This window comes from Triturus cristatus, chromosome 9, assembly GCF_964204655.1.
Source record: "Triturus cristatus chromosome 9, aTriCri1.1, whole genome shotgun sequence".
NCBI lineage: Eukaryota > Metazoa > Chordata > Amphibia > Caudata > Salamandridae > Triturus > Triturus cristatus.
The window spans coordinates 641,510,842-641,582,930 of record NC_140592.1 but is presented as its reverse complement, the minus strand read 5'-3'; positions in this window follow the sequence as shown (position 1 = coordinate 641,582,930).

Genomic DNA, 72,089 nt, shown 5'->3' with positions numbered 1-72,089 from the left:
TCTTCACGATCCCTTTCTCCACATCACGGTCTCGCAGCTATCGGTTTGGAAGCCGACGGCCGACACCTCTCCCTATACCAGTTCGCCCGCAGCTGTTCCTCTGCGAGCCAGCCCGCAGCTCTTCTGTGACCCGCCAGGCCGCATCTCTCCCTCTACGAGTCAGTCAGTCAGCTTGGAGCTCTTTCTCTATGAGCCAGCCCGCAGCTCTCTCTCTGCGAACTATTGGTGGGCTCACACCTCTTCCTCTATGAGCTAGCCCACCGGCTCGCAACTCTCCGTCTGCGAACCACTAGTCGGCTCACAGCTCTTCGTCTGTGTGTGCCCGCAGTTGTAGCTCTACAAACCAAGACTGGAAATATACCGCAGGTGTGTGTTTACGAGATACCACCCTCATGCTTCCTCTCCCCATTTCACCTTCCCACACGCATGATTTGCAAGCCAACGGCCTGCACGTTTTCTTGTAGCAGTCGGCCCGCAGCTGTTCCTGGGCGAGCTGGCCCGCATCTCTCTTTCTGCAAGCCCACGGGCTGCAGCTGTCCCTCTACGAGCCAGCCCGCCAGTTCGCAGCTGACCCTCTGCAAACCATATTTGGGCTCGCAGCTCTTCATCTGCAAGCCGTCGGGCCCGCAGTTGTACCTCTGCAAGCTAACACTGGAAATATACCGTAGTTCTGTCTGCGCGCTATCTCCTTTATGCTCCCTCTTCCAACATTAGCGGTCGTAGCTATCTCTTTGCAAGGCGATGGCCCGTACTTTTCACTATAGTATTTGGCTCGCAGCTGTTCCTCTGTTAGCCGGCACGCAGCTCTCCCTCTGCGTGCCATGTAGTTTAGCAATCCTGCTGTCAGTGTCATGCAGTTCTTTAATCATCCATCCAGCACTATCTACTTACCCTATCACTCTGCCAATACGTAAGCACTTTTAAATTTACCATGCACTCTGTTTGCAGCACTGTAATCATTCTAGTTAGTAGTTATGTACTTATGGAATGGCCTAGCCACTAAGACAAGTATAGCTATAATATTCTGTGCAGTATCTATCCACACCTCTAACCAGCTTCATACTATTGGTATACTCCTATAAATAACTAGCTAGTACCCATGCAGTCCAGGAATCATGCTGTCAGTCCCATGCACGTTTCTAATCACCCTTACAGCACTATATACTTATCTTATTACTCTGGTAATATCTAAGCACTTATAAATTCACCATCCACTCTGTTTGCAGCAGTGTAATCATTCTAGTTAGTAGCTATGTACTTTGGAATTGGGTAGCTAGTTAGACAAATATAGCTACAATATTCTGTGCACTATCTATGCACACCTTTAACTAGCTACATACTGTGTAGGGTAGTAATTGTGCTGTCCGTTCCATGCACTTTTCTAATCACCCATCCAGCATTATCTAGTTATCCTATCACTGCACCAAAACCTAAGTATTTATAATGTCAACATGCAGTCTGTTTACAGCACTGTAATCATTCCAGTTAGTAGTCATGTACTTATGGAATGGCCTAGTCATTAACACTACTATAGATACAATATTCTGTGCACTATGCATTGAGATATCTAACCAGGTACATACTATTGCTATAGTCTTGTAAATACCCAGTTAGTACATATGCAGTGTAGGAATCCTCTTGTCAGTCCCATGCACTTCTCCAATCAACCATCCAGCACAATCTATTTATCCTATCACTTCGCGAATACCTAAGCACTTATAAATTCACTATGCACTCTTTTTGCAGCACTGTAATCATTTCAGTTACTAGTCATGTACTTGTGGAATGGCCTAGCCACTAATACAAGTAGAACTATAATATTCTGTGCACTATCCATGCAGAGCTTTAACCAGCTCCGTACTATAGGTACAGTTCTGTAAAAATCCAATTAGTACCTATGCAGTGTAGGAACCCTCCTGTCAGTCTTATACACTTCTCCAATCACCCATGCAGCACTATCTACTTATCATATCACTCCGCCAATATCTAAGCACTTCTAAATGCACTCAGGTACTCTCCTTGTAGTATTGTAATCTTTTTGTCACTAGCCATGCATTCATGGAATGATAGAGGTTGTTACCATGCAGTTCCATAATTAGATGTGTACTATTAATGCTGTGCTCTAGGATCTTTCACACTACTCATACACTAGTACAATTATGCAGGTAACACTGTTCCATTACTGAAATCATTGATCTACTTTCTTTCTATGTATATTTATAGTTATATATGTGAATATTTATATATAATTATTATTTTATTATAATAAATTGTTTTGAAAGCTTTTCTTATTTTACAGCTATTTTGCATAATTTTTAAGAAAGAGTAAAAATGACAAGAAAAGAGCAAAGAAAAAGAGAACACAGAAAAGAGGTTTATTTAAAACAAAAAGGAAAAGAGGAATTAGATCAACTACAACATGGATCTTTAAAGAAAAAGTGTTCTGGTAAGAGAAGTAAAGATTTTTTTTAACAACTTGTAAAAACAGTTTCTAATTTTAAAAATAAAAAACAGACAGATACAATAAGGACAGTGAAACAAAAGGAAAAGAAAAATGTACAAAAAAGTGGAAAATTGGATTATCGGGAAAAGAATTATGTTGGAAGCAGGAAAAAACTATTTTCAGAAATTCAAAAAAGAATCTATAAAAGTAGAGTACTCCAAAATTTACTAAAAAAATGTAAAATATATAAAAGGAGATCAGCATTTTACAGACAAAAAAAAGGAGATTCTAAGTGAAATTGCAAAAGCCTTTGAATTGAAAAGAAAATTGTTTATCTTAATTATAAAAAGATTGAAGACTTTAAATACAATAGTGCAGCGTATGAAGGACAAATCAAAAAGGAAAAGAATTGTAAATAGAACTAACTTTTGTAAAATACTTTCCGGGGAATGGAAGCATACTTCTAGTACAGAACCTTTTTTTAATGAAGAAAGTTATTTTCAAGAAAATAGATTACTGCATGTAGTTGATACCTGTGGTCATTCTTATGAAGTAAAAATGGCTTTCCAATTAAAAAAGAAAAGATAGTTCCTAGAAATGTTGAACAAGTAATAGCTGAGGAAGTTCAAGGGAGACGTACCCAGGCTCCAGTGTTTACATGGGATTGTATTAGTATTTGTAGTATACGTCAACAATCTATTGATATTTTACTTGATTTCTTAAGAGAATATGGAAGAAAAACTGTGAAACAGAAGATTGAGATATTACAAGGACTAGATCCTTGCAAAGTGTGAAAATATACAGGTTTGCAAGGTCATTCTCTGGCTTGTCTTTCTAGGAAAGTGTGTCAAAGTTGTTTTCATCATTTAAGAATGTTAGCAATACATCATTCCGAAATACGAAAGTTAGTTAGAAGATTATACTATGTGAAAAGTCCTGCATTATGTTTAAATGAAATTAATACAGCTTTTTTGCATGGTTCAGTGTTAGATGTAAAAAAAGTATGTGATGATATAGACTGACGTTTCTTTACTGGTCAAGAGGAGTGTAGAGAAAGTTAGAGTTTGATAAGTGTAGGTGTTGAAGAAGAGATGGAAGATAGTACTGATGTGAAGTTTCAAAAAGAAATAACAAAGTTTAAAGTAGTGTCTGGTGAAAATCCCAACTATGTTTGTATTTGTTGTCGACGTACTCATTATAAAATTCAAACTAGGAATGTAGATGTGTTTTTAAAAAGTGAAAACGAAAACAATGATAAATGGAAAGAATTTGCTGCTTATCTGTTTGTGGAAGGTCGTTTTGAGTTAGATACTGTACAATGTATTTGTAAATATTGTAACAATAAATTAGAAGAAAACAAAATGCCAGCTAGAGCTGTCCATAATGACTTAGAATTAGTAGCTATACCGCCTTAACTTGAAGATTTAAATACATATGAGGCCATCCTTATTCAATCTGTGCACCCTTTTCAGGCTATAATTCGGATGGAGCCTAAAACTGGTAAGCTGCCTCCAACAGACCTACAAAGAGGTTTAAAAGGAAGAGTTGTGTATTTACCTTTAGATTTTAAGAAAAATGTTGAAACTGTTGGTGTAGAAAGAGAGGATACTGAACCTGCAGTCATTCTTGTTAATGGTGTACCCACAAAGAGTTGTTAAATATGGCAAGAGTTAGTAGATGTGAGGAAAGTCCAAAAGGCTACATTATATCTGGTGCAAAACAATATTTACTATAAAAGTGTAAATGTAGAAGAAGAAGAAATTACTTTAGAAGATGGAACAGATATTTCAAGTGGACAAATAGAAAAAGTGGAGAATTCAAGAAAAGAAGAAATCTATAAACCATGCTGTAAAGAGCAAACCCACAAGGGCCACACATGATGGAACTAGAGGTATTCAATTGAGAGTTACGGGCTCACCGAGTGACGATTGCTTTTATACAGGGCTCGATGAAAGGGATGAGGATGACGAGGAGGAGGACGAGGGGAATGTGGGGCCGGAGGGCACAGGCTCCAGCTCTGTATTGTCTACAGACTTCTCAGTGGAGAGTCACTCAGAGGAGCTGGATTCAGAGACCTCAGAGCTGTCAGAGGTGATGGCGGGGAAGAATACCGTTTTAAGGAGGAGTCTCGCAGTAAAATCAAAGGCGAAACCCAGTAGGTCAAGGGGGGGACCGAGAAGGAGAACTAAAAGAACGGAGTACCCACCACAAGGAGATATCGTTAAGAGGTTAGCGTGGGAGACGACAGCTACCTCACAATCGAATGTGGGGGGTGCTACAGGCGGTAAACCACATCCAACCCAGGAAAGAGCCGGAGGGCAACTATCTGGGCAAATGGAGGGGAGTATTGATAAATTCGATCTGTTACTCTCAACTTTGAAACAGATCCAGGGAGAGGCTCGCCTGGAGAGCAAAAGGGCAAAACACGCGAATAAAAAAATTCAAGACTCTCTTCGCAAGGTTGATAAACTATATGAAGAAGTATCTGGCAGGCTAGAGGAAGTAGAGGAGAGAACAGGCAAAGTGGAGGAGGCTGTGGTGGAGCTACAAGCGGGTAGACAAAAGCAGGAGAAAACAACATTGGATGTCCTCTGGAAGCTTGAAGACTTCGAGAACAGGCAGAGACGTAACAATATAAGAATTCTTGGTGTGGAGGAGGGGAGGGAAGGGGGGGATGTGCGGGCTTTTGTGGTGGAGTTGTTGAAAGGTGCATTCCAGGAGTTGGATAATTGGGACTGGGATAAGGAGGTGCAGTGTGCACATAGATTCCCGTTGGTCCAGAAGAAGAATATGGCAGGAGCTAAGTCTAGAGCTATTTTGGTCTTCTTGGGGAACAACCTATTGAGGGAAGAGATAATCATGAAAGCCAAACCAACGAAGAAGCGAACATATAAGGACATCTCCTTCTTTACCCGCCCAGACTTCTGCCATATGACAGTCGAGAGAAGATGGCGAATGAGGCAACTTATTACACCATTTCAGAACATTGGTTGCGAAGTGTATCTAATGTTTCCATCACGTCTTAAAGTGATTGTTAATGGGCAGACTAGGGTGTTCTTTTCAGAAATTGCAGCACAGGAATATCTAACTTTTCTGAAGGAAGAGAAGGGGAGAAGGGGAGAGAGAGAACGAGACAGGCAAAGTGATCGAGCCGCAGCTATTAGTAACACAGAACGTTTGACATAAGAAGTGAAAAGTGAAACAGTATGAAATGAAAATGAAATGATAAGAAGGGGGGAAAAAGATCTTGGCTGCAAAAATGGGGTTATCACATCAGTGTTGAATGGGTTGAAGGATTATGATGTGTGGGCAGGGTGGGGCGCTTCCTGGGAGGACCGGCTGTCTCACATAGGTCGGGATCGACCTATTTGCCAGTAAGGGAGGGGGAGGGGGGAGGGGGGAGGGGGGAGTGGGTCGGGGGGCTTGGGGGGGTACAAGGCATGGTGCGTACGGAACAGGTAGGGCAAAAGAGGCGAGATGGACAAAAAAAGCAAGGCGCGGGATATAAGGGTAGGCCAAGAGAATTGTTAGCAGATTCAAGTAACTGGGAAATAGTGATTACATGCAAGTGGAGGGAGACTATTTCAGGGGGGGAGAGCCAGGAACAAAAAGAAATAATTCAAGGTAGGAGAAAGGATGTAAGTAATGATACCCTTGGGTCCTCATGGATATTAGGTGTGTAACGTGGAACGTGTGTGGGCTAAACGATCCACAAAAAAGAATGAGAATCTCCATTGCCTTAAGGCAAATGAATGCTGATTTAGTCTTCATACAGGAGACACATATAATGGACTCGCAGGTATACTTGCTGAATCAGCTGGGATTTTACCTATTAGTAAGTTCTAGGCAGGGGGTGAAAAAGAGAGGGGTAGCCATCCTCGCTAGGAATAGGAATACTGTGGTAAGGAAGAAAGCACATGATCTGTGGGGGCGGTGGGCTATGGTAGAGTGTCTCTGGGACGGGGTATGGACCACGCTTGTTTCTGTTTATGGGTCTACCGAAGATGACCCGGAAATTTTTCAATTCTTGGATGTAGAATTAGCTACCTGGGCCCCGAGAGTCATTATTGCAGGGGATTTTAATATCAATGGGTCAGATGGGTTAGGGCAGGGTTCCTTTGGGAAATACAAGGGGAGGAAGAAAAGAGTGAGCCGAGCATTGGGAAGCTTAATTGTAAACAATGCCCTAATAGATGTTTGGGGGATTAAACGGATGGCTGATAAGGGGTATACATATTATTCAGCCCCACACCAAGTGTGTGTCAGGTTAGATTATTTTTTAGTCCCTAGCTCTGATGTCGCGAATGTACAGATAGGTAAATTACCAAGGATATTCAGCGACCATAACCCACTAATACTTACATTCTCGAGTAAAACAAATGAAAGACAGCGCGCTAGTTGGACGTTTGAGAGGGGGCTGCTAAAAGAGGAGGATTATATAGGACACATGACTAAGTGGATCAAAGACTTCTTTCAGATTAATAGAGGTAGCGCCGCAGAGGGGGTGGTCTGGGATGCCTTTAAGGCAGGAATCCGGGGTGAGACAATGAGCTTCAGCTCATTTAAGCGGAAACAAGAAAGGGTAAGGAGTGAGGAGGCAAGGGAAAAGTTGATTGAGGTGGAGGCAAAATTGGAAAGCTGTCTCTTGAGTGGTATCCAAATTGATATGGCATGGAACGAGCTACTTAAGGCTAAAGGGGAGGCAGAAAAGGATGTCGCTATCAAAGCAGTTAAACTGTACATGTCTAAAAGGGAGAAGTGTTATGAGTGCAGTGAAGCCGTAGGCAGACAACTAGCTGTTCGGGCAAGACAGCATGAGTCTACGGGAATAATAAGGGAGATAAGGGATGCAGCGGGCGGGTTACATGCGGATCCGGAGGAAATCCGAGAGGTATTCAGGAATTTTTATGAAAATTTGTACACCGAAGATCTGGGGGATATCAATAACCGGGCGGTGAATGGGTACCTGCAAGGGATACCTGGGGTAGCATTGGAGGAGGAGGACTCGGAGGGTTTGGAGGGTATATTGCAATTAGAAGAGATAAAAGATGCAGTATGGAATCTGCCGGCGGGCAAGGCAGCAGGACCGGATCAAATCCCAATAGAATTTTATCAGGTTTTTTGGGGGGGCCCTGAAGGAGGCTATAACAATTCTAATGCAGCAGGCGCAAGCAGGACTCTCAATTCCGGCATCGTGGGGGGGCGCGGTGATTGTGTTAATACTTAAAAAAGGGAAACCGCCGGAGGAGCCGGGGTCTTATAGACCAATCACTTTAATGAACACCGATGCTAAAGTGTTCTCCAAAGCGTTGGCAACAAGATTAGCTGGAGTGATTGTTAATATTGTGAGTAGAATGCAACATGGGTTCATCCCGGGAAGGGGGACCACCCATCATGTTCGTAAAGTGATCACGTTATTTGATACTACGGATGTCGCAGGAGACCCGATGGCTGTTATGCTATTGGATGCGGAAAAAGCATTCGATCGGGTCACCTGGGGCTATTTATGGAGGGTTCTGGAAAGATCTGGTATAAAGCAGGGATTTATTAAATCAATCAAGGCACTGTATTTAAATCCTGTTGCCTCGGTTCGGGTTAATGCAGGGTATACGAGGCAATTTCAAATAAATCGTGGAACTAGGCAGGGGTGTCCCTGTTCACCATTGCTGTTTGCTATTTATATCGACCCATTTTTAAGAAGAATCGAGGCGTGTGGTCTGGTTAGTGCTCTCCCTACTCTTACTGGGCAATGTAAAGTTTTAGCCTATGCCGACGATGTCGCAGTGGTCACCCCAACACCGACGGAGTCCGTCAATCAAATTGAAATAGAGGCTACAAATTTTGGGTATGTGTCGGGGTATAGGTTAAATAAGGGAAAGACTCAAATAATTAAAAATAGATTTGCCATTTGTACCGACAGTCGAGTTATATGCTCAGGAACATACTTAGGAGTATCTATCTCGGCAGAGTTGGATTTATAAGTGGAAAGGAACATCACCCCGTTAATGAAAAAAGTGGAAAAAGACCTGGACAAACTGGAGAACTTGCATTTGAGTTTAGTGGGGAGGACGAATATAATTAAAATGTTAATTCTCCCAAAATTTTTATATTTATTTAGGGCAATTCCCTTGCTGTTTGATGCTAGGTGGTTCAAAAGGATAGAACTCATGCTTAATAGATTTATTTGGGGAAAAGGAAAGACACGAAGGGCATTAAGATTCATGACATTGCCTAAAGAAAGGGGAGGGTGGGCAGTACCCGATCTAAGACTGTATTATTGGGCTGCGACATTTCAAAATATGATAGGACTGGTAGGGGGCGCCGAGGCTGAAGGAGGGAGTGATCTAGGTACGGTGGCAATATTTGGGTTGGCTTTGGGTATGGAGGTGGAAAATGTGTTTTTGAAATTTACGGAGGCTAGCTACTACAAGAGAACAAAATTCAAGACCCTTATGGCAGCATTTGCAGTATGGAAAGCATTTATGAAAAGAGCAGGCTTGGGGAGGTATAACCGTTACACTAGATTAGCAGATAACCCTAATATACCAGTAGAGATTTTTGGAGATTCGGTGTTTACAGAATGGGTAGTTAAGGGAGTTAAGAGTTTTGGGGATCTTATGGGGGATTCAAGTGTCTGCCAATTTTCAGAAATCCAGAATAGGTATAATTTACATAATAGACACTTCTTCAAGTTTTTACAAATTAGGAGCTTCTTGTTGAGTAAAGCGGGCGGATTTTTGGGATTTGGTAGGGACTCTGTAATGGAATTGATACGATCAGGGAAAGAGTGTACGATTAAAAGATTCTATTTCGAATTAATGAAAGGAATGCAGGATGACTTGGGGAAATGGGGCGATAAGTGGAAGGATGGCCTCGGGGTTAGCCAGGATTGTTTCGAGTTATCCTTGGGAAAGGGCCATAGACTTCTGCATTCCGCATCATTGCAGGCACAGCACTATAAAACGCTGTTTCATTTGTACTACACCCCAGCTAAATTAGCTCAATGGGGAAGAACTGTAGGGACAAACTGTTATAGATGTGGAAGTAATTTGGCAGATTTAGAACATGTATTTGCCACATGCCCCCATTTATATTCTTTGAAGAAGGAGGTTGAAAATTTCATAAAGACGGTACTAGGATTAAACTCTTTCTCATTAACCCCTGCAATAATTTTACTAGGTATAAATGAGGAGGAAGGAGAGTTGCAGTTAGGGGGGGAATTCTTGTTTGTAGCGGTAGCAGTCTTAAGATTGTGCCTAGCCTCTGTATGGTTAGATCCTCTCCCGCCCACGTTTCACCAGTGGCTTGCGAAATTGCTATCGATGTATCATTTGGAGAAAGAGATATACGCCAGGAAAGGTAAAAACGGGAGGAAAATGGGCAGGGCAATCTGGGATCCCATCACCCAATGGAAGGAAGGGAATCTTTAAGTTGTCTTAAAGCACTGAATGGGACTGGCAATGCATGCTCAAATATGCTCTTTGTGGACTAGAGTGTGCGTTTAAATGGTGTATAGTTTACTAAAAGCTCCATATGGGTAGGCAGACTATGCCTCGAAAGGGAGGAGGATAAGGCTCATGGTAATTAATGTCTTTTATAATTTCTTTCCGGTTGGCCTCCTTCTTATGGTGCTATGTATTCTTGTCTCTATGTTAAAAAATTTTAGGGCCCTTGTCGTTTTTAACACAGATGAAATATCTTACTGCTACCACTATTGTCATGCTAAATCTGTTGCTTTGTGTTTTTTTTTGGTTTCTGGATTAGTGCACCATGTCTTGTACATAAATATAAAAATGCTTAATAAAAAGAATTTAAAAAAAAAAAAAAGAAATCTATGAACATTATACTGTACACCCTCTACATTCAAAAGAACTGATAGGAGATACTATTGAATTGTTCCAGATGAAAAAAGCAAAGGAACTCGCATGAGTGTGTGGGAAAAAGTTTGGAAGCTCATTGTTTTCCACAGCTGTTCCCTACTGGAAAAGGTGGACGATATGATGAACAACCAGTTCCGATTCCAGCTTCAGAATATCGTACTTTACGACTCTACTCAGAAGAACCGAGATTTCGTCAATGTATTCCATATTTGTTTCATCTTTTATTTGAGAGTGATCTGTCTGCACTTTCATATGCAGTCAACCATATATTAAAAACTGGAACGCATCTTTCACATGTTTCTGCAAAGCAATTTATGGATAAAGTTGAAGAAAGAGACGAACATTTAGAATCACAGTTAATAATTTGATGGCATGTCAACGTGGCACTAATGAATATTGGTATCAACGTCATGGGGAACTAAAATGTATGTTAAGAAACTTAGGAACCCCTACGTGGTTTGTTACACTTAGCTGTGCTGAGTATTCATGGGATGATTTACTGGATTTTCTACGAGAAGCAAACACAAATATAGAAAATATTGAATTGAAGACATCTGGAGAACTGTGTTCCCTAGATCCTGTAAATGTCTGCAGATATTTTAATCATAGATTTGAAGCTATGATGTCTTTCATCTGTAATAAAAAAGAATCCACCTATTGGTGAAGTTACTGATTTATTTTGGAGAAAGGAATACCAAGCTAGAGGTGCTCCTCATATACATATGCTTTTATGGATCAAGGATGCACCCAAATTTGGAACTGATTTGGATGAGACTGTTTTATCTATTATTGAAGATTATGCTACCTGTGCGATTCCGAAAACAGGAGGAGAAAAAATCTTTAAACAGCCAGTTTTAGGATTTCAAAGTCATCAATGTGGAAAATATTGTCGACAGAAATACAAATCAAAGGAAAAACTTTACACAAAATGTCGATTTGGTTTTCCACTTCCAGTAATTTCCAAAGGAAGAGTGAACTGTTATATGTCTGCAGTGAGGCATGCTATCACTCGAAAATCACCTAAAAATACTTATAATATAAAAAGAACAGAAGAATCAAAATACATCTATGATTGCAATCCAGTGATTTTAAAGATGTGGAATGCAAATATGGACATACAATATGTTGCAGATAACTCAATTGCTGTTGCTCGCTATGTCACGTCTTATATTATGAAATCTGGGAAGACAGAATTGAAAGAAATGTGGGAGAAAATTTCACAGGAGAAGACACTTAGCAAAAAATTGTACAGCTTCAGCTTGAAGATGCTTTCACATCGAGAAATTGGATCCTACGAATGTTCGGATCGATTGACATCTGCAAGTTTATATTCAAAATCAAGAGGAATCATCTGGATAAGTCTAGGCCTTGCTGCAGCACGAAATCGAGTTTTGAAATCTGTACAAGAAATTGAATCCTTGGCACTGAATGAACCAGAACATACAGATATTCTGAAATCAAATATGTTGGATACATACTATCCAAATAGAAGTCCATACCTGGAAAACATATGTCTATATGAAATATTACAACATTATAGTTTAAAAAAAAAGTAACAGAAAAAATAAATGAAGGAAAATACGCTGTAATGGGATCTGAAGGATGTCTGGTAAAGCATGACAAAGGACATTTGATTAATCACAGGAAATTAAGTTGTGATACTCCAGATAAAAGAGAGTTTTTCTATTCAGCTCTTCTGCAACTCTTCAAACCTTGGCAGACTGAAATAGAATTACTTGGAGATTTTGACTGCTATGAAGATTCTTTCAATGCATGTAAAGATAGCATTGAATGTACAATTTTTCCAAATTATCTATAAATGTTGAATGAAGAGATTAATCAAGAAAGAACTATTGCAGCTGAAATTGCTCGAGATAGTTCTCAAGATAGTCAGAGTTCTGCTCCGCAAAGTCAAGATCCACTAGGAGAAGCCATACTTGAAAATGAAGCGGCAATAGCAATGAGTGAAGTGAAAACGGTGATGCAGCAAGCACAACAGGAGAATATTGATTTTTGAAAATTTGGAGGAAAGTTTGAATACTGAACAGAAAGAAATATGTCACCAAGTTACACAACAGATACAACATCGATTACTGCACAAAAAGAGTGATTGCCAATGTACATCATTTAGACCTATTCTTATGTACATCAGTGGACAAGCTGGAATGGGGAAAAGTTTCTTGATTAAATGTTTGTCAAGTTATCTACAGAAAACAACGGATTCACATTTATCTTGTGTTGTAACTGCTCCAACTGGGTTAGCAGCACACAACATAAAAGGGATTACATTACATCGTCTACTTATGTTACTAGTAGAACATGAAAATATGTTTGAATACCACAAGCTATCTAGAGAAGCTTGATCGAAGTTTCAAGAGTACTGAAGAAAATGAAGCTTCTGGTAATTGATGAAGTAAGCATGATTTCAAACTTAATGCTTGCGTTTGTACATTTGAGGATGCAGCAGATTTTAAAAACAAACTACGATGTTTTATTTAGAGGAAAACATGTAATTGTATTTGGTGATCTACTACAACTCACACCTGTGAAAGGCCAATCAGTTTTTAAAAGCCTTCTTCATGAAGACACTAAAACATCTTTGGGAAGTATTGGAAATGTGAACATTTGGAGTTATTTTGAATATAAGGAACTTATCAAGAACATGCGACAAGTAAATGATGAAGATTATGGAAATATTCTTCAAAATATTAGAATTGGTGTCTTAACAAAGGATGGAAAAAATGCTAAGGAACTGTTGAAACTGGAGAATGAACCGACAATGAAAATGGTAGCTATTGATAAAATAGAACAAGAAGGAGTAACTATTCTTTTGTCAGAGAAATTGCAGTTAAAATTTGACTATTTGGAAAACTCAATATCTAAGACTTCTGGTTTGGAAAAGACCTTATATGTATATCTAAACTGCCGGGTAATATTCCGGCGTAATTTAGATGTTGAGAAAGGATTAGTAAATGGAGCAATTGGGAAAGTTGTTGACTTTGTTAGTTATGCAAATAGAGATGGAATTGCATTTTTGAAGATTAAATTTGATCGGATTGAAGAGGTGAAATAGATTGGACACTGTTCTGTTCGTTTCTTGCTTGTAAAAGATGTGTATGTTCATAGAAAACAGTTTCCTGTTTGTTTAGCATATGCAGTGACTATTCATAAATCACAAGGTTTAAGTGTAGACAGTGCTTTGGTAAATATTGGTTCTGTGTTTAAGGAGGGTATGACATATGTTGCATTATCTCGAGTAAGAACGTTATCCGGATTGTATTTGATTGATTTTGATGAGGAAAAGATTAGTGCAGTTGTAAATTGTGTAAAAGAGTACAATAGGTTAAGGGGACTCTATGCTCCTGGCTTAGGTGAATATCCTATTTATGAAAAACGTTTAATACATCCAAAACAAAAATATGATAAAGATTTTACTGAGGTTGCAAAGAAAAAAAGAATTTAAAAGAATGATGAGTCCGGAAAGAAAATAGAAGGGAGCATGGTTGCTAATATTGTAGGATATCAGCTAGAAAATAGTTCAGATATCAACTGCTATGCTAATGTAATTGTCAACGTTGTGTTTTGTTTAGAAAATCTACAGCATGCAATTATGGAAAATCGAGAAAAAAGATTTTGTTCTTTGTTACATTATATTTTTGAGAAGTTGAAAACTGATAAAACGAAAATCCATACTGCTTCTGATGTGCAGAATCTTCTGGATATATGTTCTGGATCTTCACAGTTTACACAGAATGTACAGCAAGATGCTCAGGAATTTCTTATGTTTATGCTTGCAGTATTAGAAGATGAAGGTATACAAATTGAAAATCTATTTGGACTACATTACAGATGGGTTCATACATGTGATAGCTGTTCATTTTCATCTACTACTAAAATAGACACTGAACGATTCATATATTTGACAAGGCCAGATTTGAAAACAGTGTCTTTCAATGATTTAGTAAAATCAGCTAATCAACATATGGAATGTACTCATTGCAAATCAGAAATGTTTTCAACATTATTTATACAAAAATGTGGACAATATATTATTTTAATTCTGCAACGTTGTAGAGCAGATGTAACAAAATTGGAAACCAAAATTCAAATTTTTGTGGCAGGTCAAGTTTCAATTTCAGGAAGAACTTTAAAACAGTGGCTTTTGTTTTCCACGATGGACTACTTCAACATCTGGACACTATACTATATATTTAAAATGCAATAAAGGATGGACACTCTGTAATGATGCACATTTAGAGTATACATTTTGGTTTCCTAATGAATTACCGAATCCATATTTAATATTTTTGATGCCAAAATTCTGAGAAGATATCAACATGAATTACTGATTATATTTTGGATATTTCCACTACAAATGATTTTAGACACATCATTCACCCTTTTGGAACCATGTGAATATGATTTTAGAAGTCTATCTTGGTTATCCTCATTGCAAATGTTTTCAGAAACATCATTTTGCCTATTGGGAAGGTGTGTATATGAATTCAAAAATGTATTTTCAATATACTTAATGGAAATATTTTCAGAAACATCATTCTGCCAGTTGGGAATTACGGATTCAATTATTGATTCTGTTCTTTCATCTTGCATTTGGAAAATTGTGTTCGAAAGAAGGTGGTCATATATTTGATCTTTGTATTATATACTATGTTATTAAGGATGTTCATTTGTGAAAATGTAAATACCAACCTGTGTTTGTTGTAGATATTTTGAAGAGAAATATGGTTTTTTTAACAATCTTATTGATTGTATTTTTTTGCCCGCTGTCATCTGATGATTAACATTGAAATCACTGTTTATGGTGAAATTCAATACAATCTAAAGACAGCAAATTGAATATGTGATGTAATTGTATACTTATGTTGTGTTGCAAAAACTATAAAATTATATGTAATAACAGGATTTTTTACTTCTCTTTTACAGACCTTATTACTAAAGTTTAAAATATTTTAAATTTACATTAAAAAAGAAGTGAATATAATTTACTATTAATTTGATATCTACTTGAAAACAGGTAAGATTAATTCACCCAGGCAGCAGATCACGGCCTCTGGCGTATGGAGTATCGTGCTTTCCTGTGTATCCCTGGAACTTTCAAATTATAGTATGCAGGGATTTCATTATATAAATGGAATTGCATCACCAGGGACTTTACCACAACAATGGAATCACATTACAGCATTATTAATTATTGCCTTTTAATAACTAATGTCTGCCTGTGGCCATAGCAGATGATAAAATTAGAATGGATAATTATGGTTCTTAACTGTTTTTTAATTACTTTAAAAAAAATAAAAATATAAAGGGTCGTACTGTTTAGATGAGTTAATACTTTTTATTATTACAAAAAAACAGGTTTCTAGGATCTTAAATTATTTTCTGATGAATCTTATCTTTTTACTTGTTGTGATGGTACAAATGTAAATATCTTAATAACCATTCTTGATATACATTTTTTATTATGGAAGCATGTTCACCATCGTAATGATTTTTATTAATCAAAAAATAAAGTATTTCAGAATTCAGCCAGGTACTACCTTTGCAGTCTATCAAAGACACTGTCATTTCCCATGCCCATCTCCAGTCACCCAGCCAGTACTATATACTAATGCAATCTGTCCACTAATACCCAAGCACTTATAAATACAATATGCACTCTCTTTACAGCACTATAATCATCTAGTTACTAGTCACATACTTATGGGATGGCCTAATTACTAATACAAGTATAGCTACAATATTCTGTACACTATCCATGCAGATTCTAACCACCTATATACTATTAATAAACTCCTTTAAATATGAAGTTATTACCCACGCAGTGTAGGAATCCTCCTGTGAGTCCAATGCACTTCTCCAATCACCCATCCAGGCAATACGTAAGCTGTTATAAATTCACCATGCACTCTGTTTGCAGCACTGTAATTATTCCAGTTACTAGTCATGTACTGATGGAATGGACTAGTTACTTACACAAGTATCCGCTATCATTATTAATAGTAGCTTTCAGTAAGGATATAGTTAAAAATTAGCATTTAAAAAACCTTTGAAATTCACTGAAAAGACCATAGGTTTCAGGGAAGTTAAAGTTACAAATTAGCATTTAAAGAGCCTTTGAAATTCACTGAGAAAACAATAGGTTTTAGGGACGTTATAGTTACAAATTAGCATTTAAAAAACCTTTGAAATTCACTGAAAAAACCATAGGTTTCAGAGACGTTATAGTTAATTGGACATTTCACTCATACAAAACTATAGAAACTATAACTCATGCCCCCGCAATGCACTGCTGATGACGTCACATATTACATCATTCATGACATGGTCAGTGATGTCACTGATGACATCACTGATGACATCTCAAATGACATCACTGATGACATCATATACATATATCATATATGTTTTTTCAATAATAATTATTGAATTTATAATTAAATTCATTCAACAATGCCAAAACTACTGCTTTGATAGAATCATGAAACGAGGAGTATTTCATTTGTATAACTCACGTAAAGTCGCTTTTCTAGCTTTATAGATGCTTTGTGAGCACTACGGTCCATTTTCTATGTTTAGTAAATACAGTGGTGGATCTGTAACTTGCAATAATGGCTTGTGAAGAAGAGCGTCTGCTCGAAACGCGTCACCAATAACAAAACCACTTTTAAACACGAACCCTGGTGTGCGAGTTTTTCCTCTGTGTGCTTAACTGCTGTGGATTTTCGGAACATTCAAAACCGGGACCCGACACCCGGAACTCGCACCGACCCCGAGAGGAGTGGAGCTGGTAAAGTCGGGAAACCTTCTTTCCAGGAATCCTTTGAACCAGCTCCCACCGCCGGATGAGAAGAAAAAAAGAAAAAAACATTGGTAACAACAATGCTGGGAACGGTGGTGATCGTGCCGGTAAGTGTGGGACTGGTGGGCGTGCACTGGAGGGAGCGCGTAACTGGGTCTCACTACGGGCCGGCATGAGGCACGCAACAGGCTGAATTAACTTTACCTGAAAGTAGAACCTGGCAGGGGTACCGTTCACTCGATCTTGTGAGGAGCATTGGCAGGGTATCGAACGTGTTACAAAGATAAGACTGTATACAACGAAATGAGCAAGGGGAAACAGACAGGCGCTGCGGCCTCAGAAATATCGGCGAAAAGCAAACAAGCAGGAAGACCTGATGCTGCTCGAACTTTATTCTGCAGGACGGAGGGGCAAGAAATGGAAATTATTCATGAGACGGGGAATGCGGCAAGTACAACATGTAGGAGCTTGAAACAACTGCTATTCAACTATGAGAAACTATTGAAAAGAGAGATAAACAGGTGGTGGGAGGTTTCCTCCCTGAACAACTATATTGAGGTCGGCAGGGTGCCAAGAGGGCTTAGGATTTTAATTACACCGACGTATCAGAACCCCCACCCTAAACTGTTAGAAGACTGGTCAAATTTAATGTCAGGAACATGTAAGAACATGCTGGGTCTACTATCCAAATATGCGGCTATAGAACTTGAACAAATAATAAAGGACAGTGAGAAACTTAAAGAGGAACTGGATAAACATAGTGCACAAGATGAGATCAAAACAGCACTTGAACAGATGGAAAGCAGACTTGACAAGTATGAGCGGCAGAATTTTAACATTTGGCAGAAGGTAAGATGGCGCAATCAAACAATTCAAACAAATTGGAATGCTCAGACAACCGGAAGTGGCAACTTCGGAGTCGGGCTCAGAAAATTATTCAGATTTGAAGGAGCAGTTAGAGACCTTAAGAAGAGATGCCCCAACCTTCAGGCCTCTTGAAGAGTATCATTTTTTACAGACAAACATGACATTAAGAGCAAGACCCCCGGAGACAATGTGCGGAAGAGGAAGAGGCGCAAGCACAAGAGGAAGAAAACAAGGAGGGGAGGAAGAAAACATAAAGGAAACAGTGCCGCATGGGAGACAAACATGGCAGGCGAAACAGAAATGATGGGTGAGAAAAATCTAACAGTACTGAACTTATCCTCCCACGATTTGACTCAGGCGGAGGAATCTCTACTTGAACTTGGCTTAACATTTTGTCCGATGGCAAACTTTGATTATAGTAGAACTAGGATTGATGTATTCCTATATGTTCGCAAATTGAAACTAATGAAAATGTTTATGCAAAAGAAGAAACGTACCTTTGAATATAGTACTGGAGGGGGTAACTGGGAATTGCAAGCATCTGAACTACTCTGCCTAGCAGATATAGAAGATCTAGCGTGTGCAGCGGAGCTGTGTGGTGAAGCGATTGATGGGCAGAGTAAACGTGACATGTTAGAACAGATGGGCCTGCAATTGGGGGGGACAATACCCACCAAGTTCAAACCCAAGTCTACATTTAACCCCAACACACCACATGATGACCTGAACGCTTTTCATGAGATAGTGGTCGGAGACCTCATGCGTGCTGAGAACGGTAGCAAGAATAGACACGCGCACAACCTGACACCGGAACAAAGACTAGCACTAGGCACTCTAAACAATGACCCGGAGTTTGTAATTAAACCTTCGGATAAGGGTGGGAATGTGGTCCTCTGGGACATCAACCTTTATAAACAAGAAGCTAATAGACAATTGACCCTTTCAGGGAACTACATGAGATCGAGTAAGGAGAACTACACCCTGGCAGTAAATGCCTAGTATGACAAACTTGGACACTGGAATGGTAAAGGGCTACTAGAGGAGTCTGAGTACAGATTTCTCTTTGTTAAACACCCAGTAGCACCTTGCTTTTACATGCTACTGAAAGTCCACAAGAACAAAACCAACCCCCCAGGCAGGCAAATAGTTTCGGCCAATAGTAGCCTCTTGGAGAATACATCCATTTTTCTAGATGCCTTTCTCTGCCCGTATGTCTTGAATCTTCCATCATACTCTAGAGACAGTACCGACCTTATTAATAAAATCGATGGAATAACATGGCAGGAGAACTACTGGCTTGTTGCAATTGATGTGGTATCTTTGTATACCTGCATAAAACACTCTGATGGTGTGCATGCTTGCAAACACTTTTTTAGGGACAGGTCTATCTTTCTATACGATCAAACTCACATGCTGCTTGACATGCTGATATTTTGCCTGAACAATAGTTTCTTTCTTTTTGAGGATAAATGGTTTAAAAAAGAGGTTGGCACTGCGATGGGAAGTTGCTTCGCGCCGAGTTACGCATGTATGATGATGGGATGGTGGGAGGAGCAACTGGTGTGGACAGATACGAATGAGGACTTGACGAAACACATTGTCTTCTACACACGGTTCATAGATGACATCTTCATGATTTGGGGTGGGTCTAAATCAGACCTTAGCAGATTACTCAGAACCCTAGATGACAATGAGGTTAACCTCCGCTTTACACATAGATGTGATCAGAATGAGATGGATTTTCTTGATGTGCATGTAAAGATTAGTGAGGGTGCTATAACAACTGACCTATATAGGAAGCCAATAGCTGGAAATAGTGTATTACATGCCAGAAGCCACCATCCTCCAAAACTAAAATGGAGTATTCCATATGGGGAGCTTTTAAGGGCTAAACGTAACTGTAACTCCAAACCAGCCTTTGAAAAAGAGCAGGAAACCCTGATAAGGAGGTTCAGGGCAAGAGGTTACCCTGAAGATGTCCTGACAATTGCTAATGAGAAAGCAGCAGCGAAGGAAAGACCAGCGTTATTGGTAAAGAGACCTATGAAAGAGATGAGTGGCAACAACATTAGAATGATTACTACATTTAATGTGGAGGCCAAAGCAGTAGGTGATACCCTCAGAAAACACTGGCACATAGTCAGGAATGACCCAGTTATAGGCTCAGTTGTAAGCACGCAACCCCAGATAACTTGCTCACTGAAAGACATGCTTGTGAAAAGCTACATGGGGGCAACAAAGAAACAAACCTGGATACAACAACAAAAGGGTTTCTTTAAATGTTGTAAATGTAAGGCCTGTGTTACGAGCAGAAACATCAAGACATATCCATTACCTACAGGGAAAACAGGTACTATAAAAAAAAGTATGAATTGCAACACAGACTTTTGTGTGTATGTGATAGTGTGTCCATGTGCAAAAAAGTATGTAGGCAGCACGATTTTCCCTGTGAAAAAGCGTATTCTTGAACATATCAGAGCAATCAGAAATGTGGACTTGAGTTATTCTACCGCACAACACTGGCTGAGGTACGATAACAAAGATGTTAACTGTTTCTCATTCTTTGGCATTGACAGGGTATTGGCGAACCCCAGAGGGGGAGACCGTGAAAAACAACTGAGAGTGCTGGAATCACAGTACATCATCCTCTTAGAAACAAAGAACACCTTCGGTTTAAACGAAGATGAGGAACGTTTTATCCACATTGGATGAGTATCCACTCGGTCTCTTATCCTATTATATATATTCTTTACTCTTTGCTTTCATTGTGACTACTGATTTCTCTGTGAATGCTGTGTCTTAATGGAGGGTTCTCTTTCATGGCGCAACATCAGCAGATTGGAAACTGCACATGAGGCGTAATTTTCAGTAACCCCCTTCCCAATAGTGTGATGTAACACTAGTCTCACTGGTTTAAAATACCCACTAGGAAAATCATGTATTGCTGTTTGTACAACTATTTGGACATATTATCGGCCTGCTGAGCAACAGCGCTGTCTAATTACCCCTTGCTCTTCCTTGATGTCCCTTAAATTTATATTTTTTGCACCACATACATTCACCAAATCACCTTTTTGTAAGTGAGGTACCCCTGTACATATCCCCCTCACTTTTTATTTTGTTTTCTATCTTTGGGCTGAAACATAAGCCATTCCATTAATATACTGTGGTATGACCAATGTCACTAACTTTCTGGACCTAATGTAGCTGAATTACTTAGAAATTACTGCTTGGCCACATGGCGTGACTTTCAATTTGGGGCGATGGGTCTCATTTAAAGGCTTTGCAATGTATTCGTAAAACGGACTGAGATGGTTGAGTTTATAATGCTCGTTTATATATTTTGTTTTGACATCTATAATATAATGAATTAAACTTTGTACAAACATGCTGAGCCACTTGGCCAATGATGTTTAAGCACTAAGCACTGGACCAATATTTTCCGGTTGTGTGACACAACACATTATGTCATTTGAGATGTCATCAGTGATGTCATGAGTGATGTCACTGACCATGTCATGAGTGATATAATATGTGACGTCATCAGCAGTGCATTGCAGGCGTGTGAGTTATAGTTAGCTCAACTAACTATAACAGGCGAATTTCTCTGGTTTTATATAAATCAAATGTCCAACTAACTATAACGACCCTGAAACCTATGGTTTTTTCAGTGAATTTCTAAGGTTTTTTAAATGCTACTTCCTAACTATAAAATCTGTAAAACCTGTTTTTCTCAGTGAATTTCGAAGGTTTTTTAAATGTTAATTTCATATTTTAATATTCATAAATCCTATATTTTTCAAATTCTTTTTTAATATTTTTCAACTCCATCATCCTTTTTTAAACTTTACAAATTATGTAATCTTTTATATCTTCCCCACAAAATATCTATATCTTTTTTTTTTTTGTTGAGAAAACTACAGTCCCGTACCGGTAGTCTACCAAGCTCGATCAACACACAAATCCTATCCACCACATTTAAATGATGCGCATTTCATATCTGATGGGTTTGTGGCACCAAGTCCCACGTGACAACATGCACATATGTGGTCGTGCCAGCTGCTACTTTGGTATGCGACAGGTACGCACTACCAAGCCGCGTGTTACGTCATGTTCGTATAGGGTCGCACCCGCTGCATGTTGCGTATGCGACGTGTGCACATTGCCACGCCCTGTTTTACGTCATAGACGTATGATGTCACGCCGCATACGCCATTCCCTCATTTGTTTTTGTCTCAAAACTATATCTAAAAAACTTTAAAGTGTGTATGAGAGCAAGCGATAGTTAAAAATATTTTAAACAGTTATATATTTCTAACTCTAATAAACTTATATTATAATAAATATATTTTCTCAAAATCACATTGGGTGTGGTCTCATTGCACACTGGCTGCGCGATTGCCATGTAACCATAAAAAAAAGCATTTCATTAGTTCATAACATTTCCCATTGTAACAGTTCGAAAACATGAGACACACCTCTTCTGCTTAGAGCGCTTTGTTCAAAACTTTTTGCAATATACACATATCTTACACTACACACAACATGCAACCATCCTTTTCATCAATATTCATGCTCTGTAAAGTAGCCTTCCACCTATGATACCCATACACCTAAAAGTTGCCTTACCGAAATGTTCTCCAATACCACAGGTAACATGGTTCAATACGCTGTCCACAACGCAACGTAATATAGTACGGCCCAGAGACAGTATCATGGATAGATAATAAACACACGGACACAGATAGATAGTGGAAGTGGATACGGGCACATACGCTCGACTCCTTTTTATTACCATGGTGACATATCCAGTGACGTCTGTGCTGCATGTGTGTGCGGTAAGTCTAAGCCAGCCTTCAGACAATGGTTGCTGCTAGCATCAACTACAACAGTAATCATTGGATCACACACAGAGATTCAATACTAAAAGGATCAATAATTTATGCTGCAGTAAGGTAGGGACAGTAGATAATAAAGAAATAATTCCATCGTAAAAGAACACCAACTTGTGGTATACTGACACACATCAATAGATCTGAAATAATACACAAAAAGATTATATCATAAATGCTCCATCAGTTCTAGTGTACTCACATAACCACATCAAAAGCATTCAGCATGTGCACAGCCACCAATAATGCGTGCTGTAGACAGCAATATCTGTTGCCATCAACACTGCATCATCTGCAATACCGACTCAATCTGAATTATGAACACTGCTGTCTGCAGTGTAGGCCATAGAGAGCGGTCACAAAGGACCCATAGATACGTAAAGTGGCTTCACCCACCCAGTTTGTCGCCAGCGAAGCAACAAAAAAGAGTGTGCAAAGCCTGCAATGATACATATGCATGGTGCAGACAGTACACACTGGAGCAATGTCTTTTCCTACAGGACTAACTCATCTACAATAGCGACTCAATCTCAATTGTGAACACTGCTGTCTGCAGTGTCGGCCAGAGTAAGCGGTCACAAGGGCCCTCAGCCACATGGCATTCACTTGAGCTCTACAGTTTGCAATACACAAACTAAAAAAACATGTACAGAGCCTACAATGATGCGTGTGAGTGCTGCCGGCAGAGCACACTGGAGCAATGTCTTTTCCTACAGAACTACCTAATCTACAATAGCGACTCCATCTGAATTCTGAACACTGCTGTCTGCAGTGTAGGCCAGAGAGAGCAGTCAGCAAGAGGCCACAGCCACTGGGCATTCACTTGAACTCTACAGTTTGCAATACATGAAGAATGAAAACGTGTGCAGATCCTGCAATGATGCATATCAGTGGTGCAGACAGAGCGCACTGGAGCAATGTCTTTTCCTACAGGACTGCATCATCAATAATACCAACTCAATGTCAAATGTGGACACTGAACTCTGCAGTACAGGTCAGAGAGAGAGTTCAGCAAGGGCCCACAGCCACATGGCATTGACTTGACCTCCACAGTTTGCAATATACAAAGCAAAAATAACGTGTACGGAGCCTATAATGATGCATATCAGTGGTGCAGACAGAGCGCACTGGAGCAATGTCTTTTCCTACAGGACTGCATCATCTATAATACTGACTCAATGTCAAATGTGGACACTGAAGTCTGCTGTAGAGGCCAGAGAGAGCGGTCAGCAAGGGCCCACAGCCACGTGGCATTGACTTGAGCTCTATGGTTTGCAATACACAAAGCAAAAAAACCATGTGCAGTGCCCGCAATGATGCGTATGAGTAGTGCAGACAGAGCACACTGGAGCAATGTCTTTTCCTACAGGACTGCATCACCTACAATACCAGCTCAATGTCAAATGTGAACACTGAAGTCTGCAGTATAGGCCAGAGAGAGCATTCAGCAAGGGCCCACAGTCACGTAGCATTGACTTGAGCTCTACAGTTTGCAATACACAAAGCAAAGAAAACGTGTGCGGAGCCTGCAATGATGCGTATGAGTGGTGCAGACAGAGCACACTATAGCAATCTCTTCTCTTACAGGACTACATCATGTACAATAACAACTCAATCTGAATTGTGAACACTACTGTCTGCATTGTTAATTAAAAGCAGTACTCACATACACAACCATCAATACTTTTATTCACTCCCTCTTTACAAAATAAAACAACATAAATTACAGAGAACTCTACAATGAATAAATCAAAACAATTCGAATTGGGATTTCATCTCTCCAAAGTCTACACTATTCACTGTTCCTTTGGACTTCCAAGATAAATTTGGTAATTTCACTAAACCCTTAACTGATATAAAAAAAACTTCTTGAAGCAAGTATACTAAAATAATATTGTGTATGTTTCAATAGACGTTCTAATTACTTAACTACTGGATTCTGTAATTAAACAATCACCACGCAATCTCAATTGTGAACCCTGCGAACTGCAGTCTACACCAAATCCAGTGTTCATTCACAACTCACAGCCACATACCGTTGGATTCGGTGGATTGCACCTGATCAGAGGGGGTACACAAAATCACAACAGACTTTAACTTATGACATCCTCAATCATAGAATCAAGACCCCATTTCACTGTTTGGACCTGCTCTACCACGGTGTATTCCAGCAATACCAGTCAACTAAGCCCAATAACCATGTGCAGCACTTAACTGCAGAAGCACTTAATCTGATGCACCTCAACAGACGGAGTTGTGTGAAAAACCAGCAACAGGTAACATCGGACGTCGTCCATTGTGTGATCAAGACACCATTCCACTGTTGGTACCTAGAGTTGGTTGCGCCTCATCAGAAGCTATACATAAAAATCATCACACACTTTAACTTCTGACATCCTCAGTCATAGAATTAAGACCTTGTTTCACTGTTCAAACATGCTGTACCGCTGTGTACTCCAGAAACTGCCATAAACCATGCCTAATAATCATGTGCAGCAGTTAACTACAGAAGCACAGTATAATCCACCTCAACGGAAGGAGTTCTGTAAAAATTAAGCAGAATGTAATGTTGGACATCTTCCATTGTGGAATCAAGACAACATTCCACTGTTGCAACCTAGAGTTGGTTCCACCTGGTCAAAGGGAGTACCTTCAGCTCCACTCTCAGATGCAGTTCTAACATAATCCATTATGGCATCAAGACACCGTTCCACTGTTGGGACCCAGAGTTGGTTGCAGCTGGTCAAAGGGAGTGCTTCCATCTCCACTCGCAGATGCAGTTCTAACATCGTCCATTGTGGGATCAAGACACCGTTCCACTGTTCGGACCTAGAGTTGGTTGCACCTGATCGGAGGGGGTACCTTCATCTCCACTCTCAGATGCAGTTCTAACATCGTCTATTGTGATATCAAGACACAGTTCCACTGTTCGGACCTGCTGTACCGCGGTGTACTCCACCGACTTCAGTCAGCCAACCCCTATAATCATGTGCAGCAGTTAGCTACGGAAGCACAGAGTCTGATGTACCTCAACGGAGGGAGTTCCCTGAAAACTCAGTAGCAGTTAATATCGGACATCATCCATTCTGGGATCAAGACACCGTTCCACTGTTGGGACCCAAAGCTGATTGCACCTGATCGAAGGGGGTACACCGAAATCATCACAGACTTCTGACATCCTCAATCATAGAATCAAGACCCCGTTTCATTGTTCGGACCTGCTGTGCCACGGTGTACTCCACCGACTGCAGTCAACAAAGCCCAATAATCCTGTACAGCAGTTAGCTACGGAAGCACAGAGTGTGATGCACCTCAAAGGAGGGAGTTCTCTGAAAACTCAGCAGCAGGTAATATCAGACATTGTCCATTATGGGATCAAGACACCGTTCCACTGTCGGTACCTGTTGGACTACTGTGTTACTATTATACAGAGCACCCCACACTCCTGGGCCTCTGGCTGGGCTCTGTGTGCCTGTGTCACGGTAGCCAGAGTTAATCTCAGGAGCCTTCCGAGCTCGCAGACCTCGGCCCAGCACCTTCCGCCGGCACGTGGTCGGCCCTCTTTCACATACAGCTGTGTCAAAAGGTGAACTGTGGGGCATATATGTGTCACAGCGGTCATGATGGTTTCTGAGTACCAGCAGGCTGACAGCATCATTCACACACCCACCTTCGCTCACAGCGTCAGCCTCGTGGTGGTGTAAGCTGCGCAGACCGGCAGACACGTTCGCCAATCTGGAAGAGAACCCCACCCAAAGAAACGTGCCTTTTTGCCTTTTATTCATACCCCTACGCTAGCCTTGCGTACGGCGAGCCAGCCCACTTCCCTAAACATTGGGGGGGGGGGAGGCACGTACGCCCTACCATTCCGTAATCTTCCCTACTGACTGTACTATCATGGTTGCGTCCACTGTCCACTTCACTCAATAGACCATCAGTGTATGTTGACATGTACATGTCTGTGCTCTGCATACTCAAGTCTGTCCGGCACATCCCCTCAAGAGTTTGCATTGTATACTTTTATAATTGAGAATTACTTGCCACCATCGCACATATTTTGCTCCCATCCCTCCCCACATTCTGCATTGTGTGGCAGAGGTGCCATGCCATGTTTGCTTTGTGTACATGGCTAGCCACGGTTCCCACAGTACGTAGTGTCATTGTGCCTGCTAGGTGTACATGTTGTTTGTCATGTTGTATGAGATTATATGAAGTAGCGCGGTTATTCACGAGCAGTGGTTTCTCCCATTTACATATCGCTGTATTAAAGAGCATACAGAAGTTTTTCTCACAGGTGAAAAGTGGGACCACAATAGCAGTCATTCATTACTATCCAAGAATGTCCAACTACACGGCGCTTCTAAGCTTACAGCCCCCAATCTTGCGTCCTTTCTTAAAAGGACGCCAACTCCCACAATCAGACCAACATTCACACGGCTTTCTAACGGCAGTTATCTGCTTCTCAATAATATGCACTCCTACGGAATGTGAGCTGGCATACCATATGTCCTTACTGTTTCAAACCGAGTAACTTCCTGTGGCAATGTCTATTCCCACCCACACAAACTAACTCCCAAACTTCAACTTGGCCTTCAATCCCTACTTTGAAAACAGATTTCATTAAACAAACCAAACTGAAAGCACTTTTGTTCACAATAGAAGTGTCCCTCACTTCTGAAAAATAAATTTATCGACTGCAGATACCACGAACTTCAAGTAAAATACACTCCCTTTTAAAAACGAACCTCCCATTACACTTTGTGAATTGTTACACAATTTTCAACACATGTCACACTCAAGGTCTAGCACACTTTATTAACATGGTCTCCTACAGCCTTCTAACACGCTTTCAAACTGTTCTTCTTTTAATGCCAGACTACATTCAGACATTCTTTCGATCATCTCTGGAATAACAGGAACAGTGCCCATAATTCTCGCCCTCTTTGCGGCAATCCTACTTTTAATTCTACTTCTAGAAATGGCTCTCTATGGTAACAACTATGTCCGACAGAATACGCCTCTACTCCAAGCTACATCAATACTGTAAAAAAATGGAAAAACTTTTTGGCTTCCTGCCTCTATCTATTATTGGAGCTAGCTACAACCTTAACATTTATCTACACTTATGCAATATGCGTACAACCATCGTTTGATTGCAAAACTTGCCCATTCGACTGGCGAATGGATGTATGCCTTGCCAACATCTCAACAATCGCACCAGATATCCAGCAGGTAATGGAGTTTCTTGAAAACCATGAACGTGATTGTTCTGGCAGCGGAGCAATGGCAAATGCAATGCAAAAAGGAATCGCAGCGCAATGGGATTTCTGCACAGCCGCGAAAGATCTCCTGCAACGTGCGACCTTTCACAACATCGTAGATTGCTGGCACATTCAAATTACCACTCCAACATTCGAGGAACATTACTGTCCCTTCGAGGATATGAATTGGATCGCTTCACTTTTCTCACACGATGGCAACAATAGCCTCTTGGAACATTACGCATCTCAAGCAGCTGAAGAACTTCTGGAATGGAATCTCCAAGACTTGTAAGAAACTCACATTATTCTTGAATGGATTTTTTTCCATCTTTTTTTACTTTTTCCTTTACATTTTTTATAATACACTTCAATCCTACTACTTTGATATAATAACTTTCTAAGTATACTCAGACATTTGAACTCTATCCTCATTATTCCCCCTTATGTCTCCAGTCTAACCAGGAATCGGTGATGTATGGCCTAGCAAATATGCTATTTACTTCCAAAATTAACCTAAACCCGACACCCATTTATAAACCACGTCTATTCTTTGTGCACACACCTCTCTGCCTGCCTGTTATTCACAAAGCCCTTTCACACAATTTTACTCAAAGTCAGCCTCTGCTCAAAACCTCACGATAAAAGTGTAAAAAGTCGACTTTGTTTAGGAACTGGTTGGCACACTGTGGTAAACGTAAACTACCTTTATTTTCATTATACAATGTATTTATTCATGTTTAATAGCTATTCTGTAGGTCACATAGAACTGTAACATATAATGTGCAATTCACTGATGCAGGAGCTTTGATTTGACTACAGCAGAAGCAATTGGAGTTTGTCTAAGCTTAATGCCTTAGCTCTCTACACAGGAAAGCTTTTTTGAAACAGCTGAAGACAATAATGTATGGTTTGACTACAAAGGTACCGAATGTGCTTCTCAGAAGCAAAATGTTTGTATTCATCCTCAAAGTTCCAATGTGGGTAGAAGTAGTACTAATTCTGACACGCACCACATTGAATCTACTGTACAACAGATTGCTAACTATTCTACTGTTGTTAATTTTCTGTTACAAAAAAGCACTGCCAAGGTACATAAAAACATTGATGACTACATTTTGCAATTTCTTTTTTATTTCTTTCTTTTCTTAAACGATACATATACTAATCGTATCCTACCTTTATTTTCTTTATAGAATGTAGAGTCATTCAAGTGTAATAGCTATTGTTTATTTCACATGCAACTGTAACATGTAATATACAATTCACCGATGCCTGAGCTTACGTTTGAATACAGCAGAAGTGGTTCAACTTTGCATCAGCTGTATACCCTAGCTCCTGCACCAGTGGGTCCAATTATGGCACTGAAATAAAGACACTTTCTATATAATTTTCAAACTCCATCCCTTTATTACACACAACCACTTTCTTAGACGCAACTCATTTTACCATTTTCCTTCTCTGGCATTGCAACATTCTGCATTATATTCTTCACGATTATTCCTTTATTCCTGCTTCCTAAAACATTACATTCCACTCTTCAGACCAATAGGGATGAGTAGTTCATTATCTACTCCCTGTATAGAATAAACACACACTAACACTACTTACACAGGTATGCTACAGCGACCAGTATCCTACAGCGCCCACAGCACATCACTTCACAGCAATAAACTCACGACTTACACTCACAGTTTCATCCCTGAGTCTTCATACCGATACCACTAAGTACTTTGCTTCCCTCTCCTGCTATACTCTAAACGCATACTAACACCACCTGCACAGATATGCTACAGCACCCACTATGCTACAGCGCCCAGAGCACATCACTTTACAGCACTCAGCTCACAGTTTAGACGCACGGTTTCATCCCAAACTGCACCGGCACCTCACCTTAGCACCATCTCACAGTGGGCAAAACAGGACTTTCACACCAGTAGGGATAAATCATTCGCTTCACACTCCCTCTATAGCACACCCTACCCACCCTACAAACCTCACAGCGCTCCTACCCTCCTCTTTCCCACTTTTTTCTCCCTTTTTTCCCCTTACCCACTTCAACAGAATTACAAAATGGCGTCCAACACTTCCTAGTTGCAACCTCTTGCACCGCTCGCAGCCAATCACCAGCAAGCTCGTGCTCGTAACGCCTCAGCCAATCAGATGGCAGAATTCCCAAATATCGATATCTGTAAATTTTGATATTTCTCAAAAACTACTGAACGGATTTACACCAAATAAACAAAAGTGTGCTTTCTAGACGAAGACCCTTCTCCCTTCCAAATTTGGGGTAATTCCGTTCACCCGTTCGACCTGCAGCCTTGTGTAAAGTTTCCTGAAGAAATTAACATTGAAAAAACATGTTTTGGGACCCCCTCTTTTCTCGGCCCCCCCTTCATGAATCACCCCCAAACTTTCAACATAGGAGCTGATCTCAACAAAAAATTAGTTTTTAAAATTTCACAAAGATTCGTCAATCGACGCCAAAGTTATTGCGAATAGAATGTTGCCATTTTCCTATAGTAACTAGGTCCTAACTATAACTACCTACTGCCGACCGCCAGTAGGTAATATATATATATATATATATTCACTAAAAAAAACATAGGTTTCAGGCACGTTATAGTTAGGAATTAGCATTTAAAAAACCTTAGAAATTCACTGAAAAAAACATAGGTTTCAGGTGCGTTATAGTTAGTTGGACATTTCTCTCGTACAAAACCATTGAAATTCCCCCGTTATAGTTAGTTCAGCTAACTATAACTCGCGCGCCCGCAATGCACTGCTGATGACGTCACATATTACATCACTCATGACATGGTCAGTGACATCACTCATGACATCACTGATGACATCTCAAATGATATCACTGATGACATCACTGATGACATCTTCCACTGAATGTGTGTTTTTCTGAAAATCAGATATGTTTAATATATGTATATCTCAAGGTCGATGGAAGAATAAATGGGTATATAAGTGTCTAAATGGATGAATTTTTTGGGGGAAAATTGATTCAATAACTGCCTGATTAAGTGTATCTTAGTGAATACATGGGTTAGTAAGTAATCTTTAAATATGTAAATATCTGTATCAGTCTCTCACTTTGTGTATAAGTGGCTGCATGGGTTGTTGAGTAGCTACATGAGTGTCAATCTAGGTTTTTAGTTGATTTTTTCAGTATCAGTATGAGTGTCTGAGTGTCTGTATGGTTCGGTGGGGGGTATTACATAGTGCATAGATGCATGAATGAGTGACTCACTGTTTGTATGTGTTGAAGACAGCATGTGTGCAGCACTGTATGGGTGGATGAGTGAGTGTCTTTATGAGTAACTACATATGTTTTAAACTAGTATCTGTGAGTATTGGTGTATATAGGTGAGTATATGTGAGAGTGAGAGATTGGAAGAGTTCCTGTATAAATTAGTCTGTGTTTCTATAAGTGAGTGTTTAAGAGAATAAGTATGTGTAAGTTTCTGTAGCAGTAAGTGTGGTGGTGTGTGTATAACTGTATATATACAATTTAATGGATGTTTGATACTTTGTTTGCATGTGTGACTATGTTTTTGAGTAACTCTATTGATGAGTGTCACTGTGTAACAGGATGTATAGGTGTATAAGTACATATGATGAGTGAGTACATGTATGAGTGACTGTAGGGCGCGTTTGCACAGTGGTGAAGGAAGGGGGCGTGGCCTGAGGTGATATGTCTGTAAACACACCCTGTGGCGTGTTTTAAGTTAGAGAATGAATTCCTCCTCAATCCTGTGGGTCCCTGGGGGCCAACTAGCCCACCAGGTACCTCCAGGATGCGCCAGGAGGCTAAGTTGCAGAGAGGTGCTTAGAGGCCATGCCCCTTTTTACAACACTGCAACGCAGCTCCGTGGCACTGACACTTCCTGATTTGGAGTGTTGACAGCCAATTAGAATTCAGCTCGTGCACGGCAGGGTGCGTGCTGGGTGCGCATAGGGTGCGCGGATCCTCCTAGGCCATAGATATATATATGTACTTTTAAATGTCATTTTCTCAGGAACTACTGAAACGGATTTACACCATTTCAGCAAAAGGCACGAGTCTGAACTAAGGACTACCTCTTTGCCAAATTTGGTGTAATTCCGTTTAGCAGTTCGGGCTGTAGCAGCGGCTAAAGTTCCTTCGGGAAATTGCATGGGGAAAACATGTTTTGGGACCCCCCTTTTTTTCTCGGCCCCCGCTTGATGAATCACCATGAAACTTTCAGGATAGGAGCGGAACGGAGCTGGCCAAAAGTTTTGAAAATTTTGCGAAGATTCGTCAATCGGCGCCAAAGTTATTCCAAATAGAATGTTGCGGATTGCCTATGGAAAATAGGTCCTAACTATAACTATCTACTGTATATATATATATATATATATATGTGTGTGTGTGTGTTTGTGTGTGTATATATATATATCAGTATATATATTACCCACTGGCGGTCGCCAGTAGGTATTTATAGTTAGGATCTATTTTCCATAGGAAATTCGCAACATTCTATTAGGAATAACTTTGGCGCCCGTTGACGAATCTTCGCGAAAGTAATATATTGCCGTATAATTTTGATAAAAAGATCCGTAGCTCTCAGTAAAATTTCACCCTGTCAGGATTTTAGAATTAATGTATATTTGTATTCCACAGCAAAGTCCCTCCATCCTACGGTCCTTACTGAGAGCTATGGACCTTTTTACCAAAATTATACGGCAATCTTTTACTTTGGATGATTAAAGGGAGCTTTGGCCACAGATAATAATTCTGAAGAGGGTCAAGATTAAGCACCTTTATTTTCTCATATTTGCCCTGAAGAAGTCCTTAGGGACGAAACACGTTGGCTGCGCTGTTCTTTTATGAGAGAAGAAATTCAATAAAGAAAATCTGAAACCAGACCTGCTGAATGGATTGACAATTTTTATTGTAAATCATTGTATTTTGAACTTATGTTGTGGAGTGCTGGATCACAATGTTATGCAGGCATCAGGGTTTGAAGCAGCACAATACACCACACAGGGCATGCGGGATGGGAGTTTAGCACAACAATCCATAGAAAGCAATAGGGAGGGGACAGGACCATACACATGGACAACAGAGAACAGAGGGGAAAGAGGCAATGGTAGCTAGCTGACCATAATGGACAGACAGGAAAGAAAGCTGCAGTATAACAGACCATAAAGGGCAGGAGGGACGGATCAGGGGCATTACAATGGAACAGACAAGCCAGGAGGGAGGGAATAGGGGTCTGCACATGGAAACAGAGGGCTTGGGGCAAGGGGGCAGGGCAGGAGCAGCAAAATGACCATGGAGGTCAGGCAGGATGGGCACTAGAAACAAGACACACCATGGAGAGCAACAGTGAGACTATGATGGCATACGCACAGACCATGGAGGTGAGGAAAATAAAAATCTATGAGGCCTATGTGTCCCCATGTGCCCCCCCCAACGCTTATGTGCACATACATGTAACCTATGTATTTCCCCTCCATGGCCTTTCTATCATGATGCTTATGCTATAACGTGGCCTGCCATCATCCAGTCTCCCATGAGAGAAACGACAAATCTGTATTGAGGCCTACACGTTTTTCATCATGTTTTCCTGCATTTTCATGAAGCCCATGTTTATGGCTCAGCCAGAGCCGAAAAGAGGTTTCATGCCTCAGAACGCTCTGAAAGCTGCAGCTACGTATCCTTGGCCTTGCACACTTGGGCCTCAGCCAAAGGGGCCCCGACCGAGGTGCCGAGACAGTATTGAGCACGGTTATCTGCTTACTCTTACTGAAACCACATTCTTGCCTGGTGAAGGAGGAATGAACGCGACCCATCTGCAAGGAGGGAGCCCAGCCTTACTGTCTCTCTTTGTGAGATTGCAAAGCTCACGTCAGTAAAAAGCCCATAGCCCCCATGTAAGGCCTCTGCAGTAAATGAAGTAAATGAAGAAATAGATGCCACATCGGCTCTTGGTGATGAGCAACCTATGTCACAAATCAGTCCCTGCTCCAGACATCGGATATCAGATAATACAAGATGTGCTGGTCGTCCTGACACTGAAGGCCTCACTCACTGAAGGCCTCACTTCCAGACTTGTCCGGTTGCATAGCAACCCTCCCCACGTCAGTTACACGTCATGCTCGAGTTGAGCACAAGTAAGGCAAAGTTCCAGTACAATTCCAGCAGATCACGCAACCCCCTCCAGGTATCCACCCACACATGACAAATTACCCATTATCATCAAGTGGACGCCCACATGGACGCCCACCTTCACGCCTACTTACACGCCCACATGCTCTTATCTCATTCTCTCTTGCTCTTTTGCTTACGTACAATTGAGAAATGTATATATACTGTACTCTGTGAATAATGTTTTGAGAATATTGAGAATACTTTTGAGTCCCTTTCCAGATCCTTTTTGGTGATGGTAATATTCTCCCTCTGACTCGAGTTATTGGAATAAAGCCCTTTATGAACCTGATACCACAGACTCAGCCTCTTGCTTTATGCATGATCTTATTTATATTTTAAAATTCTGAGAGCGTAATATTTTATTTACCACATAATGGCGCCCAAACAGTTACATCTCTTTCCCCACACGCCGGAGATGAAGGTCCAGTTTTGCCCCCTTCCATAGCCGTGACGGACTTCAAGCGCGCACGTCGCGGGTCTTCCCGCCAACTCCCTCAGGCCAACGAAGGGGACAGACTGCGACCAGGCATCCATACGAGGCGGTGAGGAACGCAGATTGTCCTACCCAGAGCCCACCTGCGAGAGAGCTGTGTCCGAGGTATACAGAGGCCCACCAGATTCCGAAGTTCCGAAGTATCCAAGTCACGAGTCGAGTCCAGTCCAGTCCAGTTTGGTCTAGTCCAGTTCAGTTCCGAGGCCTTCCGTTCCGTGCTACCCGGTGAGTACCGTTGCTGGGGAGGCAGTTAGACGTGCACATTAGGTTGTGCCGGTCAAGACGGGTTTGGGTACACAAATCCGGTCTGCACTGTTTCAGCAGTGTATCTGTACTGTTTAGCAGTATATCTAGTATGTCTTGCATATAATTCAGTATTCTCTAGTGTTAGTATTATGTCAGTAACTAGTTTCCTATTAGTTATCATCGTTCGTTAAATGTTAAATGTTAAATGTTTTAATATGTTTTAAAAATTGTGGTATGAATGAGTGTTCATTATTGTGTTTATTGTAATTTATTGTGTTCAAAATCAAGTAGCAAAGTTTAAAGATGCCGTTCTTTTCAAAATTAAGACAGATCAAAACTAGAAAAGGGGTACTCGAGGAAGCTGTTCCCATTCCACCTAGGGACACTCCAGGGTACTTTTTGTATCATAAACATGGCCTAGATGCCGTATTATATCTCGATTTGTGGGTGGACTACACCAAGGATATAGCAGAGAATCAGAGATGGCCCGCTGTTGGGACATGGGATGCAGTTGCATCATGAGAGTAGAAGAAGCATTATGGAAAAAGAAAGCCAGACAGTCACAGAAAAATGCCATTGAATTATGGCGTAAAGAATGGCATAGACGCACAGAGAAAGCGCTCAGAAAAGAAGAGAAAAGTAGGGAGGATTCAGACAAAGTCCGAGAAAACGTATTAGTTGAGGAAGGTATCCGAGTAAAAGCAGAACAAGTAGACAGACAACGAAACACTCTTATGAAAGAGAAAATGTAGACCAGCTCGGAAGGATGCCATTGAGTTTTGGCGCAAGGAGTCACATAGGAGGACAGAGTAAGTGTTTCACGAAGCAGAGAGAAGTAGACTGGAGTCTGGAAAAGCCAAGGAAAAGATGTTACAGGAGGAAGTGGAGCAGGTAAAATGAGCGCAGGCTGACAGAGGAAGAAATACTGACGTTGCTGGTATTTATCCCGTCCTTTCAGAGGACCTAGCAAGAGTGGCCCCAGTAGAAAGACCAGTTAGAGTGCCACCGCAAGTACCACGATACATATAATAATGATATAGTAGCCCAAAGGTTCTTGAGCCTCCCACCAAACGAACAGCGCATAGCCGGTGTATACATGGTCCAACATTTGACTACGTTGTCAATAGGAAATTGAGAGGGGTGTAGCTAGAGAAGGAGCAACACCTGTGATTTGATGACACCCCTAATGTACAAAGTGTTAACGAAAAAATAATTAGTGAAAAGTTTAGCTTGAAAAAAGAATTGTGGGTATTTCGAATTTGCAAATTGTTCAAGAATACAGGTTTGTGTTCTTGGTGGTCCAGTGAGCCAATGTCCTGGGTCAAGTCGGTGAGATTGTGACCCCCTGAGTGCAAATTGTATGTAAAAATAATTTTTCAATTGGGCGAATTATTGCAGTTTTTATGGAATTGAGTAGTCTTTTTGTCTTTGACAGCTTCAGAGTGAGGAGAAGGTGGGGGCTGTGTAGAGCAGTATGTGATACAGAAATCGGAGACAGATTCTGACCTTGTAGCCAGTGTAGGTGGGGGCCGGTGAGAGGAGCAGAACAGAGGCACTGCTTAGAAAGCTTCTCTGACATCGCATCTGTGTAATGCCTGCAGCCGGAGAGCCTTGGGGGCCAGGAGTAGGAACAACAAAAAAGTTGGCTGGCAGCCCAGGCTCAGGCCGCGCTGAGGGGCTATTTTTAGCTTCTCTGATAAGACAGGGCAGCTGAGAAATGTAAGTCGAGAAAGATTCCCTTGGTCTATTCTGTGCTAAACCAGTGCCCCGGGGAAATGTCTATGGAGAAGATTTGTTTTATTTTTTAGCAAATGTTATATTGCTTCTGGCCAGAAAGTAAAATGTTGCTCTTGCTTGGAATTTTAAGGGCTATATGCCTATATAAAAACGATTTTCAAATTCAGACATTTTTTAATTGTGGCCACAAGCTGCCACCAGTTGCATTGGATAAATGATCCAGTGGTTAAAAGTCTGTGAGGAGAGATGAGAGGTGCGTCTTCGTCTGGGACATTAGGGTACATTGTGTTGACGAAAATGCATAGCTCATTTTTATTAAAAAAAAAAAAACAGGTTCGTGTGTTCTTCGTTTTTGATTATTCTTGCTGATTCTGTGTGTCAGACTTGACACGGTGATTTCAGATGGGGGTGTATAGGGCAGGTAAATCAGTTATTGATTATAAGCCTGACAAATTAAGCAGGCCAGAATGTTCGCCTCTGAGCTGTAGGTACTGTAATTGCGCATCGCTGCTCATTTATATATGTTAGTGTAATTGTCTATGCTTTCTGTGCTTGGTATACTGATGGCTTGGCATATGTATTTTATATATGTTTTGTTTTTGTGTTGTATTGACCAGTATGTTTGACATTAATACAAGTTCTCCTGGGCGTTACAGAGATGGACGTGACGACGTAAATCTTTGCGCTGCGCTTGGCTGGAACTTGTTCACAATTACTAAATTTCACAGACATGATATTTCCTTTATCATGCTGTCAAAATAGCAGACAACACGTTATCAGTGTATGTCTAATTGGTATTGGAGATGAATAAAAGAAGAAAAAAGTTATGCAAGACTACAATATGTATCACATGACTGCCTTTCTCTTATAGACAGGCAGCCTCGGTCATATGTTTCCAGATTGGACATTAAGGAACAATTATGATCTGTGCACTCGCATCTTAACTCTTGAAAGGCCTGTTTTAAATAAGGACTGCCACCCCAGAGTGACAAGTGAGGCTCGGTATTTAGGGTAATGAGGAAATATCTGACGGGATTTCCTTTTTAAAGTTTGCTTTAGTAAGCTCATTCTTGTAAGTGGTGGCCCCAAAAGTTGACTTGTTTTTAAATTAGGCTGTTTATTGTGTAGGTGGAAATTATTGCAAAATGACGGATTTCTTTAGCGGATGAATTATTAATTATCAACATTAACAACTGTTCTTAAACTTGGTTTTCCGAATATTTAGGTAATTTAGCATTCCTATTAGGCTGTGTATCTCCTATAATTTTGCTTACGCCCAGTAGCTACACACAGGGATTAATAGTGTTGACAAGACACAGGGTTTGATAGTGTTTGACAGCAGTGAAATCTGTTTCAGATTTCCTCCTGTCAAAAAGGGGGGGAAGGAGGAGAATATTGGCTTTCTGCTGGCCCCTGAGGAGGTTCGCTTCCCGCTAGCCCCTTAAGAAATTAAGCCCCTTAGAAATTAGCCCCCTTAGAAATTAAGCCGAGGAAATAGGTATGGTGCTTTCCCCTTTTTCTCATGTTTTATTGTGATCTTTCAGGGGAATTAGTCCAAGCCCCTAATACAGCTTCTACTAAAGTCCTCCTTTGGACACAAGAACACACTGTGGCATTTGAAGAATTAAAGAGAGCTTTATGTCAAGCACCAGTTTTAGCAAACCCTGATTACAACAAATCGTTTATGCTTTTTGTGACAGAGCGGGATGGAACAGCACTATCTGTCCTAACACAAGATCATGCAGGAAAACACGAGCCCTGTGCTTATTTTTCTAGTACATTAGACCCAGTAGCACAGGCTTTGCCTGCGTGCCTAAAATCAGTTGCAGCAACGGCCTTAGCCATAAGACAAAGTGACTCGATAGTGCTGGGCCACCCTCTGACAGTACAAGTACCACACGCAGTAGAGGTTCTCTTGAACCGGACACAAACACAACACCTGACTGTAGCTAGACTGACAGGCTATGAGCCAACGTTATTTCAACCACACATAGAGATCAGACGATGCAACATACTGAATCCTGCTACCCTTTTGCCCTCCAGTACAGAAAGCGTTTCACCACACGACTGTGTTGAAGTAATACATACCGTGACTAAACCAAGACAAGACTTGACAGACGTTGCACTCCCAGACCCCGACCTAACACTATAAGTTGACGGCTCATGCATGAGGACAGGGGTGGGAGAATTAGTGGCAGCATATGCAGTGACTACTGATACTGTAATAATAGAGACTAAAAGAATAGACATATTGTCAGCACAAGCAGCAGAGCTCATCGCCCTGACACAAGCGTGCATAAGAGCTAAGCACCTGAGAGTAAACATTTACACCGATTCTGTGGCGAGAAAGAGGTTTCTTGACCTCTCATGGCGCCAAGATACAGCATGGCCCCCTTATTCAAGCCCTACTGGAAGCAATACATTTACCAACAGCCATAGCTATCCTAAAATGTAAAGCACATACTAGAGCCACAGATACCATTTCCCAAGGCAATGATCTGGCAGACCGAACAGCTAAACAGACAGCTCAGACCCCACTAGACATGACAAAATCACAGATACTATCACTGTCCAAAGCCATGACAGTTAGGGATCCTTCCAAGGATGTACAAGACATACAGACACATGCTACTATGGACGAATTAAAGAAATGGTCGGAACAAGGAGGGGTACTGACTGATCAGGGTTGGATGAATAAGGGCAAATCCACATGGTTTCTTCCTGATTCGATGGTACAAGTGATTATAAATACCGCACATAGTCCTGCACACTTAGGAGAGAAAGCAATGATAGATAGCTTACAGAATATATGGTTCAACAAGCACCTGCGTGCAGCAGCGAAACAAAAGGTCAGAACATGTATGATCTGTTGCCAATTCAATCCAGGTAAAGGCATTCCGATGGAACAAGGTGGATTCCATCCACCTGACCACCCTTTTGAAGTGCTCCAAATGGATTATATCCAAATAAACAGATGTAGAGGTTACAAATATGTCCTGGTACTAATGAAGCAGGTGTCCCTTCTGTTAGGGTATACCTGGAAATTCCATTGTGTGCGACAGCCTGAAGCAGCAGGCCTTGTAGAAAGACATAATCGGACATTAAAAATTTGCGCAGACAAAGGTGTAGATTGGATGGTAGCCCTGCCGGTTGCCCTCTTTTACATGCGAATGGTAGCCCATTCTAGAACAGGCTTATCTCCCTATGAAGTGGTCTTTGGTAGACTACCAAATATGTGGGGCACTCCAATGCCTAAAAGATTACTGATGTTGATAGTAACATGCTGACAGATTACCTGGCTTCCTTGATGTCTGCACTACTCTCTTGTTGTTCGCAGGTTGCTGCCGCCTTCCCTGACAACACCCAGGTCAAAGAATACTCCATCGCTCCTGGATGGAAGGCGCCAAAGTCAGTGCTGTGGACCACGGGGACGGCCGTTAAAGTCAAAGGGCGGAAAGGATGGTTGCACCTTCACCACTCTTTTACAAAGGAAAATACCTTTTTCAGACTTTGAACACCATTTTCTAAGAGGAGACTCCCCAGCAGTTTCCACAAAGCTAAACTTAGATCTAAAAAGTCAGAACCCGTTTGATCAATTAAGTCCACTAGGTGGTGAAGCGGTTGAACATGTATTCTGGCTTGCATAAGATCTTGGACAATAACATTGATAAAAAGAGCAAGATAAAAAACAAATACTGTAAAATATTACGTGGTAGATGTATAGTGACTGTAATTTTTCTATCTCTTCTGTGCATCACGATAATATGTATCAGCTTAATACTACATGCTATTTTTCCTCCTATTGCCTCACTCTTATACTCCTCCACTAATGATACCATAAAGCACACATTTAGTGATCTGCCATCCTATGAGCTATCATATCGACTTGCCTTACGCAACAATACCTTTATTCAGATACTGCACCATTCACATCAGACTAGCAATGCTACAGACTGCTGGGTCTGTGGCCGATTTCCCCCGTATCAGAAGGTAAAGGGAGTGTTGCCTCTTTTTCCTTTTCCGTTCTCCCATGATGGTTCTTGCGGAGCATGGTTTGCCTTAATGACATCCATCAACGGTGATGCCAAAGAATACAAAGCAATAACAAGGCTCCACAAGATTGCCCAAAACATACATCAAGACCCAGGCACGTGGACATGGTCCGGTTGGCTCTGGGGATTAATATCGGCTTGGGGATGGAAAGTGTTGACCGTCTGTGGGATGATACTATTAAGGATATTCAGTTGTTGCCTATGTCTGCAGTGTGGCCCGGCCATTTGTGGCCTGTGTGCTACTGCATGTGTTCCACATCCCCATTTACAAAGCATTGAAAATGGAAAAATAATGCTGCAAGAACAGATCGACTGTCTCAGGAAAATAGACGTTACATAGGGGGTTCACTAGGGTACAAGGAGGGAATGAGGAAAATAAAAATCTATGAGGCCTATGTGTCCCCATGTGCCCCCCCCCAACGCTTATGTGCACATACATGTAACCTATGTATTTCCCCTCCATGGCCTTTCTATCATGATGCTTATGCTATAACGTGGCCTGCCATCATCCAGTCTCCCATGAGAGAAACGACAAATCTGTATTGAGGCCTACACGTTTTTCATCATGTTTTCCTGCATTTTCATGAAGCCCATGTTTATGGCTCAGCCAGAGCCGAAAAGAGGTTTCATGCCTCAGAACGCTCTGAAAGCTGCAGCTACGTATCCTTGGCCTTGCACACTTGGGCCTCAGCCAAAGGGGCCCCGACCGAGGTGCCGAGACAGTATTGAGCACGGTTATCTGCTTACTCTTACTGAAACCACATTCTTGCCTGGTGAAGGAGGAATGAACGCGACCCATCTGCAAGGAGGGAGCCCAGCCTTACTGTCTCTCTTTGTGAGATTGCAAAGCTCACGTCAGTAAAAAGCCCATAGCCCCCATGTAAGGCCTCTGCAGTAAATGAAGTAAATGAAGAAATAGATGCCACATCGGCTCTTGGTGATGAGCAACCTATGTCACAAATCAGTCCCTGCTCCAGACATCGGATATCAGATAATACAAGATGTGCTGGTCGTCCTGACACTGAAGGCCTCACTCACTGAAGGCCTCACTTCCAGACTTGTCCGGTTGCATAGCAACCCTCCCCACGTCAGTTACACGTCATGCTCGAGTTGAGCACAAGTAAGGCAAAGTTCCAGTACAATTCCAGCAGATCACGCAACCCCCTCCAGGTATCCACCCACACATGACAAATTACCCATTATCATCAAGTGGACGCCCACATGGACGCCCACCTTCACGCCTACTTACACGCCCACATGCTCTTATCTCATTCTCTCTTGCTCTTTTGCTTACGTACAATTGAGAAATGTATATATACTGTACTCTGTGAATAATGTTTTGAGAATATTGAGAATACTTTTGAGTCCCTTTCCAGATCCTTTTTGGTGATGGTAATATTCTCCCTCTGACTCGAGTTATTGGAATAAAGCCCTTTATGAACCTGATACCACAGACTCAGCCTCTTGCTTTATGCATGATCTTATTTATATTTTAAAATTCTGAGAGCGTAATATTTTATTTACCACAGAGGGACGGTGGGAGGGGGTCAGGGGCAGCTAGCTGACCACACAGGGAAGGTGGGGGGCCGTGACAGCACAGAAGACCATGCATGGCAAGCGGGAGGGTTAGTGGCAGCACAATGGCTATGATGGGCAAGAAGGAGGGTGCAGGGGCATGCACAAAGGACCATGGAGGATAGAAGGGAGGGTCAGGACCTGGGCACAGACAAGAGAGTTCAGGGGAAGGGGCCTCACAACAGACCGCGCGGGGCAGGCAGGAGGAGCAGTTGCAGCACAACAGACCAGGGAGGGCAGAAGGGTGTGGCAGTAAAATGGACCACGGAGGACAGGAGGAAGAAGATAGGAGCATGGCATGTGGACAGGCAGGGTGGAGGTGGCAGGGACAGGTTACAGTCATCTGACAATGCTAGGCAGGTGGGAGGGGAGTGGCAGCTCAACAGAACACTCAGAGTAGATAGGAGTGGCAGGTCCATGGAACATGGTGGGCAAAAAGGATGGAGCAGGGGCATGCACAAAGACATTGGAGGGCAGGGGGAAGGAGAATAGGGGCAGCAAGCTAAGCACAGAGGCTAAGCAGGAGGTCAATGATGGGGCATAGAATTGGGCAATGGAGGGCAGGAGGAGTGGACTGGTACATCATGCTAAATGGAGGGCTGTGGCAGCACATCAGACCATGCATGGCAGGAGGGAGGAGGCTAGTCAATGGATTCAGACAACAGAGAATAGGGAGGAGCTTTACTCGTCTCGTCGCCCCTTCACTGTTGGATTTACTCCCCATCTGCTGGATTACCAATTTTGGATCCTCTTCCCTCGAACAATTCACTAGATTTGATACCCCTTCTTCGAAATCCGGACCTTTACTGCTCCCGGCCATTTTCAAACTTCGGATGTTGTCCCTTAAGTGCCCAAACGATTGATCACACGCTGATTTATGTCCGTTTTTCACCAATTCAAAGGATTCCCTGCACTTTAGTTGTACTACGCCCAGCACACTTTAAAACAATGACCATAGTCCTGATGATGGCCTGAAACCAACCAGGCTGAAACGCCGTCGACAAAACCCAGCAAATAACTTTTTGGCTCATTTGTGGTCATTGAGAAAAAAATGTGTTCATAACAGATTGTATATTATTATTCCTTCGACCACATTGTTATTATCTTAATTTGCACCGTTCACGCTGTTTTTCACTCATTGTGTCACTGCGCTGTTCACTATCACTAGCACGCTCAGTGCTCACCTATGTGTGTTTTTGGTCATTTGTACTTTTATTGTACTGTAGTGCTGTAAAAACTACCTACAATATACAATTCTTTTCTATTTTCCTTTGGTCTCCCTTTCCTTTTTTCCCCCTCCCTCTGTGATTTATATCACTAAAATATTTGTTCCTTCTAAAAATGATATCCAGCTGAGACGTTGTTGTTCTGTTATAAATGGAGGGCTGTGGCAGCACATCAGACCATGCATGGCAGGAGGGAGGAGGCTAGTCAATGGATTCAGACAACAGAGGATAGGGAGGAGGTGGATGGAGCAGCAAGCTAACTGTTCAGAGAAGGTGGGTATTAGGAACTTTATTGTTTTTAAAATGTGTGTCTGTGCGAACTACTTAAAATATGAACAAGTATGCAGCATAATCTCACTTTAATTCAGGAAGAACAGGACGTTTGTGACTGTGACTCCGGGCTCAGTTTGCAAAAACACCCCCTGACCTTCCACCCCATCGCAAAAAGTAATGCCCGTGAAAAGGGTAGGTGAATGCAGTGTTATATAGAACATAGTCCTGAGAGCACGACTGGAAATGAAAACTAGATATAGTGTATGATATAAACTATACACCCAAAAGTGTGATATAAGATGAACCGGGCGTGAAATATAATATGCAATACATTGTGCGCAATGACAGATTCACTGGAGAGCGCGAGATAGCACAGGCACTGGTGCGTGCTCTGCGATATGCGCCTTGGAGTGTAATAGCACAGGGCAGTGTTGTGTAACCTAACTAGTCTCTAAAGTTGTAATATAAAATATGTGCTGGGGAGTGTAACGTTGCATATGCACTGTGACAAAGATATGGATCCCAGATTGTAACATGTACGGCATAGCGCTGTGCGTTATAACATAGGCATCGAGGAAGGCACGTTAGATGGGGCAATATAACCCGTGCGAAGGCAAGTGTGGCATGACATATTCATGGGGTGGTGTTACAGTGCACATGGGCTAGAGAGTGTCATAGCTGGTGGAATGCAACACAGAGGTGTGTGGCACTCGGCGGGCACTGGTGGGTGTAACACAGCATTGGGCTCAGCCAGGAGCGCGCTGTGACTCTCAAGTGAGGTTTGTCTCCTTTCCAGAGAGTAAAATAAAAAGTATTACACATCCGGCGGTGAATGTGTGTTTTATTAACCTTGAGGGGGGTTTCTTGCATAGTTTTGGTCACATTTTTGCCGAATCCCATGTGAATGGCTTGGTGTGCGTGTGTATTAAATGTGCCTGTCAATAGCTACCCATGTTTGTATAAATAAACAACAAGGGTGTCTACTTGGAGAGTACCCACCGGCGGGGGCGCCGGGATTAGGCACGGTAGGGCGTCAGACATGTCAGAGCTTCACTAGCGGTGTAAATACATTCCACGTGGATTCATTGTATGCATAGTTGCCTATTAATGAATATCACGCAAATCGTCATGGTGATAGGTACATACGGTTTGTCCAGCATGTCCTAGGTGTTTCTTTAAATATATATATATATATTTTTTTAAATAATAAAAACCAAAGGCCGGCCCCGGGGGATGGGGTCTCCAGGGCCATTAGTGGCCTGAGGCAGGGGGCAATGCAGCCCCCTTTCTAAAGATTTTTTTTTTTAAAAGGCCATGCCCCGGGGGTTGGGGTCCCCGGGACCAATTAAGGCCTTGGGAGGGGGGCCACGTGGCCCCCTTCCAAATTTCTTTTTTTCAAAAAAATATTAGGGGCCATGCCCTGGGGGATGGGGTCTCCAGGGCCAATACATTTGAAAAAGAAGGGGGGCCACACAGCCCTTCTTCTTAAAAAAATTAAACAAATAAAAGACCACAGCACTCTGCAAACGAGCCCCCTGGCCAGTTGTAAGTTGGGGAATTAATTCCCCTTCAATACTGAGGGTCCCTGGGGGCCAACTAGCCCAATAGGTATCTCCAGTATGCGCCAGGGAGCTGCGTTGCAGACAGGTGTTCTGAGGCCATGCCCCTTTTTTACACCTATCTGCAACGCAGCTCTGTGGCGCTTACTGGAGGTACCTAGTGGACTAGTTTAACCCTAGGGACCCTTAGGATTCAGGGGACTTAATCTCTCAACTTAGAACGGCCACAGGGCACGTTTACAAAGTGGTGAAGGGAGGGGACGGGGCCTGAGGTGACGTGTGCAAACACGCCCTCTGGTGCATTTGAAGTTAGGGAAATAATTCCCTTTCAATCCTGAGGAACCCTGGGGGCCAACTAGCCCACCAGGTGCTTCCAGTAAGCGCCACTGCTCTGCGTTGCAGAGAGGTGGTGCATACCGTGCCCCTTTTTACACCTCTCTGCAATAGCGCTTACTGGACGTACCTAGTGGGCTATTTTGCCCCTAGGGACCCTCAGGATTCAAGGGGACTTAATCTCCCAACTTAAAACGGCCACAGGGCATGTTTACACAGTGGGGAAGGGAGGGGACGGGGCCTGAGGTGATGTGTGCAAACACGCCCTATGGCGCGTTTTAAGTTGGGGAAATAATTCCACTTCAATCCTGAGGGCCCCTGGGGGCTAACTAGCCCACCAGGTGCTTCCTGTAAGCACCACTGAGCTGCGTTGCAGAGAGGTGGTCCAGGCCATGCCACTTTTTACACCTCTCTGCAACGCAGCTCAGTGGCGCTTACTGGAGGTACCTAGTGGGCTAGTTGGACCCTAGAGACCCTCAGAAATCAAATGAACTTAATCTCCCAACTAAAAATGGCCACAGGACGTGTTTACACAGTGGTGAAGGGAGGGGACGGGGCCTGAGTTAATGTGTGCAAACACGCCCTGTGGCACGTTTTAAGTTGGGGAAATAATTCACCTTCAATCCTGAGGGACTCTGGGGGCCAACTAGCCCACCAAGTGCTTCCATTAACCCCTTCGCTGCTAGGCCTTTTCCCCTCCTGTGCTAAGCCTTTTTTGGGCTATTTGGGGTAGTGCGCGCTTAGGCCCCTGTAACTTTTTGACCACATTAGGTATCCACGCCAAATTTGCGTCCTTTTCTTCCAACATCTTGGGGATTCTAAAGGTACCCAGGGTTTGTGGATTCTCCTAGAGGGTTCCCAGAAATTAGTCAAAATACAGCAAAATTTTGTTTTTTTTGTGAAAAATGGGAAAAACGGGCTGCAAATGAAAGCTTCTGGGTTTTTCTCTGCAAATGGTATCAAAAAAGGGTTTGTGGGGCTGAAATCACCATTTCTCCAGCTTTTAGGGAATGACAGAATTTTGTTAAAAAACCAACATTTTTTACACAGTTTTGGCATTTTTCTGGGACATACCCTCTTTTTGCTATTTTTTGTGCTTTCAACCTCCTTCCAGTTAATGGTAGAAATGGGTACAAAAACAATAATGGATCCTGGAAAGCTATACATTTTTGAAAAGTAAAAAATTGACGAAAAAAACACATTTTCCCCACATTTCTGTGATGGAAAGTTCTGGAATCTGCGTGGATCCACAAATTTCCACCCACCCCGCGTTCCCCAAAGTCCTACGAGAAAAATGGTACCTCACTTGTGCGGGCCGGCCTAGTGCCCGCGACAGGAAACGGCGCAAAACGCAACGTGGTTTTGCAGTGAAAAATGACCCTTTTTTTGGCAAAGTGACTAGCTGTAGATTTTGAACCCTAGCCCTGCCGGCACCTAGGGAAACCTAGCAAACCTATACATTTTTGAAAACTAGACACCCAGAGGAATCCAGGATGGGGTGACTTGACTGCCTCCCACCATGGTCTGTTACCCAGAATCCCTTGCAAACGTAAAAAATTGACAAAAAAACCACATTTTCCCCACATTTCTGTGATGGAAAGTTCTGGAATCTGCGTGGATCCACAAATTTCCACCCACCCCGCGTTCCCCAAAGTCCTACGAGAAAAATGGTACCTCACTTGTGCGGGTCGGCCTAGTGCCCGCGACAGAAAACGGCGCAAAACGCAACGTGGTTTTGCAGTGAAAAATGACCCTTTTTTTGGCAAAGTGACTAGCTGTAGATTTTGAACCCTAGCCCTGCCGGCACCTAGGGAAACCTAGCAAACCTATACATTTTTGAAAACTAGACACCCAGGGGAATCCAGGATGGGGTGACTTGACTGCCTCCCACCATGGTCTGTTACCCAGAATCCCTTGCAAACGTAAAAAATTGACAAAAAAACCACATTTTCCCCACATTTCTGTGATGGAAAGTTCTGGAATCTGCGTGGATCCACAAATTTCCACTCACCCCGCGTTCCCCAAAGTCCTACGAGAAAAATGGTATCTCACTTGTGCGGGTCGGCCTAGTGCCCGCGACAGGAAACGGCGCAAAACGCAACGTGGTTTTGCAGTGAAAAATGACCCTTTTTTGGCAAAGTGACTAGCTGTAGATTTTGAACCCTAGCCCTGCCGGCACCTAGGGAAACCTAGCAAACCTATACATTTTTGAAAACTAGACACCCAGGGAAATCCAGGATGGGGTGACTTGACTGCCTCCCACCATGGTCTGTTACCCAGAATCCCTTGCAAACGTAAAAAATTGACAAAAAAAACACATTTTCCCCACATTTCTGTGATGGAAAGTTCTGGAATCTGCGTGGATCCGCAAATTTCCACCCACCCCGCGTTCCCCAAAGTCCTACGAGAAAAATGGTACCTCACTTGTGCGGGTCGGCCTAGTGCCCGCGACAGGAAACGGCGCAAAACGCAACGTGGTTTTGCAGTGAAAAATGACCCTTTTTTTGGCAAAGTGACTAGCTGTAGATTTTGAACCCTAGCCCTGCCGGCACCTAGGGAAACCTAGCAAACCTATACATTTTTGAAAACTAGACACCCAGGGGAATCCAGGATGGGGTGACTTGACTGCCTCCCACCATGGTCTGTTACCCAGAACCCCTTGCAAACGTAAAAAATTGACAAAAAAAAAACATTTTCCCCACATTTCTGTGATGGAAAGTTCTGGAATCTGCGTGGATCCACAAATTTCCACCCACCCCGTGTTCCCCAAAGTCCTACGAGAAAAATGGTACCTCACTTGTGCGGGTCGGCCTAGTGCCCGCGACAGGAAACGGCGCAAAACGCAACGTGGTTTTGCAGTGAAAAATGACCCTTTTTTTGGCAAAGTGACTAGCTGTAGATTTTGAACCCTAGCCCTGCCGGCACCTAGGGAAACCTAGCAAACCTATACATTTTTGAAAACTAGACACCCAGGGGAATCCAGGATGGGGTGACTTGACTGCCTCCCACCATGGTCTGTTACCCAGAACCCCTTGCAAACGTAAAAAATTGACAAAAAAAACACATTTTCCCCACATTTCTGTGATGGAAAGTTCTGGAATCTGCGTGGATCCACAAATTTCCACCCACCCCGCGTTCCCCAAAGTCCTACGAGAAAAATGGTACCTCACTTGTGCGGGTCGGCCTAGTGCCCGCGACAGGAAACGGCGCAAAACGCAACGTGGTTTTGCAGTGAAAAATGACCCTTTTTTTGGCAAAGTGACTAGCTGTAGATTTTGAACCCTAGCCCTGCCGGCACCTAGGGAAACCTAGCAAACCTATACATTTTTTAAAACTAGACACCCAGGGGAATCCAGGATTGGGTGACTTGACTGCCTCCCACCATGGTCTGTTACCCAGAATGCCTTGCAAACATAAAAAATTGACAAAAAAAACACATTTTCCCCACATTTCTGTGATGGAAAGTTCTGGAATCTGCGTGGATCCACAAATTTCCACCCACCCCGCGTTCCCCAAAGTCCTACGAGAAAAATGGTACCTCACTTGTGCGGGTCGGCCTAGTGCCCACGACAGGAAACGGCGCAAAACGCAACGTGGTTTTGCAGTGAAAAATGACCCTTTTTTTGGCAAAGTGACTAGCTGTAGATTTTGAACCCTAGCCCTGCCGGCACCTAGGGAAACCTAGCAAACCTATACATTTTTGAAACCTATACACCCAGGGGAATCCAGGATGGGGTGACTTGACTGCCTCCCACCATGGTCTGTTACCCAGAATCCCTTGCAAACGTAAACAATTGACAAAAAAAACACATTTTCCCCACATTTCTGTGATGGAAAGTTCTGGAATCTGCGTGGATCCACAGATTTCCATCCACCCCGCGTTCCCCAAAGTCCTATGAGAAAAATGGTACCTCACTTGTGCGGGTCGGCCTAGTGCCCGCGACAGGAAACGGCGCAAAACGCAACGTGGTTTTGCAGTGAAAAATGACCCTTTTTTGGCAAAGTGACTAGCTGTAGATTTTGAACCCTAGCCCTGCCAGCACCTAGGGAAACCTAGCAAACCTATACATTTTTTAAAACTAGACACCCAGGGGAATCCAGGATGGGGTGACTTGACTGCCTCCCACCATGGTCTGTTACCCATAATCCCTTGCAAACGTAAAAAATTGACCAAAAAAACACATTTTCCCCACATTTCTGTGATGGAAAGTTCTGGAATTTGCGTGGATCCGCAAATTTCCACCCACCCCGCGTTCCCCAAAGTCCTACGAGAAAAATGGTACCTCACTTGTGCGGGTCGGCCTAGTGCCCGCGACAGGAAACGGCGCAAAACGCAACGTGGTTTTGCAGTGAAAAATGACTCTTTTTTTGGCAAAGTGACTAGCTGTAGATTTTGAACCCTAGCCCTGCCGGCACCTAGGGAAACCTAGCAAACCTATACATTTTTGAAAACTAGACACCCAGGGGAATCCAGGATGGGGTGACTTGACTGCCTCCCACCATGGTCTGTTACCCAGAATCCCTTGCAAACATAAAAATTGACAAAAAAAACACATTTTCCCCACATTTCTGTGATGGAAAGTTCTGGAATCTGCGTGGATCCACAAATTTCCACCCACCCCGCGTTCCCCAAAGTCCTACGAGAAAAATGGTACCTCACTTGTGCGGGTCGGCCTAGTGCCCGCGACAGGAAACGGCGCAAAACGCAACGTGGTTTTGCAGTGAAAAATGACCCTTTTTTGGCAAAGTGACTAGCTGTAGATTTTGAACCCTAGCCCTGCCGGCACCTAGGGAAACCTAGCAAACCTATACATTTTTGAAAACTAGACACCCAGGGGAATCCAGGATGGGGTGACTTGACTGCCTCCCACCATGGTCTGTTACCCAGAATCCCTTGCAAACGTAAAAAATTGACCAAAAAAACACATTTTCCCCACATTTCTGTGATGGAAAGTTCTGGAATCTGCGTGGATCCACAAATGTCCACCCACCCCGCGTTCCCCAAAGTCCTACGAGAAAAATGGTACCTCACTTGTGCGGGTCGGCCTAGTGCCCACGACAGGAAACGGCGCAAAACACAACGTGGTTTTGCAGTGAAAAATGACCCTTTTTTTGGCAAAGTGACTAGCTGTAGATTTTGAACCCTAGCCCTGCCGGCACCTAGGGAAACCTAGCAAACCTATACATTTTTGAAACCTAGACACCCAGGGGAATCCAGGATGGGGTGACTTGACTGCCTCCCACCATGGTCTGTTACCCAGAATCCCTTGCAAACGTAAAAAATTGACACAAAAACACATTTTCCCCACATTTCTGTGATGGAAAGTTCTGGAATCTGCGTGGATCCACAAATTTGCATCCACCCCGCGTTCCCCAAAGTCTTACGAGAAAAATGGTACCTCACTTGTGCGGGTCGGCCTAGTGCCCGCGACAGGAAACGGCGCAAAACGCAACGTGGTTTTGCAGTGAAAAATGACCCTTTTTTTGGCAAAGTGACTAGCTGTAGATTTTGAACCCTAGCCCTGCCGGCACCTAGGGAAACCTAGCAAACCTATACATTTTTGAAAACTAGACACCCAGGGGAATCCAGGATGGGGTGACTTGACTGCCTCCCACCATGGTCTGTTACCCAGAATCCCTTGCAAACGTAAAAAATTGACAAAAAAAACACATTTTCCCCACATTTCTGTGATGGAAAGTTCTGGAATCTGCGTGGATCCACAAATTTCCACCCACCCCGCATTCCCCAAAGTCCTACGAGAAAAATGGTACCTCACTTGTGCGGGTCGGCCTAGTGCCCGCGACAGGAAACGGCGCAAAACGCAACGTGGTCACACCTCAATTTTGCAGTGAAAAATGACCCTTTTTTGGCAAAGTGACTAGCTGTAGTTTTTGAACCCTAGCCCTGCCGGCACCTAGGGAAACCTACCAAACCCACACATTTCTGAAAACTAGAAACCCGCCGGCTTCCAGGGAGGTATGGCTTGCGTGGATCCCCCAACGTTTCCTTACCCAGAATCCCCTGCAAACCTCATTTTTTGCTGAAAAAATCACTTTTTTCACACATTTTGGGGTGGGAAAGTTGTGGCATCACCGGGCTCACACAAATTTACCACCACCCAGCGTTCGCCCAGGTCTCCCGGTAAAAATGGTGCCTCACTTGTGTGGGAGGCCCAAGTACCCGCGGCAGGCAAGGGCCCAAACGTAGTGAGGCGACATCAAAATGGCCTATCGCAAAACCACCTGGTTTTGCAAGGGGGGTCACTTTGTTTTTTGACCCGGTGCTCGGCGGCCATCTAGGGAAACCTACCAAACCCACGCATTTCTGAAAACTAGACACCCGGCCGCTTCCAGGGAGGTATGGCTTGCGTGGATCCCCCAACGTTTCCTTACCCAGAATCCCCTGCAAACCTAATTTTTTGCTGAAAAAATCACTTTTTTCACACATTTTGGGGTGGGAAAGTTGTGGCATCACCGGGCTCACACAAATTTACCACCACCCAGCGTTTCCCCAGGTCTCCCGGTAAAAATGGTGCCTCACTTGTGTGGGAGGCCCAAGTACCCGCGGCAGGCAAGGGCCCAAAACGTAGTGAGGCGACATCAAAATGGCCTATCGCAAAACCACCTGGTTTTGCAAGGGGGGTCACTTTGATTTTTGACCCGGTGCTCGGCGGCCATCTAGGGAAACCTACCAAACCCATGCATTTCTGAAAACTAGACACCCGGCCGCTTCCAGGGAGGTATGGCTTGCGTGGATCCCCCAACGTTTCCTTACCCAGAATCCCCTGCAAACCTTAATTTTTGCTGAAAAAATCACTTTTTTCACACATTTTGGGGTGGGAAAGTTGTGGCATCACCGGGCTCACACAAATTTACCACCACCCAGCGTTCCCCCAGGTCTCCCGGTAAAAATGGTGCCTCACTTGTGTGGGAGGCCCAAGTACCCGCGGCAGGCAAGGGCCCAAAACGTAGTGAGGTTTGGTAGGTTTCCCTAGATGGCCGCCGAGCACCGGGTCAAAAACCAAAGTGACCCCCCTTGCAAAACCAGGTGGTTTTGCGATAGGCCATTTTGATGTCGCCTCACTACGTTTTGGGCCCTTGCCTGCCGCGGGTACTTGGGCCTCCCACACAAGTGAGGCCCCATTTTTACCGGGAGACCTGGGGGAACGCTGGGTGGTGGTAAATTTGTGTGAGCCCGGTGATGCCACAACTTTCCCACCCCAAAATGTATGAAAAAAGTGATTTTTTTCAGAAAAATGGAGGTTTGCAGGGGATTCTGGGTAAGGAAACATTGGGGGATCCACGCAAGCCATACCTCCCTGGAAGCGGCCGGGTGTCTAGTTTTCAGAAATGCGTGGGTTTGGTAGGTTTCCCTAGATGGCCGCCGAGCACCGGGTCAAAAACCAAAGTGACCCCCCTTGCAAAACCAGGTGGTTTTGCGATAGGCCATTTTGATGTCGCCTCACTACGTTTTGGGCCCTTGCCTGCCGCGGGTACTTGGGCCTCCCACACAAGTGAGGCACCATTTTTACCGGGAGACCTGGGGGAACGCTGGGTGGTGGTAAATTTGTGTGAGCCCGGTGATGCCACAACTTTCCCACCCCAAAATGTTTGAAAAAAAGTGATTTTTTCAGCAAAAATTAAGGTTTGCAGGGGATTCTGGGTAAGGAAACGTTGGGGGATCCACGCAAGCCATACCTCCCTGGAAGCGGCCGGGTGTCTAGTTTTCAGAAATGCGTGGGTTTGGTAGGTTTCCCTAGATGGCCGCCGAGCACCGGGTCAAAAACCAAAGTGACCCCCCTTGCAAAACCAGGTGGTTTTGCGATAGGCCATTTTGATGTCGCCTCACTACGTTTTGGGCCCTTGCCTGCCGCGGGTACTTGGGCCTCCCACACAAGTGAGGCACCATTTTTACCGGGAGACCTGGGGGAACGCTGGGTGGTGGTAAATTTGTGTGAGCCCGGTGATGCCACAACTTTCCCACCCCAAAATGTGTGAAAAAAGTGATTTTTTCAGCAAAAATTAAGGTTTGCAGGGGATTCTGGGTAAGGAAACGTTGGGGGATCCACGCAAGCCATACCTCCCTGGAAGCGGCCGGGTGTCTAGTTTTCAGAAATGCGTGGGTTTGGTAGGTTTCCCTAGATGGCCGCCGAGCACCGGGTCAAAAACCAAAGTGACCCCCCTTGCAAAACCAGGTGGTTTTGCGATAGGCCATTTTGATGTCGCCTCACTACGTTTTGGGCCCTTGCCGCAGTGGCGTAGCTAGGGGGGGGCGAGGGGGGCGGACCGCCCCAGGCGGCACTGTTTTGGAGGCGGCGGCCCATTGCGGCGGCCTTTATAATTTATGTGGGGACCTGTGTTACGCCACACAGGCCCCCGCAGCCCCCGCGTTGCGGGGGGGCCCCCGAGCTCCAGGGGCCCCCTCGGCACACAGTACATTTGCCGACAGTAGGGTACTATTAAAGTTACTCCCGCCGCCGCTCCTCATAAATAAACCGGCGCGTACGTGACGACATTATGCGCAGCGGCGTGGTTTTCAGCCTCAGGGGGAGGCATAGGGTGGGGCAAGGCTGGGCCAGTGTTGTCTGTAGGGTCTCAAGCATGATCCCTCGAGGCTGCAACCCCTGCTGATGGCTCTGCATACACTCACCCAGGTGCCAAAGTAAACTGTAATCCCGTGACGCTGAGCAGGCGAAAAGAGAATTAGGTCTATGCCCGAAAGTCACAGCGGTAATTGGTTGGTGATGGCCTTTCAGATGCATCCGCTGGTGGTCAGAGGGGTCATGAATGTAGATCAAAGCTAAGGTTAAAGGGCCATTTCAGAGAAACACCATCCCGGTAACGCTGCTGCTGTAGAGGGGGCCATTCCGATGGGACAGACATGCCATGGACAGAGGGAGGGGGTGACTCAATTAGACCCAATGAGCTTTTACCTGTGCCTGCTGCCACCCCTTCTGAACATCGCCTGTCACCCCCTTTTCCCAAACAATACCTTGTAATTCAGCCGCCAGCCCTCTCCACACGCCACATTTCCACCATGCACTTCCCTTCAAGGACAGATTAACTTCTCCCAAAGGGAGGGATCCAGTCTCCAACTGAGCCACCCCAGCACATTTACCAGAATGAAAGTTGAATTGCGACGCAGTCCTGTGGCCTCCTTTTCTCCAACAGCCAGCCCTTTGCCCTCTATAGTTGTTCTTAGAACTCGGTGTTGCAGGTTCTGTCCCCGGCTTGGCAGATTGAAACTCCACGCAAATGGAAACTTCCAGGTGCCAAGACTATTGGTAGGGGTATTTCATTATTTGTATTTATAATTGCAGTTTATACAGCGCAAACTTGACCCAAGGCAGTAGCGCTATACACGAGAACCAGGCATTCCATATGAATGCCTTAAGTTAGAATGTATTTTTTAAAGGTACGGGGAGATGAGGATGAAGTGATATGCCCAGGGTTACAATATTGTTGAGCCGATGCCGGGACTCGAATCTGGTTCCCCATTTCCAAATTCTGCAGCTCTATCCAGTTAGGCAGGGCTTTAAGTGGGCCAGGTCTCACCGGGTCTGAGCACTGGCAGTTTTTTTAAGGAGGCATCAAAACGGGTCTCTATCGGGCTCTGTTTTGTGCCCTGGCACAGGCGGTCCGTTTTTTTTCCAGCCTCCAGTGACCGCCATCGATGTGCGTGTGGTGAAGGTTGTAGGGGAAGGGAAATCCTTTAAAAAGAGTCATTTTCTCTCTGGATTTCCCTTTTTTTTTAATCTCAGGAGAATCAACATTGTCGTGGTGTCACCAGGGCTTTAAGTGGAAGTTTTTTCAATTTATATACAAGCCATAATTGCTGCTTATTTATCTTATGCTACTACCATTGACAAAGCCAATAGTCCTGACTTGTAGGTATGATGTGACTTGTTGTATCATATATCTGGATGCAATGACAGGAACAGCAAAATATAAGTCGGGCGGCACGCTTAGCTGATATGTTTTTAAGCCACCCCCTTAATTACATTGATCACACCCCTTTGAGAGACCCCCCCCCCCACAGTTTTTTCATCCCACTTAAAGCCCTGGTTACACTTAGTTCACTTTTTTCAATGTTTGTCTCAAAGCCCTAAATTGAGGGAGTTCCGTATTGGTCATGCCTGAATTTTATGGTTAAAAAGACAAACCTATTTGGAAGAATGCATTCTGCTCTTAGGTTAGTGATTTGAGTCCTGTGCACCTTAAATGTGTGCGTTCAGCACTGCAGCAGTAATTATCACCTGCATGCACACATGCACTTTTGGAGAGTCTGAAGAGGGACACCGGGTAGCAGGAAGACAGAGAATCATATCTGCCTTTCCGATCTGCTTTGCAGTAAAAAAGGCCACTTTTCAACGAGGTTTTGCCTCTCACCCGCTCTTTCCGGTTCGACCAAGTGCTGTGATCCTGGGCAAATACTTAATTTCACTGGGCCTACTTCTATTTATTGTTACATATGAGAGCACATTCAAACTTGTGAGTTATGGATTGTGCGCAGTGCAAACATTTCTAATAAACTGTACTACAGTGAAATGCAGTTGGCAGAGCAGATGTGTGTTGCAGTTTAAGACCACTGCTGGCAGCTGTTACATTTCCCTGGTTGCTAAATTAGAGACCAGTTCAAGAGCTCAGCAAGCTTGTGAAGGAGAGTTGTGTTGGCAGGATGTTGTTTTCCCTGCAGTCTGCCTGCGTATCGAGGCCTGCCAGCACTCACCTACTCAGGTGCTTGACTAGTTATTTACATCGAGGGACCCTGGCCGACGGTCCTAGAGGAGAGAGGCATGCAGCCACCTACAACCTGCTACTTATCTCTCAGCACTGTGTGAAGCTTACTTGCCCACCCTGACCAACAACCTGGCAGAAGAAAAGACGCTCGCTGGGCTTCTGGTGGCACAAGAGGTGAGAGTCCAGCAGAGCACAGAAGGTGAATTGCTGGATAATCATGGGGTAATAATCATGTCTTTCAGAGTGTGTTTGTGGGTGTAAAAGACATCATATGGCTATTGAATGTTCTAAACCTATTCTGGTCTTTGTTCTTCAGGTAACCATATATACAAACATGATATGCTTTAATTTAAAGATGCTCATAGATCCTGCAAATTTAAATTGATGGGAAAATGAAATATTTTTTCTTATACGTTTACCTTATGAAACTTCAACTGATTAATACAATCAAATGTAGGTTGTGTGTGTAACTAGAGAGAGACAGATTTGTGCCCTGTTTTGTGCTCTGGGAATTACTGATTTCTTTATTCATAGTGCAATGAGGTCCTAACCAGCAAATAAAGCACTGTGTGAAAATGCAATAGTCGTCTTAAAAAGCAGCTGTACTTTAGTGATCTTCTATTTCAAGGATTTTGCAATAGTTTAAAGGTCTTTTTTTAGAGCTTTTCATTGCTCAATAGGGTGTAATTTCTGATATTAATGTCTTTCTGTGGACTACATTGCTTAGTTTTACGCATGCAAAAGGAGTTTCTCGTTACTCAAATGGGTGTAATTTCTGATATTTATATTGCCTTTGTTTCTATTGCTTGATTTTCCTTGCGAAAAAAGTGTCACTCATAGTTGTTGAAATGTCACTCATAATTACGCTGACATTATAAAAATGTCACATTTAGCAATCTGAAACCTTGGCAGCTATGCTTCCTTTATGTCCGGCCTGCTGCTGTTAGCTGTACTTCTGGGGCCAGCTGCGCCCCTCCACGTGCACAAACCATGAGCTGAACATTGCAGGCATTGCCCTGTAGAAACGTAGACATGGCCGCCGGTTGTACAGTGGGGTGTCGGAGAGCATTCCATAAAGTATAGAACCCTGCGAATGCTGGTAATTTCTACGTTTTTATTTCTTTATTTGAAATTTTATGCCACACGCAGATGATGTTAAAGTACTCTACAGTTTTTTATTTTTACAAAAAAATGTGAGAAATGATTCCAAATAATAAACATACATATTTACAAAGAAATGTTCAGGATGATGTCAGAGCATTTTGCAATTTGTAGATACATATTTTTAGAAATGCATCCAAGTCATATAAATCCATGTTAGCAAAGACGTGTTAAGAATGACACTGCATATGTGGCGGTGCAGGTGCTGGAGAGAGCTGCAATTAAATGTCACAAACGTAAGTGTTAGGTGTTATGAGGCATGAATATGGAGTTTTATTGAATAAATAGAAAATCCATATTCTGGGTGCTGTTATTGAGATGGAGTAAGGGCCTACTTTGGAGTTTGGCCGATGGAATGCTCAGACACAAATGTATTACAGGTGCATTGTGGCCTATAGTCTTTGTATACAGAGCACAGGATATGTGCCACTGTGTGGCAGAATATTCCACTCACCAATCTCTAAATAAGGCCATACCATTTTTTTATGTTGAATTTCAGAGCTACAAGCATCAGTGCTTCTTTGTTTCTGGGGTTTCTGTTTTGCCCAGTGACGTGTAATTGCTGATGCTAGGTAGGTTGGTGAAGGGCTGTGAAGGTTATGCACACTGTCCTGAGTATGCAGTGCAACAGCCAAGCTTCAGAAAAGACTTCAGCGTATCCAGAACGCCTCCGCCCGTCTCATCCTGGACGCCCCCCGACGCAGCCACATCTTGAGCCACCTGAGAGACCTGCACTGGCTCCCTGTCAACAAGAGGATCACGTTCAGACTCCTCACCCACGCACACAAATCCCTCCACGACCTGGGCCCAAGGTACCTCAACGACCGCCTGACCTTCTACACGCCCACCCGACAGCTACGATCCGCGAACCTCGCCCTCGCCGTCGTCCCTCGCATCCAGAGAGCCACCGCCGGAGGAAGATCCTTCTCCTACCTGGCGGCTAAGACATGGAACTCCCTGCCCGTCCACCTGCGGCTGACCCAGGACCACCTCGCCTTCAGGAAACAGCTCAAGACCTGGCTGTTCGAGCAGTAGCAGACCCCCTCCCCCAAGCGCCTTGAGACCCTTCCGGGTGAGTAGTGCGCGATACAAATTCCTTGATTGATTGATTGATTGATTTCTCTACTGGGAGCGAGCTCAGACATTCTCTAACTGATGAGCTGTGGTCTGCCCTTTTCCATGTTTGCAGTAAGCCTTGCTGCTGAGATTAATAATAATGTTGGGGAAGCCAGGCTTGATAGGCCAGTGAGTAGGGCAGTTTCACATACCTACCTGATGACATCTAGAGAAACAAGATCTGCTATTCTCGAGTTAGGGCACGAGATAGGGGTTGCCTTAAAGCTGGTATTAGTGTTTGAGTTGGAGTGACAGTCAATATTAGTATTAGAAAGAATTAGGTTACAACTAGGATGAGGGTGATGGTTAGATGAATGGGATAGGGGTGGAACGAGGACTGGAGTTATTAGCATCGCTTGGATTAACAATAGGTTTAGAGATACATTTATGATTATGCTTAGATTGCGGGTTAGTTTTAAGGTTTGGATGAACACAAGTGTTTCGATTGGGTCTTACCGCAGGTTTGTGGTTAGGGTTTGTGTTCTAGGTTTAGAGTTACAGTTAAAGTAATTGAGCCAACAATTGTGCAAGGAGGAATCCAGACTGCTTAACACCCAGCCTTAGCACAAAGGCCAGCAATTTACAAATAAACATAGAATAGTCAGAGACTGTATCAAGCTCTGAAAACTATAAAGGGCCTACCACAGCAGGCTTCTGTTTTTTGGTCACTCTGGTGAGAGACTAAAAACACACACAACATGCGCCCTTCTTTAAAAATGCAAATGAGTAAAATATCTGGTTCCCACATTATCAGGCCAATACCTGCCTTAATAATGTCCAGAGGGCTTGTGACACATTCATATGGGAGGGGGACTAGAATTTCGTTGAGTCAGAGAAGGTAATAACCAAGAGAAACAGGATTGGGAACACCCAGTGGTGCTCGAACAATTTTCAGAGTGGCGTCGCTGCCATCAGTGCTTCATCACTGAACTCACAATGTTGAACATATATCATTAAAGCATGGTGTGTTTGCGCAGTGTCATTTATAGACAGCACAATCTCCATTGAAGTGGTCACTTAACTTGCAACGACATACAATTTTACAGATAAAACTAATGTAGCGCACAAACGATGTGTGGAAATCGGGTGTCAATCAATCAAACAAACAGGATTTGCATACCGCTATTTATCACCTGTGAGGGTATCTAGGCGCTGGAGGGTGGGGGCGGTGCTGCTGATTAGGGACGTTAATCGAATAACCATGTTTTTAGGCCCTTCCTGAAATCCTGCAGGGTGGCAGTCTGTGTGTTCTCCTTTGTACTGCCGGTCACCGGTGTATTTAACTGTGTAGCCTTGGACGGTGTCATGTATGTGCATGTAACTTGCATGATCGAGGTAACTGTTAGCGGCGATACTATGTGTCTCTCGTCCTTTTTCCCCAGCACCCCTCATCCCCCTCTCCAGGGGCGGCAATCTGAGGGATAGCCCCGGGCGCCACAAGCTCTAGCTACGCCTCTGCCTTGCCTGCCGCGGGTACTTGGGCCTCCCACACAAGTGAGACACCATTTTTACCGGGAGACCTGGGGGAACGCTGGGTGGTGGTAAATTTGTGTGAGCCCGGTGATGCCACAACTTTCCCACCCCAAAATGTGTGAAAAAAGTGATTTTTTCAGCAAAAATTGAGGTTTGAAGGGGATTCTGGGTAAGGAAACGTTGGGGGATCCACGCAAGCCATACCTCCCTGGAAGCGGCCGGGTGTCTAGTTTTCAGAAATGTGTGGGTTTGGTAGGTTTCCCTAGATGGCCGCCGAGCACCGGGCCAAAAACCAAAGTGACCCCCCTTGCAAAACCAGATTAACTATTGTTACTACAGCGTGAGAATTTTGGAATAATATTGCAAAGAAAATGTGGCAGACATTTTGAGGTTTACAGGACATTGGGGATAAAAAATATTTTTCAATTCACAAGAGAGACATCACCATGAACTCCCATGGGTTTTCGACAATATCTACAGTTGGTGGGTTATTCTTGCATGGAAAGTGTACCTTGGCAGAGAAACTAAAGACAAAGATTCCTGCACAACCATCTATTCCTCAAACACACACACATACTGGTTGGATTTGGCACGAGGGCGAGTCATGGTTCAGTGTATTAAATTTTATGAACAAGAGATTTCACAAAAATGAAATGCACTGTCAATAATTAAATTCACAAAAAACCAAACCAATGACTCGCAGCTCGTGAGCTGTAAAGCCACGTCAAGGCACCAACCACTTTACAGGCCATTCACACACCTTTCATACGTGATACAAACAAGACCATTCGCACCACCAGGCACAAAAGCAACACATTTCCTAATTCACCAAAAAGGGACAAGGTACATCCTGCTTCAGAAAGACAAATATTACTGCACAGCCATCTAATCCGCAAGCACACACACATACTGGTTGGATTTGGCACGAGAGTGAGTGATGGTTCAGTAGATACAATTGTATTAGCAAGTGATTTCACAGAAATGAAATGCACTGGCAATAATTGAAAAGGCGAGAAACTGAACCATTGACTCACAGCTCGTGAGCTGTAAAGCCACGACAAGGCACCAACCTCTTTACAGGCCATTCATACACCTTTCATACGTGTGAGACATACAAAACCATTCACACCGCCAGCCACGGGCCCATCACATAACAAAACTCACACCAGCACACAGCGCCATTCAAGGGCCCATCACTTTCACACGCCCACAATCCAGACACAGCAACTACACAGGCTGATGGATTGCGTGGAGTGGCACTCAGCTAGCAGTGTGTGTAGTGACCAGCAGAAAGTCACTACTCACACACAGCCAGCCGAGCACCAGTCCACACACACCGCTAGCCAAACGCCAGTCCACGCACACCACTAGCCAAGCGCCAGTCCAGGCACACCGCCAGCCAATCGCCAGTCCAGGCACACCGCCAGCCAATCGCCAGTCCAGGCCCACCGGCAGCCAATCGCCAATCCACCTACACCGCCAGCCAAGCTCCAGTCCATGGACACCACCAGCCAAGCACCAGTCCGCACACACCACCAGTCCACGCACACCGCCAGCCAAGTACCAGTCCACGCACACCGCCAGCCAAGCACCATTCCACGCACACCGCCAGCCAAGCTCCAGTCCACGCACACCACCAGCCAAGCTCCAGTCCACGGACACCACCAGCCAAACACCAGTCCGCACACACCACCAGTCCACGCACACCGCCAGCCAAGTATCAGTCCACGCACACCGCCAGCCAAGCACCATTCCACGCACACCGCCAGCCAAGCTCCAATCTACGCACACCACCAGCCACGCACCAGTCCACGCACACCGCCAGTCCATGCACACCGCCAGTCCACGCACACCGCCAGTCCACGCACACCGCCAGCCAAGCACCATTCCACGCACACCACCAACCAAGTGCCAGTCCACACACACCAACAGCCAAGCGCAAGCCTACACACACCGCCATCACATTTAGGATTTTTTTAGAAAAAAATAAAAACACAAACAAATTGCAAATAGATACAAATCTTCTAACAGAAAATCAGCAACTAAATACATTGCACTAACACCAACCTTGAAACAGAATCACATTTTCCAAAGAATACAGACCAGGCAGTTCACTTTACCACTCATGAATGCTCCCAAATTTTTTTTCGCGTGTGGTACGCTCTGAAACAAGCAGGGAGACACAGTGCAGGATGAGAGGGACAGTCGGGGCAGTACATACGACTCTCCTTCCGCGAACCTCTTCGCCAACAGACTCTACATCTCCTACTGGGAAAATCTTTTGCGGGTGTGGGAGGAATGTGATCTGGAAAGTGGCGTTCTTTCAATCTAGCAACATCCTCCACCAGTCCAACTCTAGGAACACTTGCCTGTTCCACTACAACAAGGCTGCCTATTACAGACTCCTGAAACTTAGCAAAAGTCATCTTTGACTCAGGGCAAGAATCCTGGAACACAACAAAAGCATTAAACATTGCCAAGTGGAAAAGTTGGATAGCCAACTTCTTGTACCAAATGTAAGCCTTACGAAGAGCAGTGTAAGGTTCCAACCTCTGATCTACTCTGCCAACACCACCCATGTGCCTATTATAGTCTAAAATGCACACAGGTTTGAGCGCTTCAGCGACCTGACCCCAAACAGTCACAGGTGCAGTGCTTTCATCATGGATGGTAGTCAGCATGTAGACATCTCTCCTGTCTGAAAACTTCACAGCAAGAAGCTCCTCGCAACGCAACGCACTGCACTGTCCCCGCACAAGCTTTTGACAAACCAATTCTTTTGGGAAACCTTTACGGTTAGAGCGGATTGTGCCACAAGCAACAGTGTCCACTTTGGCCAATTCCCTGAACAACCGCACACCAGTGTAGAAGTTATCTACATATAAATGGTGGCCTTTGTTAAAAAATCCTCTACCAAGTTCCCAAACAATTTTCTCAGTCACTCCAAAAGTGGACGGACAACCAGGGAGGTTAATCCTAGATTCCTTACCGGTGTACACCCTGAAATTAGAGACATATCCAGTCCTACTGTCACACAGCATATACAGCTTAATTCCATAGCGTGCCCTCTTACTAGGAATGTATTGCCTAAAAACCAAGCGGCCCTTGAACAACACCAAAGACTCATCCACTGCAATTTCTTTCCCAGGGGCATAAATCTCAGAAAAACGATCAACAAAGTGATCAAGGACAGGCCTTATCTTAAAAAGACGGTCACAGTCAGGGTGATCTCGTGGCAACGCTAAACCATTATCAACAAAATGCATCATCCGAAGCAGAAGCAAATACCTGTCACGACTCATGACAGCCGGAAAAATAGACGTTGCCATCAAGGGACTGCTAGACCAATATGAAGACATTGATGGCTTCCTTAGCAAGCCCATCAAAAAAGTTAAACCCAAGAACTTCTTCATCTCTTCAACATTTGTGGGAGTCCACCGGGTAGCTCTAGAGTGTGGCTTAAGACTGGCACTGTTGTCCCTCAAAAACTGTTCGGCATACAAATTAGTCTGCTCAACAATCTCAGCAAAAAACACATCGTCCATAAACAACTGAAAAAAGTTTTCAGTATTCACTCTAGACCCTGGAACACCAGTAAACACTGGAAATGCCGGCTGCACCATGCCAGGGGCAACCCAGAGGTCATCACTTTCAAAGGGAAGCCTTGCAGCCCCAGCCTGCAGCCCAGATGCCTCTTGCCACACTACACCAACGGGAAGCCTTGCAGCCCCAGGCTGCAGCCCAGATGCCTCTTGCCGTACTATCGGCACATCAGTCTGCTCCTCTAACACAGGCACTTCATCCGCACTAAGAGTATCTTCATCATCCGATGACTCCATACGGAGAGACAACTCACTGCCAGAGTCGTCCCCTGCCTCCTCTCCCTCAGATGCAGAGTCAGTCTCTGAACCAATATCAGAGGAAGACTCAAACAGCAAACCAACAACCTGCTGAGCAGTAATCCTGCGGCTAGCCATTATACTTACAAAGATTGAAGACTGCACAAACAAGTCAACAACAGCCAACAATGTGCAAACCAAGTAAGTAAAGAAATGTGTACCTTTATCACAAACATCAATGTACTCAAAAACTATACAATCCAATTACAAGAGACAGCTGCACTCACCAGAAACCAACTCTGCAGTGACACAGCAAAAACCAACGATATCAAACTAGAAAGAAGAAAAAAAAACAAATTACTCACAAGACAACAAAATACACATCGAGCACCAATGCAAAAAGTTTTTGACACTCAAAAACCAAACATACTGCTATTATTACACCATTTGCAAAAAAAAAAACAGGCAGAGAAATCAAACACATTTACATTGTACAAAAAAAAGTCTCTTACCAAACAAATCAAACAGCAGAACAAAACGGCACACTGAAAAGAGCAAAAGCCTTCACCTAGAACAAAAAAGTAAAAAAAAAAAACATTACAATTGCAATTCACAAAAAATATAACAATAAACATTATAACATGCTATGTCACTACCCAAATGGTCAATCGGGTTGTGTGCCAGGTGGGACAGAAAACAAATTCACCCTGGAAGCGAGGGGTCACTTCTATTTTTAATTGAACTAATTCCCTGGTGTCTAGTGGGCTTTTCTGCCCCCCCCCCCTGGGAGCAGAAACGGCGAAAAAATAAAACCGATCTGCCCCCAGAGGGGGCAGAAAAGTCTACAAATAAATTAGGGGCCCAAGGAAGCGACCCCTGCCCAAGGGGTCGCTTCCTACAATAATAATTAGATCCCTGGTGTCTAGTGGGCTTTTCTGCCCCCCCGGGAGCAGAAATGGCGAAAAAATAACACCGATCTGCCCCCAGAGGGGGCAGAAAAGTCTTCAAAAAATTTGGGGGCCCAAGGAAGCGACCCTTGGCCAAGGGGTCGCTTCCTACAATAATAATTAGATCCCTGGTGTCTAGTGGGCTTTTCTGCCCCCCCCTGGGAGCAGAAACGGCAAAAAAAAACACCGATCTGCCCCCAGAGGGGGCAGAAAAGTCTTCAAATAATTTATGGGCCAAAGGAAGCGACCCTTGCCCAAGGGGTCGCTTCCTACAATAATACTTATATCCCTGGTGTCTAGTGGGCTTTTCTGCCCCCCCTGGGAGCAGAAACGGCACAAAAAAAACACCGATCTGCCCCCAGAGGGGGCAGAAAAGTCTTCAAATTATTTATGGCCCCAGGAAGCGACCCTTACCCAAGGGGTCGCTTCCAAAATAAAAAAAACACACATCCCTGGTGTCTAGTGGGGCATCCCTGCTCCACGATCGCGACGCTGTGCGCGATCGTGGTGCAGGAATGCCCTGTATTGAGACATCAGGGGAGAGGAAATACTCTTTCCTCTCCCCCGATGCCTCAATACACTTCAAAAGGCCCCCGCCGCCCCACCGGAGCAAACAACACTCACCCTGCCTCTGTGGACGCCTGGAAGCAAATAGCTTCCAGGCGTCCGAGCGCTTCCTGATGACGCCGGCGTGCGCTGTGAGCGCTGACGTCACCAGGAAGCGTGGGGGGGCTCGGGGGTGGCAGCAGAAACTCTTCCGCTGCCATCCCCGTCTGGGGGGGCACGATCGATGCCCCAGGGGGGGAGCGCCAGCGCTTCCCCCAGGGGCTGTCCTCATGACGGAGCGGTTCCGTCATGAGCACAGCCCAACCGATGCTCATGACGGAACCGCTCCGTCATGAGCATCGAAGGGGTTAAGCGCCACTGCACTGCGTTGCAGATAGGTGGTCTAGGCCGCGCCACTTTTTACATCTCTCTGCAATGCAGCTCTGTGGCGCTTACTGGAGGTACCTAGTGGTCTAGTTGGACCCTAGGGACCCTCAGGATTCAAGGTGACTTAATCTCCCAACTTAAAACTGCCACAGGGCATGTTTACACAGTGGGGAAGGGAGGGGACGGGGCCTGAGGTGACGTGTGCAAACACGCCCTGTGGCGCATTTTAAGAGGTAGTTTTAATCCCCCTGCCATATTATATACTAGGGGCTTACAGAGGAGGTCATGCTAATCACAGAGGGACCCCAACGCATAGTGTTCCCTAGTGTATGTAGGTGTTTTCTCTGTATTCTGAGTGTCTTTTAACATAGCACTGGCTCTAGGACTGGTTAGTCAGACTCAGTTACCACCAGTATCCGTCTGAAAAAGTTGAGGGTACAGGATGATTTTGCAACAAGGCTTCTTTCTGCTCTTCTGTTTGTTCTTTCTGCACGTTATCCTTCTTCCTGCACTTTTCTTCGTCTTTGAGGACTTCTGTTGCTTCTTTCTGCACTTCTTTTTTTTCTTTCTGTGCGTTTTTTCTTCTTCCTTCACATGTCCTATCTCTGCAGGCATAGTTAGAAATTAGCATTTAAAAAACCTTTGAAATTCACTGAAAAAACCATAGGTTTCAGGCACGTTATAGTTAGGAATTAGCATTTAAAAAACCTTAGAAATTCACTGAAAAAAACATAGGTTTCAGGGGCGTTATAGTTAGCTGGACTTTTCACTAGTACAAAACCATTGAAATTCCCCCGTTATAGTTAGTTCAGCTAACTATAACTCGTGCGCCTGCAATGCACTGCTGATGACATCACATATTACATCACTCATGACATGGTCAGTGACATCACTCATGACATCACTGATGACATCTCAAATGACATCACTGATGACATCACTGATGATATCATCCTTGTGATGAGTGTGAGAGTGGCAGACCTCCTCTCACCCTAATATAACCTTTGATACACACATTCAAAAATAGAAACTAAAAATTTCAAAACAATGGACATACCAATACCAGTTACAACAACCTATTCAGGAATTCTAAGCTCCACATACACATCCACTCATTCACCAACAGTCCTATACATTCACTCATACATGTACTCACTCATCATATTTACTCATATACCTATACATCCTGCTACACAATGCCTCTCATCCATAGAGTTACTCACACACATAGTCACTCATGCTAATGAAGAATCAAACATCCATTTACTTGCATATACAGTTATACACACACCACCACACTCACTTCTACAGAAACTTACACATACTTAGTCTCTTAAACAATCACTTATTCATACAGGAACTCTTCCAATCTCTCACTCTCACATATACTCACTTATATACACCAATAGTCACATATACTAGTTTAAAACATATGTAGTTACTCATAAAGACACTATTGAGACACTCATTCACTCACTAACACACCCATGCACATACTCATCCAGCCATCCACCCATACAGTCCTTCACACATGCTGTCTTCAACACATACAAACAGTGAGTCACTCATTCATGCACCTATGCACTACGTAATACCCCCACCGAACCATACAGACACTCAGACACTCATACTGATACTCAAAAAAACAACTAATAACCTATATAGACCCTCATGTAGCCACTCACCAACCCATGCAGCCACTTATACACAACGTGAGAGACTGATACAGATATTTACATATTTAAACATTACTCACTAAGCCATGTATTCACTAAGATACACTTAATCAGTCAGTTATACAATCAATTTTTCAAAAACAAATCATCCATTGAGACACTTATATACCCATTTATTCTTCCATCGACCTTGAGATATGCATATATAAAACATATTTAATTTTAAGAAAAATACACATTCACTGGATGATGTCATCAGTGATGTCCTTTGAGATGTCATCAGTGATGTCTTCAGTGATGTCACTGACCATGTCATGAGTGATGTAATATGTGACGTCATCAGCAGTGCATTCCGGGCGCGCGAGTTATAGTTAGCTGAACTAACTTTAACGGGGGAATTTCAATGGTTTTGTACTAGTGAAAAGTCCAGCTTACTATAATGCCCCTGAAACCTATGTTTTTTTAGTGAATATATATATATATATAAATATAACACCACTGCACTGCCCTAAACCCTGAAACACCACCCCCAGCACGACCCCCTACACTACCCAAACATCAAAGCAGTACCCTAAACCCTAAAACACTACCACCAGCATGACCCCCTACACTATCAGCCTCATGCATCAACCCAAAATCCAGTCGGTAAAATACCGATTCGCTAATAGCTCCCGGTATTAAGTTAAAAATACCCAATCCCAATGCATCAACCCAAAAGCAGAAATCGCTATTTAAGGAATCCTTAAATAGCGATTCTTTAAATAGGGATTCCTTAAATACCGATTCCTTAAATAGGGATTCCTTAAATACCGATTCCTTAAATAGCGATTGCATTTAAGGAATCCCAAAGTGATATTCCTTAAATGCAATGCATCAAAGTTAAAAAATTAGCGATTTCGCTAATAGGGGGAGCAAATTACCATGAAGATGAACTGCATGGTAATTTGCAAAAACTTTGAAAAATGCACTTTTGTGCATTTTTCAAAGTTTCATGTTGCGCACACACATGCCCTTAGAGCATGTGTGTGTGCAACATATGTGCACATATCATTTTCAGGGGTGCTATAGGGTGTCATTTTGACACCCTTGCACCCTTGAAATTGCATGAGCAATTAGCGAGAACCTACTGGTACTCGCTATTTGCTCATGCAATCTCCGAATCATTCCTATGGGCCTGGAGGCCCATAGGAATGATTGGGACGGCATTCCTTAATTGCTACTCGCTATTTGCTAGTAGCAATTAAGGAAAGTTAAGGAATCGCTATTTGAATAGCGATTCCTACATGCATAGCCTTTTGCTATTCCTTATTAGCGAATCCTTATTTTTCGCTAATAAGGAATCGCAAATGCTAATGTTGATGCATATGCCCCTAAATGTATTATCTACTGGAGGTCTCCAGTATTATCTACTGGCGGTCGCCAGTAGATAGTTATAGTTAGGGCCTTGTTTCTATTCGAAAAGCATCTTTTCTTTTCCCAATAACTTTGTCGCCGGTTGACGAATCTTCGCGGAATTTTCAAAACGTTGGTCCCGCTCTGGTCAGTCCCTATCCTGAAAGTTTCGGGGTGATTCGCCTAGTGGGGGCCAAGAGAAAAGGGGGGTCCCAAAACGTGTTTTCTCCATGTTAATTCCCATAGGAAATTTTAGACACGACTACAGCCCGAACTGCTGAACGGAATTACACCAAATATGGCAAGAAGGTAGCCCTTGGTTCAGAAAGAGACCTTTTTTTTAAATGGTGTAAATCCGTTCAGTCTTTTCTGAGAAATTCAAAAAATAGAGGTCGGAAAATCATTTTTCCCATAGGAAACTTTAGACACGGTTAAGCCAAAACTGCTGAACAGAATTACACCAAATTTGGCAAAAGGGTAATGCTTGGTTCAGTAAGCACCCATTTTTTAAATGGTGTAAATCCGTTCAGTAGTTTTCGAGATATTAAAGGAAAAAAACCTTTATAATTCTGGGCGGGACCTAACTACACAAGCACGACCTTGGCTCTAATTGGCTGCCAACACTTCAATCCAGGAAGTGTTGGCAGCCATCTTGGTGCAATGCTTTTTAGGTCATGCCTAGCGACGCAGTGCATGCGCTGCCCACTACACAAATACCACTGCACTGCCCTAAACCCTAAAACCCTACCCCAGCACGACCCCCGACACTGCACGAACACCACTGCACTGCCCTAAACCCTAGAACACTACCCCAGCATGACCCCCTACACTGCACGAACACCACTGTACTGCCCTAAACCCTAAAACACTATCCCCAGCACGACCCCCTACACTGCCCGAACACCACTGCAGTAACCTAAACCCTGAAACACCGCCCCCAGCACAAACCCCTACACTGCCTGAACACCACTGCACTGCCCTAAACCCTGAAACACCATCCCAGCACGACCCACTACACTGCCCGAATACCACTGCACTGTCCTAAACCCTGAAACACCACCCCCAGCAAGACCCGCTATACTGCCCGAACACCACTGCCTAAACCCTGAAACACCACCCCCTGCAAGACCCCCTACAATGCCCGAACACCACTGCCCTGCCCTAAACCCTGAAACACCACCCCCTGCATGACCCCCTACACTGCCTGAACACCACTTCACTGCCCTAAACCCTGAAACACCACCCCCAGCATGACCCCCCACACTGCCCGAACACCACTGCACTGCCCTAAACCCTGAAACACACCCCAGCACGACCCCCTACACTGCCCGAACACTACTGCACTGTCCTAAACCCTGAAACACCACCCCAGCACAACTCCCTACACTGTCCGAACACCACTGCACTGCCCTAAACCCTGAAACACTACCCCCAGCACAACCCCCTACACTGCCCGAACACCACTGCACTGTCCTAAATCGAAACACCACCCCCAGCACGACACCCTACACTACCCAAACACCACTGCACTACCCTAAACCCTAGAAAAGTAACCACCACCCCATGCCCAATCCCCCTTACCTCTCACTCCTCATGGTTCCTCTCTCCTCATGGGTCCTGCTTCATGTCATCTCTGAGGGGCGCTGTACGTCGTTGTGAGGAAACGGAACAGCCTCTGTTTCCTTACAACGACGTGGATCGTCTACATTTTTTAGAACTCATGGTCATTTACCATACATACCTTTACAACAAAATTCGTTGTAAAGGCATGCGTGGTAAATGACCATGCGTTCTAAAAAAAATGCATAGTAATGACTTTGTGATGTACAACGCATGCGTGGTAATGCAACACATCATCAGAAAACACAGCTAATGGAAAGCGTTGTCCCCGAAGTGTGGAGCAGTGCCATGAGAGGTCAACGAGTGTGCGTCCCATCTTAGTATGACCGTACCGCGTGATCCATGTGCCGCCTCCAGTGTACGGAAGGCAGAAGTGGCATGCATCGCAGGTCCTCTTGAAGACCGTTGTAGCACTAATTCTATATTTTGGTACTAGGGCATTTTAACATTGTTGTTCCTGCCAGATACAAAGAGAAGATCCTGTGTTATTCAGTGCTCTCGTTACCTTTTCTGTGGGTAGTGGTGCTTGTCACTTCGCTGCCCCGCCGGTGCACACGACTGGGCTCCCCGCCTCTTGTGCCATCTGCAGGGCCTCTGCCCTCGGATCACTGATTTCGGTTTTTGGAGTGGCAACATAAACAGTTGCTCCCAAAGGACTAGCCTGAACACTTAGGTGAATATACCCTATGTCAGCATTCCGCTGAAAGTCTTTCCTAGCTCTGCCACATCGATGACAATGTCATAATAGCACGGCTCCGCTCACGACACTGTATGATGTCATAGGAGCCATAAGAGGACCTCGTCGGCGTGCTGACATCAGTTCCACCCATTTTTTCCGTGCCACCGAGGTAAACAGGTGGACCGACACATTTTCACATGTATACATTGTATACTAAATATATATATATATATATATATTATCTACTGGCGGTCGCCAGTAGATAGTTATAGTTAGGATCGTGTTTCCATAGGAAATCCGCAACATTCTATTTGGAATAACTTTGGCGCCGATTGAGGAATCCTCGCGAAATTGTCAAAATAGGTGGGGCGCTCCACTCCGCTCCTTCCCTGAAAGTCTCGGGGGGATTCGTCAAGCGGGGGCTGAGAGAAAGGGGGGGTCCCAAACCGCGTTTTCCCCATGCATTTTTCCATAGTTATGTTATGTTATGTTATTTATATTTTTATAGCGCACAGCTGCCCCAGCAAAGGGGCGTCCTGGCGCTGTGACAGATGCTACAACATAACACACAATAAAAGAAAAGGAAATTAACCAGACACGGGAAACAGTAAAGTTTTAATCGCCTGCCTGAAGGCGAGCAGGTCTTCAAGAGCTCGGATGTGTACCGGG